General features: G+C 41.8%; 1 long non-coding RNA gene and 1 other non-coding gene across 3 annotated transcripts; both read left to right on the top strand.

Annotated features, from left to right (window-relative positions):
* Positions 1 to 28,939: 28,939 nt before the first annotated feature.
* LOC144381003 (uncharacterized) lies at positions 28,940 to 50,753 on the top strand. Of its 2 annotated transcripts, XR_013445396.1 has the most exons (3): positions 28,940 to 29,094; positions 48,643 to 49,222; positions 49,762 to 50,753. It is a non-coding gene; the product is annotated as an uncharacterized LOC144381003 (long non-coding RNA). The 2 variants fall into 2 exon arrangements; XR_013445395.1 differs by lacking the exon at positions 49,762 to 50,753 and having other exon boundaries at positions 48,643 to 49,589.
* Positions 50,754 to 67,812: 17,059 nt separating this feature from the next.
* TRNAW-CCA (transfer RNA tryptophan (anticodon CCA)) lies at positions 67,813 to 67,884 on the top strand. Its single transcript has one exon. It is a non-coding gene; the product is annotated as a tRNA-Trp (tRNA).
* Positions 67,885 to 72,089: the final 4,205 nt, after the last annotated feature.

Below are 72,089 nucleotides of genomic sequence, written 5' to 3'. Positions count from 1 at the left end.
GTAAGGATGTCACTTTCTTATTTGCATATCTTGTTAATAAAACAAATTTAATGAAAATTAGACATTTAAGGGGTGCCTGGGTGGCTCAGTCTGTTGGGTGTCTGCCTTTGGTTCAGATCGTGATCCCAGGGTGCTGGGATGGAGCCCCACGTAGGGCTCCCTGCTCAGCGGGGAGCCTGCTTCTCCCTCTCCCTCTGCCTGCCACTCCCCTGCTTGTCCTCTCTCTGTCAAATAAATAAATAAAATCTTTTTTAAAAAAAGAAAAAGAAAGAAAATTGGACATTTAAGGTAATACATTGTATTAATTCTGCATGCTGATTACCCTCCGTCTTCTCCAGGGCTTCTTTTTATTTTTTGCTTGTTTATTTGTTTTGTGACTTGGCTAGTCTATTTTAATGAAGTCTATTCCCTCCCTCCTGCCCCTGCAGTGCATAGCTTTTCGTGTCACTCCTCAGAAGGCTCAGTGTTGAGGGTCTATGTAATCACCCTGGAATGGCTGTGCTCTTGGTCATTATCTATGTCCTTGATCTTTCTGTTTAGCTATGTGACTCATTTTGTATTATACCCAGCCCTTAGGCTGCACTAATTATCAGGTGATTGCTCTATTGTTTTTGACAATGTCGTGGCGCACAAATTGCTCAGCAGTCCGATCCAATAAAATTCTGGTGGGGTAGTTTCTGAGGTTGGTCTCTAAGGCTTGTTCTGACCCCAGGAGGGCTCTTCATAGTTGTTTCTTTACATAGTTCTCTCTGGTTAACCAGCTGGTCTATGGGTTTAGATTGTTGCCCTAAATGAAGAGGAGCTATTGTTTTGGTTTTTTGTTTGCTTGTTTGTTTTTGAAGGTTTTATTTATTTATTTATTTGTCAGAGAGAGACACAGCGAGAGAGGGAACACAAGCCGGGGGAGTGGGAGAGGGAGAAGCAGACTCCCCGCTGAGCAGGGAGCCCCATGCGGGGCTCAATCCCAGGACCCTAGGATCATGACCTGAGCCAAAGGCAGACGCTTAACGACTGAGCCACCCAGGTGCCCCGGAGCTATTATTTTTGAGAGTGTTTTATGATTGCACTTTCCCATACTCTATTTCAAATAAAGTCAATTCCTTTAGGAGTTAGCTCTGGAACTCTCTTTTCTTATGATCTGCCTCTTCCCTTGGGTAAGGTCTCTGGATTAGGGACACCTGGGTGACTCAGTTGGTTAAGCGTCTGCCTTTGGCTCAGGTCATGATCCCAGGGACCTGGGATCCAGCCCCATGTTGGGAGTCTGCTTCTCCCTCTCCCTCTGTCCCTCCCCCGTTTGTGCTCTCTCTCTCAAATAAATAAATAAAAAATCTTTAGAAAAGAAAAAGGTCTCTGAATTACTACTCTGGATTTTGGGTAGGTGGTAGGTTATTGTGTTCTCTGTTTGCCTCTCTCAGTGTGGAACCTTTGCGCTATAAGCAAGCTGGACAGAGCTGATCAGGACCCTAGTTCTCTTGGCTTGCTGTGCCTGGGTTAGAGCCTTCATCCTGTTGGCGAGGACTGGGTGGAAAAGAACCCCTGACTTCTTGATCATACTCATCAGGAATATAGCCACTTCAGTTTGAAGTTAGAGAGATGAGCAATACTTGTGGCCGAACACTCCTGGTGAGATAAAATAACCCTTGATTGGGAGCTGAGGAGAGAGGAAGCCCTGTGTTCTTGGCCACATACCTGGAGTGGAATTTTGATCAAGGTAAGATATGAAGGGGAAAGGAGAAGAAACCATTTGCGGCTCATATGCCACAGACTCTTGTTGTTTGCTCTGAATTCTAGGGGATTTTCTTTCTTTTTTTTTTTTTTTTAAGATTTTATTTATTTATTTATTTGACAGAGAGAGACACAGCGAGAGAGGGAACACAAGCAAGGGGAGTGGGAGAGGGAGAAGCAGGCTTCCCGCCGAACAGGGAGCCCGATGCGGGGCTCGATCCCAGGACCCTGAGATCATGACCTGAGCTGAAGGCAGTCGCTTAACCAGCTGAGCCACCCAGGCGCCCCTAGAGGATTTTCTTTTTTTATTGTGGTAGAATATACATAACATAAAATTTTCCATTTTAACTATTGTTTAGTATACATTTCAATGGCATTAAGTACATTCACATTGTTGTACAATCATCCTCACCACCCATCTCCAGAACGTTTCATCATCCCAAACTAAAACTCTCTCCTCTATAAATAATAACTTCCTATCGCACCTTCCCCCTGTCCCTGGTAAAAATAATTGCATTTTCTGTTTATATGAATTTGTCTATTCTATTTACCTCATATAAGTGGAGTCATACAGTATTGGTCCTTTTCACTTAGCATAACATTTTCAACATTCATTCATATTGTAGCATGTATGAAAATTTTATTCCTTTTTAAAGCTGATTAATATTCCATTGTGGATATATACCTCATTTTGTTTATCCATTCATTTGTCCATAGACATTTGGGTTGTTTCCACATTTTGGCTATTGTGAATAATGCTGTTAGGAAAGCTGGTCTACGGGGCGCCTGGGTGGCTCAGTCATTAAGCATCTGCCTTCGGCTCAGGTCATGATCCCAGGGTCCTGGGATCGAGCCCCACATCGGGCTCCCTGCTCGGCAGGGAGCCTGCTTCTCCCTCTCCCTCTGTCTGCCGCTCTGCCTACTTGTGCTCTCTCTCTATCTCTGTTAAATAAATAAATAAAAATCTTTAAAAAAAAAAAAGAAGGAAAGCTGGTCTACAAATATCTGTTCAAGCTCCTGCTTTCAATTCTTTGGGATACATACTTAGAGATGGAACAGCTGATCATATGGTAATCCTATGTTTAAATTTTCAAGGAACTGCTATACTGTTTTCCACATCAGATACACTATTTTACACTCCAGCAGCAATGCATAAGGGTTTTAATTTTTCCACATCCTTACCAACACTTGTTATTTTTTTAAAGTTTTTATTTTAATTCCAGTATAATTAATATACAGTGTTATATTAGTTTCAGGTGTACAATACAGTAATTCAACACTTCCATACATTACCCAGGGCTCATCACCACAAGAGTATTCTTTATTCCCCATCACCTATTTCCCCCCATCCTCCCACCCACCTCCCCTCTAGTAACCATCAGTTTGTTCTCTATAGTTAAGAGTCTGTTTTATGGTTTGTCTCTTTTTTTTTCCTTTTTGCTCCTTTGTTTTGTTTCTTAAGTTCCACAGATGAGTGAGATCACATGGTATTTGTCTTTCTCTGACTGACTTATTTTGCTTAGCATAATACTCTCTAGCTCCATCCATGTTGCTATAAATGTCAACATTTCATTATTTTTTATGGCCAAGTAACATTCCATTGTGTGTGTGTGTGTATATATATATATACATACCACCTTTTCTTTATCCATTCAGCTATCAATGGATACTTGGGATGCTTGCATAATTTGGCTATTGTAAATAATACTGCAATAAACATAGGGGTGCATGTATCCCTTTGAATTAGTGTTTTTGTATTTTGGGGGTGAATAGTAGTGTGATTAATGGATCGTAGGGTAGTTCTATTTTTAACTTTTTGAGGAACCTCCATACTGTTTTCCAGAGTGGCCACACCAGTTTGCATTCCCTCCAACAATGCAAGAGGGTCCCTTTTTCTCCATATCTTTGCCAACATTTGTTGTTTCTTGTGTTGTTGATTTTAGCCATTTGACAGATGTGAGGTGATATCTCATTGTAGTTTTAATTTGCATTTCCCTAATGATGAGTGATGTTGAGCATCTTTTCATGTGTCTGTTGGCCATCTGGATGTCTTTGGAGAAATGTCTGTTCATGTCTTCTGTCTATTTTTAATTGGATTATTTATTTTTTGGGTGTTGAGTTGTATCAGCTCTTTATATATTTTGGATACTAGCACTATATTGGATATGTCATTTGCAAAAGTAGATTGCCTTTAAGGTTTATTGATTGTTTCCTTCACTGTGCAGAAGCTTTCTAATTTGATGTGGTCCTATAGTTTATTTTTGCTTTGCTTTGCTTTGCTTTTATTTTATTTGCTAGGGTCCATGTCATAGAAATTACTGCCTGTGCTCTCTTCTAGGATTTTTATGATTTCAGGTCCCACATTTAGGTCTTTAATCCATTTCTAATTTATTTTTGTGTATGCTGTAAGAAAGTGGCCCAGTTTCACTCTTCTGCATGTTGCTGTCCAGTTTTCCCAACACCATTTGTTGAAGAGACTCTATTTTTCCCATTGCATATTCTTTCCTCCTTTGTCAAAGATTAATTGACCATATAATTGTGGTTTTATTTCTGGGTTTTCTATTTTGTTCCATTGACATATGTGTATATTTTTGCGCCAGTACCATGCTGGCTTGATTCCTACAGCTTTGTAGTATAACTTGAAGTTTGGAATTGTGATACCTCCAGTTTTGTTTTTCTTTTACAAGACTGCTTTAGCTATTTGGGGTCTTTTGTGGTTCCATACAAATTTTAGGATTGTTTCTTCCAGTTCTGTGAAAAATGCTATTGGCATTTTGATAGGGATTGCTTTAAATGGGTAGTTTGCTTTGGGTAGTATAGACATTTTAACAATATTTGTTCTCCCAATCCATGAGCATGGAATGGCTTTTCATTTCTTTGTTTTAGTTTTAGTTTTGTTTTTATAATAGCCATCCTAGTGGATATGAAGTGGTTTTGATTTGAATTTCCCTAATAGTTAATGAGGTTGAGTATCTTTTCACAAGCTTATTGGCTATTTTGTACATCTTCTCTGGAGAAATATCTATTCAAAAATTTTTGCTCATTTTTAAATTTTGTTTTTTGTTGTTGAATTTTAGTAGTTCTTTATTTATTCTGGCTATTAGCCTCTTATCAGATATATGATTTGCAAATATTTTTTTCCCATTCTGTGGGTTGATTTTTCACTCTGTTGATGGTGTCCTTTGATGCACAAAAGCTTTACATTTTGATGAAATCAAACTTACTTTTTTTTCTTTTGTTGCTTGTGTTTTGGTATTAAATCCAATAAATTATTGCCAAATCCAATGTTGTGAAGTTTTCTCTTTATATTTTCTTCTAAGCGTTTTATGATTTTGTTATTATATTTAGGTTTTTGACCCATTTTGAGTTAATTTTTCTATATAGTATAAATATTCAACTTCATTCTTGTGCATGTGGATATGCAGTTGTCCCACCATTTGTTGAAAACATTGCCCATTCCCCATTGACTCGTCCTGGCACCCTTGTTCAAAATCAATTTGACTGAAAATCAATTTGACTGAAAATCAATTTGACTGATGAAAGTTTGTTTCCGGGCTTTCTATTCTATTCTATTTGTGTATATGTCTTTATGCAGTGTCATGCTGTTTAGTTCCTGTAGCTTTGAAGTAAGTTTTGAAATCAAGAAGTGTGAGTCTCCAACTTTGTTCTTTTCTTTCAATATTATTTTGCTTATTTGGGGTTCCTTGAGATTCCCATATAAATTTTAGGATGGCTTTTTATATTTTCACAAAAAATATCATTCAGATTTTGATAGTGATTGCATTGAATCTGTAGATTGCTTTGGGTAGTATTGACATCTTTATATTAACTCTTGCAATCCATGAACATAGGATGTCTTTCCATTTATTTTTGTCTTCTTGGTATCTTTTAGCAGGTTTTTTTTTTTTTTTTTTTGGTAGTTTTCAGTATACAACTCTTTTTCTTCTTTTGTTAAGTTTATTCCTAAGTATGTTATTCTTCTTTATGCTATTGTAAATGAAATTGTTTTCTTAATTCCCATTTCAGATTGTTCACTGTCAGTGTGCAGAAATGCAACTGATTTTATGTGTTATTTTGTGTCCTCAATTTTGTTGACTTTGTGTATTAATTCTAACAGTGTCTTTTTTTTATCTTTAGAAAAGTCAGTGTTTTTTTTTTTTTTTTAAACATATAAGACCATATCATCTGAGAACAGAAACCATTATATTTCTTCCTTTCCAATTTGGTGCTTTTCATTTTTTAAAATTACCTAATCACTCTGACTAGCACTTCTGATACTATGTCGAATAGAAGTGGTGAAATTAGGCATCCTTGTCTTTTTCCCAACCTTAAGTAAAAGACTTTCAAGTTTTCACCATTGAATATATGGCTTTAGTTACTTGAGAAATTATCCTTCTATTCCTAGTATGTTGAGTATTTTTATCATGAATGGGTGCTGAATCTTGTCAAATACATTTTCTGCCTCATTTTTTTTTTTTTAAAGATTTTATTTATTTATTTGAGAGAGAGAGAATGAGAGAGAGAGAACACATGAGAGGGGATAGGGTCAGAGGACGAAGCAGACTCCCTGCCGAGCAGGGAGCCCGATGCGGGACTCGATCCAGGGACTCCAGGATCATGACCTGAGCCGAAGGCAGTCGCTTAACCAACTGAGCCACCCAGGCGCCCCCATTTTCTGCCTCATTTTGATGGTCATATATTTTTTCCTTCATTCCATTAATGTGATGTATTACATTGAATAATTTCTATATGTTGAAGCTTCCTTGCATTCCAGAAATAAATCCCATTTGGTCATGATGTATCATCCTTTTAATATGCTGTTGGATTCCATTCACTAGTATTTGTTGAGGATTTTTACATCAATATTCATCAAGGATATTGGTCTGTAGTTTCATTTTCTTATAGTTTCTTTCTCTGTCATTGGTATCAGAATAATACTGGCCCCAAAAATGAGTTAGGGAGTATTTCCTCCTCTTCAGCTTTTGGAAGAGTTTGAGGATTGGGTATTAATTCTTGTTTAAATGTTTGGCAGAGGGGCACTTGGGTGGCTCACCCGTTAAGCGTCTGCCTTCAGCTCAGGTCATGGTCCCAGAGTCCTGGGATCAAGCCCCATATCGGGCTCCCTGCTCAGGCGGGAAGCCTGCTTCTCCCTCTCCCACTCCCCCTGCTTGTGTTCCTGCTCTTGCTATCTCTCTGTCAAATAAATAAATAAAATCCTAAATAAATAAATGTTTAGCAGAATTCATGGATTGGAAGAAAAAATATTGTTGTCTATGGTACCTAGAGCAATCACGTTCAATGCAATCCCTATCAAAATACCATCAACATTTTTCACAGAGCTGGAACAAATAATCTCCAAATTTGCATGGAACCAGAAAAGACCCCGAATAGCCAAAGGAATGTTGAAAAAGAAAACCAATCCTGGTGGCAGAATTCTGGACTTCAAGCTCTATTACAAAGCTGTAGGGGCACCTGGGTGGCTCAGTAGTTGAGTGTCTGCCTTCGGCTCAGGTCATGATCCCAGGGTCCTGGGATCGAGCCCCACATCGGGCTCCCTGCTCCGCAGGAAGCCTGCTTCTCCCTCTCCCACTCCCCCTGCTTGTGTTCCTTCTCTCACTGTCAAATAAATAAATAAAATCTTAAAAAAAAAAAAAAGCTGAAATCATCAAGACAGCATGGTACTGGCACAAAAACAGACACATAGATCAATGGAACAGAACAGAAAACCCAGAAATGGAGCCTCAATTCTATGGTTAACTAATCTTTGACAAAGCAGGAAAGAATATCCAATGGAAAAAAGACAGTCTCTTCAACAAATGGTGTTGGGAAAATTGGACAGCAACATGCAGAAGAATGAAACTGGACCATTTCCTTACACCATACACAAAAATAGACTCTAAATGGATGAAAGACCTAAATGTGAGGCAGGAATCCATCAAAATCTTAGAGGAGAACACAGGCAGCAACCTCTTCGACCTTGGCTGCAGCAACTTCTTGCTAAACACGTCTCCAAAGGCAAGGGTAACAAAGGCAAAAACGAACTATTGGGACTTCATCAAAATAAAAAGCTTTTGTACAGCAAAGGAAACAGTTGATGAAACCAAAAGACAACCTACAGAATGGAAGAAGATATTTGCAAATGTCTTATCAGATTAAGGGCTATTATCCAAAATCTCTAAAGAAACTTATCAAACTCAACATCCAAAGAACAAATAATTCAGTCAAGAAATGGGCAGAAGACATGAACGACATTTTTCCAAAGAAGACATCCAAATGGACAACAGACACATGAAAAAGTGTTCAACCTCACTTGGCATCAGGGAAATCCAAATCAAAACCACAATGAGAAACCACCTCACACCAATCAGAATGGCTAAAATTAACAAGGCAGGAAACGACAGATGTTGGTGAAGATGTGGAGAAAGGGGAACCCTCTTACACTGTTGGTGGGAATGCAAGCTGGTGCAGCCACTCTGGAAAACAGTATGGTGGGTCCTCAAAAAGTTAAAAATAGAGCTACCCTATGACCCAGCAATGGCATTACTAGATATTTACCCCAAAGGTACAAATGTAGTGATCCGAAGGGGCAACTGTAGCCCAATGTTTATACCAGCAATGTCCACAATAGTCAAACTATGGAAAGAACCCAGATGTCCATCAACAGATGAATGGATAAAGAAGATGTGGTATATATACACAATGGAATATTATGCAGCCATCCAAAAAATGAAATCCTGCCATTTGCAATGAGGTGGATGGAACTAGAGGGGATTATGCTAAGTGGAATAAGTCAATCAGAGAAAGACAGTTATTATATGATCTCACTGATATGAGGAATTTGAGAAACAAGACAGAGGATCATGGGGGAAAGGAGGGAAAAATGAAACAAGATGAAACCAGAGAGGGAGACAAACAATAAGAGACTCTTAATCTCAGGAAACAAACTGAGGGTTGCTGGAGTGGAAGGGGGTGGCTGGGTGATGGACATTAGGGAGGGTATGTGCTGTGGTGAGTGCTGTGAATTGTGTAAGATTGATGAATCACAGACCTCTACCACTCAAATAAATAATACATTATATGTTAATTAAAAAAAAAAGATGTGGTATATATACACAATGGAATATTACTCAGCCATCAAAAAAATGAAATCTTACCATTTGCAACGACATGGCTGGAACTAGATAGTATTATGCTAAGCGAAATAAGTCAATCAGAGAAAGACAATTATCATATGATTTCACTCATATGTGGAATTAAAGAAACAAAAGAGAGGATCATAGGGGAAGAGAGGAAAAAATAAAACAAGACAAAACCAGAGAGAGAGACAAACCATAAGAGACTCTTAATCAGGAGGGCACATGATGTAGTGGGCACTTGGTGTTATATACAACTGATGAATCATTGAACTCTACCTCTGAAACTAATAATACACTATATGTTAATTCATTGAATTTAAATAAAAAAGATAGGGGCGCCTTGGTGGCTCAGTCGTTAAGCGTCTGCCTTTGGCTCAGGTCATGATCCCGGGGACCTGGGATCGAGCCCCACATCGGGCTCCCTGCTCGCCAGGGAGCCTGCTTCTCCCTCTCCCACTCCCCCTGCTTGTGTTCCTGCTCTCGCTGTCTCTCTCTCTGTCAAATAAATAAAATCTTTTTTAAAAATTAATTAATTAATTTAAAAAAATAAATGTTTGGCAGAACTCACCAGTGAACCATCTTGTCCTGGGCTTTTCTTTGTTGGGAGGTTTTTGATTACTCAATCAGTCTTTTTACTAGTTATAGATCTCTTCAGATTTTCTATTTCTTCATGAAATAGAAAGGTTATGCATTTCTATGGATATGTCTATTTCTTGTAGGTTGTCCAATTTGTTGGTGTATAATTGTTCATAGTACTTTCTTATGATCCTTTTATTTATGTAAAATTGGTAGTGATGTCCCCACTTCCATTTCATAGTAATTTAAATCTTATATTTTGCATTTTTCCTGATTTTAGGTAAATGTTTGTTAAGTTTGTTGATCTTCTCAAAGAACCAATTTTGGTCTCATTGATGTTTTCTATTTTTTTATTCTCTATTTCATTTGTGTTTGCTCTAATCTTTACTATTTCCTTCCTTTTGCTAACATTTGGCTTAACTTACTCTTTTTTTCTTGTTCCTTAAGATATGAACTTGGATTACTTATTTGAAATTTTTCTTCTTTTTTGGGGGGGAGGTGGCACCTGGATGGCTCTGTCACGTTAAGCATCTACCTTTGGCTCAGGTCATGGTCCCAGGGTCCTGGGATCGAGTACTGCATCAGGCTCTCTGCTCAGTGGGGAGCCTGCTTCTCCCCCTACCTCTCCCTCTGCTTGCCACTCCTTCTGCTTGTGCTCTCTCTGTGTCAAATAAATAAATAAATAATCTTAAAAAAAAAAGAAAATTTTCTTCTTTTTTAATGTAAGCATTTATGGCTATAAATTTCCCTCTTTCCAGTGCTTTTGCTGCATCTCATAAGTTCTGGTATATTGTGTTTTCATGTTCATTTGTCTCAATATATTTCTAAATTCTTTTGTGATTTCTTCTTTGATTCTTTGGTTCTAAGAGTATGCTGTTTAATTTCTATGTTTGTGAAATATTCAGTTTTCCTTCTATTATTTATAATAGTTTATAGTTTATAGTTTCATTCCATGATCAAAAAAGATTGTGTATAATTTCAATCTTTTAAAATTTATTAAGATTTGTTTTGCAGCCTAACATATGATCTTTCTTGAAGAATGTTTCCTGGAACTTGAGAAAAATGTGTACTCTGCTGTTGTTGGGTAGAGTGTTCTGGATATGTCAGTTAGGTCTTAATGGTTCATAATGTTGTTCAAGTCCCTATTTCCTTATTGATCTCTTTAATGGTTGTTATATCCAGTATTGAAAATAGGATACTAAGGTTTCCAACTATTATTATAGAGCTGTTTGTTTCTCCTTTCAATTCTGTCAATATTTGTTTCAAATGTTTTGGTTTTCTGATGTTTGGTGCATATATGTTTATAATTATTATATCTTCTTGATGAATTGATTCTCATATCAATATATAATATCCTTATTTTTCTCTTGGAAAATTTTTTTATTTAAAGCCTGTTTTGTCTGGTATGAGTATAGCCAGCTCAGTTTCTTCTGGTCAGTATTTACATGAAATAACTTTTCTAACCTCTCACTTTCAATTTGTAACTGGGATCTAATGTTTATAAGTGATGAATCACTAAATACAACACCTGAAACTAATATTACACTGTATGCTAACTAACTGGAATTTAAATAACTTGGGAAAAAATAAAGTGAGTATTTTGTGAACAGTGTATAATTGGATCTTTAAAAAATCCATTCTGCCAATCTCTACTTCTTTATTCATGAGTTTAATCCATTTACATTTAAAGTAATTACTGAGGGCACCTGGGTGGCTCAGTTAATTAAGCATCTGCCTTCAGCTCAGGTCATGATCCCAGGGTCCTGGGATGGAGTCCCGGATCAGGCTCCCTGCTCAGCGGGGAGTCTGCTTCTCCCTCTGCCCCTCCACCCTGCTCGTGCGTGCTCTCTCTCTCTCTCTCTCTCTCGCACAAAAATAAATTTTAAGGGGCACCTGGGTGGTTCAGTCATTAGGCATACGCCTTCGGCTCAGGTCGTGGTCCCGAGGTCCTGGGATCGAGCCCCGCATCGGGCTCCCTGCTCGGCGGGAAGCCTGCTTCTCCCTCTCCCACCCACCCTGCTTGTGTTCCCTCTCTCGCTGTGTCTCTGCCAAATAAATAAATAAAATCTTTTTAAAAAATAAATTAAAAATATCTTTTAAAAAATAAAGTAATTACTGATAGGGAAGGATTTACTTTTTTCATTTTGTTATTTTTTTCTCTAAATGTCTTATAGTATGTTTTGTCCCTCATTTCTTCCATTTCTGCCTTCTTTTGTGTTTAGTTTTTTAGTGACACATTTAAATTTCTTTTTCATTTTTTTGGTACATATCTATAGCTATTTCCTTTGTCTTTACTAAAGGGATTACTTATTACATCCTAAAGTTATAACAATCTATTTTAAGTTGATGCTAACTTAAATTCAATTGCATACAAAAACTTCATTAAGGATAGCATAAGGATATTATAAGAATATCTCCACCCCTGCTCTTTATGTTATTGGTATCACAACTTACATCTTATATACTTACACATCTTACAACTTATATATTGTGTACTCATTAACAGAGATTTATATTTTTTAATGTATTTGTCTTTTCAATCATGTAGAAAAAAAAAAAGTGTTGCTATAATATTGGTTTTTATATTTGCCCAGGTATTTACCTTTACCAGAGATCTTTATATCTTTACATAGTTTCAAGTTACTGTCTAGTATCTTTTCATTTCAGATAGAAGGACTCCTTTTAACATTTCTTGCAGTGTAAGTCTAATTGTAATGAAGTCCCTCAGTTTTGGTTTATCTTTGAATGTTATAATTTCTCCTTCATTTAAAATTTTTAATAAAATACATATAACAAAATTTACCATCCTAACTATTTTTTAAAAGATTTTTTATCTATTTGAGAGAGAGAGCACACAGGGGAAGAGTGTGAGGGAGAAGCAGGCTCCCCACTGAGCTGGGAGCCCAATGCGAGGCTCAATCCCAGGACCCTGAGTTCATGACCTGAGCCAAAGGCAGACACTTAACCAACTGAGCCATCCAGGTGCCCCAACCATTCTAACCATTGTTTTAAAGATTTATTTACTTATTTTTAGAGACAGGGAGAGAGAGTGTGAGTGGGAAGAAGGGTAGAGGGAGAGGGAGAGTATCATCAGTAGACTTCCTGCTGAATGCAGAGCCCTATGCAGGGCTCGATCTCATGACCCTGGGATCATGACCTGAGCCAAAACCAAGAGTTGGTTGCTCAACCAACTGAGCCACCCAGGAGCCCCTACCATTTTAACCATTTTAAGTGTACAGTTCATTAGTCTTAATCACTCTCCTCCATTTTTTGAAGTACAGTTTTGCTGGATATAGAATTCTCAGATGACATATTTTCCCCTCCAGGACCTGAAATACACCATTTCACTGTCTTCTGGCTTCCAAGATCACTGCCGAGAAATTGACTGATAATTATAGCTAGGATCACTAGGGCTTGAAGCTTCCTAGTTTGCTATTTTTCTCACATACATAGACTTTTTAAACACAATATTTTAACATCTATTTCTTAAAAATGAAGTAAGGGGTGCCTGAGTGGCTCAGTCGGTTGAAAATCAGACTCTTGGTTTTGGCTCAGGTCATGACTTCAGGGTTGTGAGATCGAGCCCCAGGTCAGGCTCTCCACTCAGTGCACAGTCTGTTTGTCCCTCTCCTTCCCCCTCTGCCCCTTCCCCCTCTCGTGCATTCTCTTTCTCTAAAATAAATAAATAAAATCTTTTTAAAAAATGAAGTAATGAACGACACACTTTTACAGTGTTTCACAGAGATGATGCTATGCTTATGTATTAATGTACCTAGTTCAGTTAACAAGGCATCTAAGCATGTATTGTGGATGAATGAAGTACATAAATCACACACTCCTAAACACAGATTTTCAAAGATGTAGCACTATATTCATTCATTATATGTCTATCTCTGTTAAACGCAGTGATTAAATATGTATCACTGAAGAATGGAGTACAAGAACCACCCTCTCAAAACAGTGTTTCACATATAACACCATACTCATCCACTCAGTTAAATTTATAGTTGAAACAGGTGTCCCATAAGAATGAAGTACTGGAACCACACACTTCTACTCAAGTATTGTCAGATACTTGCCAATTACCTTGTTAAACACAGTGCTCAAGCATGTATCATAGAATACTGGATTACCTGAACCACATACTTCTACATACAGGTTTTCACTGAGATAATACTATGCTTATTCACATATCCCCCTAATTCTCTTAAATAGTGTTTAATCATGTCTTACAGAATGAAGGACACGAACTACAAACTTCCAAACACAATGTCTCAGGAAGATTACACTGAGCACATTCACCCTCACACTTACTTTTGTAAAACACAGAGCTGAGAGGGGCACCTGGGTGGCTCAGTCAGTTAAGCATCTGCCTTCAGCTCAGGTCATGATCCCAGGGTCCTGGGATTGAGCCCTGAGTCGGGCTCCCTGCTCAGCGGGGAGTCTGCTTCTCCCTTTCCCTCTGCCTGCCACTCCCTCTGCTTGTGCCCTCTATCTGTCAAATAAATAAAATCTTTAAAAATAAAACAACAAAAAACCCCCAGCGAGTTGAGTTATAGATCACAGAAGAATACAATTCCATGAATCCCAATGTTCCAAACATAGCATTTCACAGACATAACGCTGGGTCCATTCATTCACACACCCAGATAAGTGAAACAGCGTTTGAACCTGTATGACTAAACCATGAAGTACATGAATTGTGTCTTTCTGAACACAGTTTTTAGTATAAAAACCATCATATTCATTAACTCATGCAGCTAGCTCCGTTAAACAGAGTTGCATTTGGCAATCTAAACACTGTGTTTGAACATTTCCAAAGAAGAATGAATTACCATACCACATGCTTCTAAACACAGTTTTTCACAGAGATGAAACTATGTGCCTTCACTCACACACTCAGCCTGTCAGACACAGAGTATAAAACTGTAGCCAGAAGAACGTATTGTAGTAAATAAAAATCTTAAAAAACAAACAAACAAACAAAAACAAGAACGCATTGTAGTCACCACACACATCTAAACACAGAGGTTCACTGAGTAATGTTACCCCTAGTTACTCACAAATTCGTCCTGCAAACAGAGTTTAATCATGTCACAGAAGGATGAAGTATGTATTCCCACACTTCCTTTTTTTTAATTTATTTATTTATTTTGACAGAGCGCACAAGCAGGGAGAGGGTCAGGCAGAGGGAGAAGCAGGCTCCCCGCTGAGCAAGGAGCCCGATGTGGGACTTGATCCCAGGACCCTGGGATCATGACCTGACCTGAAGGCAGGCATCCCCACACCCTTCTCTTTAGTTATTAAAAATTTGTTATTGTAAAATACATCATGCATATATATATATATATATATATATATATATATATTTAAAGATTTTATTTATTTATTCGACAGAGAGAGAGAGATAGCGAGAGCAGGAACACAAGCAGGGGGAGCAGGAGAGGGAGAAGCAGGATTCCCACCGAGCAAGGAGCACAACTCAGGGCTCCATCCCAGGACTCCGGGATCATGACCTGAGCTGAAGGCAGACGCTTAACCGACTGGAGCCACTCAGGTGCCCCCATATTCACATGCTTCTAAATCATGTATTTCACATAGGTAACACCATGCTCATTCACACATGCACCTAGATCAGTTAAACAGAGAGTTCAAACGTCTTTCACTGAGGATGAAGTAGATGAACTGCACCCTTTTACAGATAGTGCTTCACAGAGATAATGTGATGCTTATTCACACACACACCTAGCCCTATTTTACAAAGTTTTAAAACATGGATAACCAATGAATGAATTACATGAACTATGCACTTTTTTTTTTAAAGATTTATTTATTTTAGATAAAGAGCACACAGCGGGGAGGGGCAGAGGGAGAGAGAGAGAGAAACCCAAGCAGACTCTGCACACAGCGTCGATCTCATGACCTGAGATCACGACCTGAGCTGAAACCAAGAGTCCAATGCTTAACCAGGCGCCCCTGAACTATGCACTTTTGAAGTCAATATTTCGCAGAGGTAACACTGAGCTTCCTTTGTGCACCTAACTCTGCTCAATGCAGCGTTTGGGTTTTTTTTTTTTTAAGTTTTTTTTTTTATTCATTAGAGAGAGAGAGCACACTAGAACACAAGCAGGGGGGAGGGTCAGAGGGAGAGGGAGCTGCAGACTCCCCGCTGAGCGGGGAGCCCGATGCAGGACTCAATCCCAGGCCCTGAGATCATGATCTGAGCTGAAGGCAGATACCTAACCGACTGAGCCACCCTGGCGCCCCTCAATGCAGGGTTTATAGATGTATCACAGAAGAATGAGTTTCATGATCCCCTTACTTCTAAACACAGCGTTTCACAGATATAGCAGTATGATTATTCACTTTGCAAATATGTATGTTAAATTTATAGTTGAAACAGGATGTGTCCCATAAGAATGTAGTATTGGAACCACACCCTTCTACTCAAGTATTGTCATATACTTGCCAAATACCGTGTTTCAACATATGTCACTAAAAAAAAGTATATGCACTACACAGTGATAATTGCATTGCTTCGCAGAGCCCTCATCACTACAGTGAATCAATCATGCCCCAGCTCTGTCAAACACAGAGTTCATACAAATATCATGCACCATATATTGCTAAAACACACAACGTTGCGGAGACCTCGGTATGCTGAATTCATCACACACCTACTTTTGCTCAACAGAGTTTCAACACGGCACAAGAAAGCAGCTGAGGCACCATGCTGTTCTAAATGCAGTATTTCGCAGATGCATCACCGAACTGAGTGATTCATGTACTTCTCTCCTAAGCACAGCGTTTCAACACGTGTCACTACAGAGAACACGCACGTGCCACATAGCACTAATCACGGGGTGTCACAGCGACAGCACGGTACTGAATCATGGACGCACCTGCTGTGCTTAGCAATGTGTGGTGGATGTGTACTTTTCTTTGTGGCACAAGCCTAAACTGTGTTAACAATAGCTTTGGTGCATGATTGATTCTGGAAAGTGAAGTCTCTGTGAAAAACTGCTCAGCACTAGGTGGTGCGGGTCACCAAGTGACAAATGTCAGCATTGGAATAACAGTCCAAAGTATGTGATTTATTCCTTAGAGTGACATCCTTGTAAAACAGTGTGTTTTTCCACTGTATGGTGCAAAATCTCCTCTCTTTAGTGACAGAAGTGGAAATTTTTCTAACAGAGCTGGGTGCCTGGACGATTCGGTATAGGATGTCTGCATGATGCATTCTGTTGAGCCCCGTGTGGTATATTTGCTCCCGATTTAGTGACATATGAACCATTGTGATTAAGAATTTATGCATCGGGGCGCCTGGGTGGCTCAGCCGGTTAAGCATCTGCCTTTGGCTCAGGTCATGATCCCGGGGTCCTGGGATGGAGCCCCGCATCAGTCTCCCTGCTCGGCAGGAAGTCGGCTTCTCCTTCTCCCTCTACCCCTCCCCCCTGCTCATTCTCTATAATATAAATAAATTTTTTCAAATCTTAAAAAAAAAAAGAATTTATGCACCAGGGCGCCTGGGTGGCTCAGTGGGTTGAGGGTCTAACTCTTGGTTTTGGCTGAGGTTGTGATCTCGGAGTCATGAGATGGAACCCCATGTGGGGCTCCACGCTTAGCATGGAGTCTGCTTGAGAGTCTTTCCCCCTCCCCTTCCCCCCTCCCTCTCCCTCCCTCCCCCTCCCCCTTCTGCTCCTCCCCCTGCTTGCCCTCTCTTGCTCTCTCTCTCTAAAATAAATAAAGTCTTTTTAAAAAAAAACAATTTAACATCAAAAACTAATGATGTAATGTATGGTGATTAACATAACATAATAATAATAATTAAAAAAAACAATTTATGTGGGGTGCCTGGGTGGCTCAGTCGTTAAGCGTCTGCCTTCGGCTCAGGTCATGATCCCAGGGTCCTGGGATGGAGCCCCGCATCGGGTTCCCTGCTCAGCGGGGAGCCTGCTTCTCCCTCTGCCTGCTGCTCTCCCTGCTTGTGCTTGCTCTCCACCCCCATGTCCAATAAATAAATAAAATCTCTTAAAAATAAAAAAATAAAAATAAAAATTGAGATGTAATCGACATGTAACATTATATTAGTTTCAGGTGTATAACATAATGATCCAATATTTGTATATATTGTGAAATTACCACCACAATGGATCTAGTTAACAACCAACACCTCACAGTTACAATTTTTTTCTTGTGATGAGAACTTCTAAGATCTACTCTCTTAACAACTTCCAAGTATACAATACAGTATATTAACTATAATCACCATGCTGCACATGACATCTCCAAGGCTTATTTATTTTTAACAGGGAATTGTACAAACTTTTGAACAGCTTCCCCCATTTTGTCCATTTCCTACCACCCACCTCTGGCAATCATTAATCTGTTCTCTGTATCTATGAGCTCAGTTTTTGGTTTTTGGTGTGTGTATTTTAGTATTCCACATATAAGTGAGATCATATAGTATTTGGCTTTTTCTGACCTATATCACTTAGCATAATGCCCTCAAGTTCCATCCACGTTGTTGCAAATGGCAGGATTTCCTTTTTTGATGGCTGAATTATATTCCATTGTGTGTGTGTGTGTGTGTGTGTGTGTGACATTTTCTTTATCCATTCATCCATTGATGGGCAATTAGGCTGTTTCCATATCTTGGCTGTTGTAAATAATGCTGCGATGAACATGGGTGTGCAGATATCTTTTTGAGTTAGTGTTTGTTTCCTTCAAATAAATACCCAGAAGTGGAATTGCTGGATCATATGGTATTTTCTATTTTTAATTTTTTGAGGAACCTCCATATTGTTTTCCCTAGAAGCTGCACCAATCAACATTCCCACCAAACAGTGCACAAGGGTTCTGCTTTCTCTACATCTTCACTATCATTTATCTCTTGTCTTTTTTATTCTAGCCATTCTAACAGGTATGAGGTGATATCTCATTGGGGTTTTGATTTGCATTTCCCTGGTGATTAGTGATGTTGATCACCTTTTCACGTACCTGTTGACCGTCTGTATGTCTTCTCTGGAAAAATGTCTATTCTGATCCTCTGCCCATTTTTTAAGAATAGATTTGATTTTTTTTTTCTTTTTTTGCTATTGAGTTGTATGAATTCTTTACATATTTTGGATATTAACCCCTTATTAGATATGTGGTTTGCAAATATTTTCTCCCATTTGTCAGGTTGCTTTTTCATTTCGTTGATGATTTCCTTTGCTGTGTAGAACTGTGCTCATTCTTTATTGAAAAATGTTGAAATTCTGTTATCAGAACGAGGTATGTGATTGATTCAGTATGGTGATGTTCCTGTGAAACACTGTGTTTAGCATTATATGGTGCACGTGTTCCTTTCTTTGATGACATATGGTGAAACTATTTTTACACTAGTCATATACATGTTCTCCTCAGTATAGTGGCATGTCTATGAATAACTTTATGCTTAAGATTGCGTGGGGTCTGCAGTCCTTTCTTTAGGAACAGTTGTGTGTTGTAGTAACATAGCTCTGTATTATTATTTACTTAGCATAGTGAGGTCTCTGAGTTTAGCCTTTTGTGGTGTGAGGGCTTCTTTCTTTAGGACGACATAATGAAACTGTTAAAAGAGCTCAGTGCATATATTAGCACTGATACTGATATAGAATCAATGTGGAATCACCATATTGAGTCCATATGGTGCTGACATTATGTGGTGCGTATAATGTTATCTTTAGTGACATAAGTTGAAACACTGTGGTTGACCTACCTTGATGCATGATTGATTCAGTATGGTGCTCTGTGACACATAGCATTTAGTACTGAGTGGTTGCAAAAATCCCTTCTTTAGTGCCATATAGTGAAACTCACACAACAGATCTCCATGGGTGATCTGTGTCTGTATGAAACAGTTTGGGAATATGCGATGCATGTACTACTTTTTTCTTAAGAGATTTTATTTAGTCTCCCATCCAAGTACTAACCAGGCCCAACCCTGCTTAGCTTCTGAGATCAGACGAGATCCGGCACGTTCAGGGTGGTATGGCCATAGACTGTTCTGGGTAGTATGGCCGTAGACTCACATACTACTTTTTTTTTTTAAAGATTTTATTTATTTATTTGATGGAGAGAGAGAGACAGTGAGATAGGGAACACAAGCAGGGGGAACAGCAGAGGGAGAAGCAGGCTTCCCAGGACCCTGGGATCATGACCTGAGCCGAAGGCAGACGCTTAACGACTGAGCCACCCAGGCGCCTCACATACTACTTTTAATGACATATGTTGAAGCTTCATTTGACTGAGGTTGCTGGCTGATTGAGTCAGTAGAGAAATGTGTGTTTGTAATACCGTTTAGCACCATGTGGTCAACATACCCTGATTTTAGTGACATGTTTAAACTCTGCATTTAGCTCAGCCAGGAGCATGATTGATTCAGTAGAGTGATGTCTCTTTGAAAGAGTGTGCATAGTACTATAATGTGTAAGCACTCCTTTCTTCGGTGACATATGTTGAAATGCTGTGCGAAACAAAGGCATCACTTAACATAATCTATCATGCACCTACATCTGATAAACATCATTTCAACATGTCACTAAAGGAAAAGATACACACACCATCGATTGCCAACCACAGTGCTTCACAGAGACATCATTCGATCATGCACACCAAGCTTTTAAAAGCAGAGTTCAAATATATGTCATGAAAGAAGGAATATATGCACCACATATGGTCAAACACGATTTTTTACAGAGAAATCACATTACTGGATCAGTCATGAAATTAGTCCCGTAAAACCCAAAGCTTCAAAATATATCACTAAATAAAGAATACGTGCATGACACAGCGCTAGACAAAAATCCTCCAGAAGTATCACTGTACTAAATCAATCACCCCCGCCCAGTTCTGTTAAATGAAGTTTCAACATTTGTCGGTAAAGAAACGCATGCACCACACGGGGCTAGACATAGGACTTGACAGACAAATCATGATGCTGAATCAGTCATCCACCTCGCTCTGTTCATCACAAATTCTTAATGCACGTCACTAAAGCAGGAGTGTGTTACTCATACACACCTAAACACAATGGTTGGCAGAGATGTCACTAAACTGAATCAAACGTACACTCTGGTAACACAGATTCAGTATATGTCACAAAAGAAATGAGTACATTCGTTACACAGTGCTAACAAAGTTTTCACCAAGATGTCTTTTCATTGAATCAATTGTTCACCTAGCTCTCTTAGAGAATTCCAATATATATCAATAAAGAGACTAGCACATGCATAACACAGTGCTAGGAAGGGTGGTATAAAGTGATATCATTATACGCATTCAGTCACACACCTAACTTGTCATTCAATTAATTACATAACTATCCTGTTGGATGCATCACATAGTGCTAAATACAGACATCATATTACTCATTAAACCATGCATCTCTAGCTCTGCTAAACACAGATATTAAACATATTTCACTATCGACAACATACAACACACGGGGCTAAACACTTTGACATGAGGCATAATATACTCCATAAAGCATAGCTCCAAAAAACATAATTTTTCAACATATGTCACTAAAGAAAGTATACACGCATGACACAGCGCTAAGCAATTGTGTTTCAGAAAGATGTCACTTCACTGAAAAAGATCCCTCGCTTCCCGTTGAATGCACAGTTTCAACATACATCACTAAAAATAGCATAGGGACAGCATACACTGCCAAAGAAAAGTTTTCACAGAGACATCACTACTGAGTCAGTCATGCCCCTAGTTCTGTAAAGTGTTTCAACATATGTCACAAACAACAGAGTCTCACACCACACGATGCTGAGCAGTGTTTCACAATGACTTCCCTTCACCTAGCTCTTGTCTATGGTCCCAACACATGTCGCAAGGAAAGGAGTACATACATCACACAGTGATAACAAACACAGTGTTAGGGTTAGGGCTTTTGTTGGATGCAGGCATTCAAGGGAATGTCTGCCAAATCACGAGCTGACAGCTGAGCTAGGGGAAAGAAGCTTCAGTGACCACATGTGACAAAAAAACACAGTCTTGACAAAAATAATTTGAAAAGTCATTAAACAAACAATCAACTATAACCTGTAACAAGGGCAAGAACAAGCCCTGAGGGTGGGAAAAATCTGATTTTCCCAGAGTGATTCACCAGAGTGATTCAAGTCCAGTTTGAGTATAAAAGAACCAGCAAACTTGAAGATAGGTCACTTGAAATTACCCACTCTGATGAACAGAAAAGAAAAACAGTGAGGAAAATGAGCAGAACCAGGAGAGAAAATGATGGTGTAAGAGCCTCCAGGTGCTGATCCCTCCAAAGACATACCAAACCAACCTACCAACAAACAACAAATGGGCAAAAGCAGTCAGAACCAACTTTGTCAGACTCTGGAAAATAGGCAGAGGCCTAGCACAACCAAGCGATGGCTTAAATAGGAGAAGTTGACTGAAACACAGTAAGAGAGTTTTGTGGCATTTTACCTTTCTAATCTCCCCTTACTATAGGGACACCAATCATATTGGGTTAGTTGCCCCCCCTCCACACCTCATTTAATCTTAATTATCCTTTAAAGACCCTATCTCCAAATACAGTCATATTCTGAGGTACGAGGGGCTGGGAATTTAATGTATTAATTTGGGGGGCCTGCAATTCAGCCCACAAAGATCTTCTAAATGAATTGTGCTTGTCTGTTTTGACATGTCTGGAAGCTTCCTGACATGCTGATACAAGAGGCTTGCCTTTATTTCCCTAACTCAGAACTCTCTTAAGGTGTGGAAGTTATTACACAGAAGGGCATCCCTCAAAAACATTGAAATACACGTGAACAAGCTGCTGCTGCCTATGGCACAAGATAACACAATACTAGAAGCTTGGGAGGAAAAGATGGGCTGTCAGATACTTTGGGTAATAATGACTTTGAGTGACTCAGGAAAGATCTGAGAAGACCATAATTTTCACCTCTAGCTGATCTTAGGCTTACCATTAGTAAGACGTCAAGACTAAGGCAGACTTGTAGATAGCCTGGCTAAGCTTTGAAGGAGTGCCCCAACAAGAGCCAATCTGCTAAACACAGGGAACGTGTTTTCTTTCCCCTCTCTTCTCTCCAGATGTTTAAGGGAATCTCTGTCAACCAACTAACTGATTGCAAAGCTCAAGGAACAGTGATGTCAGAAACTATGTATAACAACAACAACAAAAAATACAGCCTTTACAAAAAATAGTTCAGAAAGGTTACTTGAAAAACCAAACAACTCCAAGCAATAGTATAAAACAAGAACAAACTCAAGGAAGACAATGGGATCTCCAGAGTTAACATATTATAATATCCCAAATGTTTAATTTTTGACAAAAGATTACAAAGCATGCAAAGAAACCAGGAGATATGGACCATTCCCAGGTCCATTCACAGATTAAAAAAAAAAACAAATTAATAGAAACTGTTCCGGAGAAAACACAGACACTGGACTTACCAGACAAAGATTTTAGATTGTCTTAAATATGTTCAAAGGGCTAAATGAAATCAAGGACAAAAAAACCTAAAAGAAATAATAGAGAATATCAATAAATGGATAGAAAATTTTAAGAAGGAATAGAAATTTTGGACATGAAAGTACAATGACTGAAATTTAAAAAATTCAGTATAGGGGTGCCTGGCTGGCTCAGTCAGTTAAGCATCCGACTCTTGATCTCAGCTCAGGTCTTGATCTCAGCATCATGAGTTCAACTCCTGGGCATAAAGTCTACTGAAAAAAAATCAGTATAGTACTTCAACATCAGGTTTAAGCAAGCAGAAGAAAGAAGCAGTGAACTTGATTGTTCAATTGAAATTATCCAGTTTGAGGTGCAGAAAGAAAAAGAATGAAGAGAAATGAACAGAGCCTAAGAGACCGGTAAGCACCAACATACAAACAATGGGATTCCCAGAAGAAGAAAGGGAGAAAGGAGCAGAGAAAATATGTGAAGAAACACTGGCCAAACTCATATATTTGGTAAACCACATGAATCTACACATCCTAGAATCTCAACAAATTCTGAGAAGGATAAACTCAAAGAGATACTGAGATAAATTATAAGCAAACTGTCAAAAGCCAAAGACAAAGAGCAAATCTGGACAGCAGCAAGAGAAAGTGACTCATCACATGCAAGAGATCCTCAATAATATTGACATTTAATTTAACATCAGAGACCACAGAGAACAAAAGGCAGTGGAAAGACATTTAAAGTGCTGAGGGTAAAGCATGTCAACCAAGAATTTCATATCTGGTAAAACTATTCTTCAAAAAGGAGAAATTAAGACATTCTCGGATAAACAGAAGGTGAAGGAGTTTGTCACTAGTAGATATACCCCACAAGAAATGCTATGAGAGTCCTTCAGGCTGAAAAGAAAGGAAATTAGACTCACTCAAAGTCATTTGAAGAAAAAAAATAACACTGGGGAAGGTTTTTTTTTAAAAAAGGGTAATATAAAAAGCTATGATTGGTTTGTAACTCCTCTTTTTTTCCTGGATGATTTAAGAGACAGAAGTATAAAACAATAGTTAGAGGGGCGCCTGGGTGGCCCGGTCAGTTAAGCATCTGCCTTTGGCTCAGGTCATGATCTCAGGGTCCTGGGATTGAGCCCCGCATTGGGCTTCCTGCTCGGCGGGGAGTCTCCTTCCCTCTCCTTCTGCCTCTCCTCCTGCTCATGCTCCCTCTATCTCAAATAAATTAAATCTTAAAAAAATAGTTAGAAATCTATGTTAATGGATACAGAAGTCCAAGACCTGATGGCTTCTCTGTTGAATAAAACCAAACATTTAGAGGGAAAATGACAGCAATCTTTCTCAAACTCTTTGAATTTTTTTTTTTTTTTTTTTTTAATTTGCGAGAGAGAGAATGAGAGAGAGCACGAGAGGGAGGAGGGTCAGGGGGAGAAGCAGACTCCCCGCCGAGCAGGGAGCCCAACGCGGGACCCGATCCCGGGACTCCAGGATCACGACCTGAGCCGAAGGCAGTCGCTCAACCAACTGAGCCACCCAGACGCCCTCAAACTCTTTGAATATTATAGAAAAATAGGAAACACATCCTCGTTCAGGACATTATAAGAAAAATAAAACTCAGACAATATCCCTTATGAATATAGAGGCAAAAAGTATTTACCAAAAGACTAGCAAACCAAATCCAGCAGCACATTAATAGGACTATATACCATGCCAGTGCTATTTATCCCAGAAATGCAAGGATGGTTCACATATGAAAATTAATCAATGTAATACACCATATTAATAGAATGATGGGTTTTTTTAAAGATTTTTATTTATTTATTTGACAGAGAGAGAGATAGCTAGAGCAGGAACACAAGCAGGGGGAGTGGGAGAGGGAGAAGCAGGCTTCCCGCTGAGCAGGGAGCCCAATGCGGGGCTCCACCCCAGGACCCTGGGATCATGACCGAAGCTGAAGGCAGACGTTTAATGACTGAGCCACCCAGGTGGCCCTAGAATGAAGGTTTTAAAAATATGATCATCTGAATTCATTCAAAAACACATTTGATAAACTCCAACACTCTTTCATGATAAAAAACATGCCATAAACTATAAATAGAAAGGAATATCCTCAACCTGATACAGACATTAGTGAAAAAACCCAAAGCTAACCTAATCAAGCTGAAAGAAAGCGTTTCCTCTAAGACGAGGATGCCCATTTTTGCATGTTCTTTCAATGTTCTACTGGGAGGTTCTAGACAATTAGGCAAGATTAATAAGTTAAAACCACCCATAGTGGAAAGTAAGAGGCAAAATTATTGCTACTTGCAGATAACATGAGCTTATATATAGAAAATCTTAGTGAATCCACAGAAAGACTATTAAATCTAATAAATGTGACAAAGAGGTCCAATACAAATACAAGATCAACAGAGAAAAATCAGTTGTATTTCTATACAATAACAAGAAATAATCCTCAAAAGAAATTAAGTCAAGAAAACAATCACACTTGCAATAATATTAAAAAGAATGAAATACTTACGAATAAATTTAACCAAGGAGGTGCAAAACCCATACACTAAAAAGTACAAAATGTTGCTGAAATTAAAGAAGCCCTAAATAAATGGAAGGACACCCTGTGTTCACGGAGTGGACCACATAATGTTGTTAAAATGACATTACTCCCCAATGAGATCTTGGTCCAATGCAGTTTCTCTCAAAATTTCATTGGTCCTTTTTGCAAAAATGGAAAGGCAGACTGTAAAATTCATATGGATCCCTGTGTATTTTCCAGGATCTCAGGGTTCAGGGTGTCCCTACTGCAGGGAACAGTCATCTGATGAACCCAGGACACACTGGCCAGTGTATGGGTGATAGTCACAGATAACTAGTGGGCGATACTTACAAAGGGTTATGAGAGCAAGGGGTGTGTGGTTTGGTCCCTAATGAAAGCAGCATCAAACATTACTCAAAACAAAAAGGAGAAAATGTATGTGAAGAGTGAAGTAACAGACATGACAGTGTGAGGAACTCTGCGGACCCACTTTCTAGTGCAACTCATGAAAATTATAAAAGTACAGCCATTTGAAGTCTTTAGAAATGGTCTAGGGACCTAGAGAAAATGAAAAAAAAAAATCATCAAGAAATCTACTAGAGTTCAGTAAGAATGCTAAGCTTTGGTGGTGTTTGAATCAGGACGCACTCACTTCCTACACCCTCCCAGCTCGGGGAGATGGAAAACCCACTCTAGACTGGGGCAACGAAGAACACAGGGCTCCCTCTCACCCCAACTCCCAACCAGAGGGCTGTATTTCCAGAAGGCAGGACCCAGCCTTTCTCATCTTGACCCCAGCTACCTGCTGTGGAACTATATTCTGTGCAAGTGTAGCCAAGAGATGGGGGCTCCTTTCTTCCCCAAGCCCCACTGATGGGACAGAAGCTCTACCTTGGGCTCAGTGCCACCAAGAATACTCTGGCCCTGATTGCCGTTATCTGACTGTGTAAGGTGGTGCTTCCACATTTGGAGAGGCAAGCCAAGAAGACCCGAGTCTACTCCCACCCTTAACCCCATCCCACCCCTGGATGCTCAGTGCCCCCTGTGGGGATGTCACTCAGAGAGAAGTGGGCCATTGCCTTCACCCTCAGCTCCAGACCCCAGGCTCAGAGATTTTGCCAAGGGGGAGAATCAGGCCATAAAGCAGATAAGTCGTAAGCTCTTCCCAGAGGAATAACTTCACTATAAGAGGATGTGGAGAAGTGCAAGCTTGCGGGGCCTCTCAGCAGTGGGTGATGTGGTGAAAGGCAATTGGAAGGAGATAGATAAAATCATTGGACATATAAGCTAAACCATAGGCTGACTGGTTTGTGCAAGAGAACCAGGGAGGGAGAGAGCTGGGAGGAGTCCACCTGGGGTCAGAACAGAACTCCAGCACTGACTTCTATAAATATGCATTAAAGGAGTGGGAATTTGATGGGTTTGGTCGGTGGAGCAATTTATGCCCTCAGGTTATTGTTGGAAAAATTGAGGAATCAGCCCTCAATTCATGCACTTTAACAGCTGGATGTAGTTAGGAAAAGAGACAAAGAGAGCCCTGCCCAAACCAGTGTCATTCCAAGGTGACTGCGGCAAGCATGTCCAAGGCTGTGCCCCCTGAGAAGCAACATCAAAAGCTTAACACCACAGGGATGGTAATAGACTCTACAAAAATAATCCAGCCAGTCACTAAACAAAAACAAAAAAACAAAAAAACAAGCAAATAACAATAACAGGCCCAGCAAAAGGACCAGTATCCAGAGTTGCTACAATGTATTATCCAAAATGTTCAGGGTCCAAAAAAAAAAAAAAAAAAAAAAAAAATTATGAGACATGCAAAGAAACTGGAAAGTATGACCCATATACCAAGAAAATTGAAAAGCAGGCACAGAAACTGCCAGTGAATAAGACCAGATGTTGGTTTTAACAGATAAAGCCTTCAAGTAGTCATTATAAATACGTCCAAGAAGTAAAAGAAGGCACAAGAACACCATCAAATAGAGAACATAACCAAAGAGAAGGAAATCGTTTAAAAAAAGGGATCAAATGGATATCCTGGCATTTAAAAGACAATAACTGAAATTAAAACTTCCCTAGGGCTGCTCAACAGTAGATTTGGCAGAAGAAAAGATTTGTGACCTTGAATGTAGATCCATAGAGACTGTGTAGTCCAAAGAACAGAGAGGAGAGAAAGAAAGAAGAGGGGCGCCTGGGTGGCTCAGTCGGTGAAGCGTCCAACTCTTGGTTTCAGCTCAGGTCATGATCTCAGAGTCCTGGGATCAACCCTGCATGGGCCTCCACACTCAGCACGGAGTCTGCTTAGAGTTTCTCCATCTCCCTCTGCCCTTTTCCCTCCAAACCCCCCTAAAATAAATAAATCTTAAAAAAAAAAAAGAAAAAAGAAAAAAGAAAGAAGAAAAATAAACAGACCCTCAGAAAACTGGGGGACACTGTTAAGTACATGAGCATACACATAATGAGAATACCAGAAGAGAGTGGAAAAAATGTTTGAGAAATGATGGCGAAAACTCCCCAAATTTCTTACAGGGAGGGGGGAAGCATGTTCTGTAGACTCAACAAACTCAAAGTAGGATAAATGGAAAGAGATCTGCAAACAGACTCAGCATTGTAAAAATGTTGAAAGCAAAAGACAGGGAGAAAATCTTCCAAGCAACAAGAGGGAAAAAAGACAAGTCACTTAACAGGAGAAGCCCAATAAGATTAGCAGCTAACTTCTTTCCGGGAAACGATACTAGAAAGCAGTGGGATAACATTAAAGGGTTTAAGAAAACAGCTGTCAACCACGAACCCTACATACATAAGAGTGAGAGGGAAATAAGACATTCCCATATAAACAAAAACTTGAGAATTTGTTACTGGCAGACGAAACTTAACAAGAAATCTAAAGGAAATTCTTTAAGTTGAAAGCAAGTGATCCCAGCTGGTAATTCAGAGCCACATGAAAAAGCAAACAGCAAAAGTAAAGGTGATTATGTAATATTAGTATAAATGCACATTTTGCTCCTTTCATGTCTTAACTTATTTAGAGAACAACTGTATAAAGCAATATGCATATAATATACTCTTGGGTCTATAACATATAAAAATGTGATACAGTGATTGGCAAAAGGTGTCAAAAGTTCAGAAATAACAGAAGCAAAAGCATGAATCACCAAAGTAGTAACAAGTAAATGTTTATTGTGAACACACCAAAAAGACAGTTTGCGAGCCAGGTGCACACAAACCAAAACATGGAATGAGGCTCAGGAGTATATTGTGATAAAGCAGCTTATATAGTGAGAAAGCAGTGATTATTTATTCTTCACAGTGATTGGTTATAATAGTAGAATTTTCTTAAATGATAGGGAATCGGTCAGTGAGGTTATCTCATATCCATCTTGGGAAACAGTTGAAATTTTGCTTATGATTTCTAGAGGCATAAGCGAGAAGTGACCCAGGTCAACTTAGTCTTGCATAATAAGCTAAATTAAGCTTTGTTTGCATGACTGAAGTGGTTTTGTCTGCTCAGGGGATTTTCAAGGCTGGTCTCCATTTGTTTTTGATTTTAACAGATGTGAGTGGCAAAAGGAAGTGACTCCAGATGGTAACTTGAATTTACAAGAACAAATGAAGATAAGCAGAAAAGATAAATAGAAGGTCATTACGACAAAAGTGAGAAATATATTTTGCTCTCCTTTCTTCTCTCAGCTTCCTTAAAGGGCATAGAGTTTAATCGGATGATTTGGTTTGGGGGTTTTGAGTTGTAGAAGTTCTATTTTTTGGATATTTTTTTGGATACTAACCCTTTATCGGATATGTCATTTGCAAATATCATCTCCCATGCTAGAGGTTGCTTTTTCGTTTTGTTGATGTTTCACTGTGCAGAAACTTTATTTTGATGTAGTTCCAAAGGTTTGGGGTTTTTTGTTTTTGTTTACTTTTGTTTCCCTTACCTCAGGAGAGATATCTAGAGAAAAGTTGTTACAGCTCATGTCAAAGAGATTACTGCCTGTGTTCTCTTCTAGGATTTTTATGGTTTCAGGTCTCACATTTAGGTGTTTAGTCTATTTTGACTTTATTTTTGTGCATGCTGTAAGAAAGTGGTCCAGTTGCATTCTTTTGCATGTTGCTGTCCAGTTTTCCCAACACCATTTGTTGAAGAGATTGTTCTTTTCCCATTGGATATTCTTTTCCTGATTCGTCAAAGATTAATTGACCATATAAATTGTGAGTTTATTTCTGGGTTTTCTATTCTGTTCTGTTGATCTATGTCCCTACTTTTTGTGCCAGTACCATATTGTTTTGATTACTACACCTTTGTACTATAACTTGAAGTCCAGAATTGTGATGCCTCCAGCCTTGCTTTTCTTTTCAAGGTTGCTTTGGCTATTCAGGATCTTTTGTGGTTCCATAGAAATTTTAGAATTGTTCTAGTTCTATGAAAAATGCTGTTGGTATTTTGATAGGGATTGCATTAAATGTGTAGGTTGCTTGGGGAGTATAAACATTTCAACAATATTTGTTCTTCCAATCCATGAGCATGGAATGTCTTTCCATTTCTTTGTGTCCTCTTCAGTTTCTTTTTATAGTTTCAGTTATACTTTCAGTGTTTTATAGTTTTCAGAGTACAGGTCTTTCACCTCTTTGGTTAGGATTATTCCTAGATATCTTATTATTTTTGGTGCAATTGTAAATGGGATTGTTTTCTTAATTTCTCTTTCTGCTGCTTCATTATTGGTGTATAATATAGAAATACAATGGATTTCTGTGCATTGATTTTTTTGTGTCCTGTGACTTTACTGAATTTATTTATCAGTTCTAGCAGGTTTTTGGTGGAGTCTTACAGGTTTTCTATATATAGTACCATGTCATCTGCAAATAGTGAAGGTTTTACTTCTTCTTTACCAATTTGCATGCCTTTTCTTTCCTTTTTTAAAAAAGTTTTTATTTAAATTCCAGTTAGTTAACATATAGTGTAATATTAGTTTCAGGTGTACAATTTAGTGACTCAACACTTACACACAACACCGGTGCTCATCACAAGTGTTCTCCCTAATCCCCATCACCTATTTAACCCACCTCCCAACCGACCTCCCCTCTGATAACCATCAGTTTATTCTATATAGTTAAGAGTCTGTTTCTTGGTTTGCAGGGTTTTCCCCCTATGATCATTTGTTTTGTTTCTTAAATTCCTCATATATGAGTGAAATCACATGGCATTTGTCTTTCTCTGACTGACTTGTTTTACTTAGCATAATAACCTCTAGCTCCAGGGGCGCCTGGGTGGCTCAGATGGTTAAGTGTCTGCCTTCTGCTCAGGTCATGATCCCCGGGTCCTGGGATCAAGCCCCACCTCGGGCTCCTGGCTCAGCAGGGAGTCTGCTTCTCTCTCTCCCTCTGCCTCTCCCACTGCTCATGCTCTCTCTCTCTCTCTCTCTGTGTCTCAAATGAATAAATAAAATATTTTTTAAAAAATACCCTCTAGCTCCACCCATGTCATTACAAATGGCAAGATTTCATTCTTTTTTTATGGCTGAGTATATTCCAATATATATACATATATCCCACATCTTCTTTATCCATTCATTAGTCAATGGACATTTGGGCCCCATAATTTGGCTATTATTGATAATGCTGCTATAAACATTGGGATGCATGTATCCCTTCGAATTAGTATTTTTGTATCCTTTGGGTAAGTACCCAGGAGTGTGATTGTTGGATCATAAGGTAGTTATACTTTGAATTTTTTGAAGAACCTCCATACTGTTTTCCAGTGGCCACAGCAGTTTACATTCCCTCCAACAGTGTAAGAGTTTTCCTTTTTCTGTTTGGTTCTTTTTTATAGTTCCTATCTCTTTGTTGATACTCTCATTTTGTTCATGCGTCATTTCTCAGATTTTGTTTAGTTGTCTGTGCTCTCTTGTAGATCACTGTGATTCTCTAACACAATCACTTTGAAGTATTTGGTAATTCATAGGTCTTCATTTCTTTTGGTGTGGGCTCTGGAGATTTGTTTTGTTCCTTTGTTTGGAACATGTTTCCCTGTTTGTTCATATGCCTTGTGATCATTTGCTGAACTTTATGCATTTGAAAAAACTGCCACCTCTCCCAGACTTTATGGACTGGCTTCAATAAAGGGGAAAACCTTCATCAATTAGCCTGACTAGAGATTCTGGGGGCCTCTGAAACCTTTTGGTCTTGTACATGTAATTTCCCAATTAGAGAGGTTTACTGGGTTTTTTGTCTTGTTTTGTTTTGTTTTTCAGGAGCTCCTAATCTCTTGTTTCCTCTGGGGTCTGTAGTATTCCAGGTTCTTTGGTGCTATAGTTAAGTATAGTTTTATAGCTCTCCCCTGTTCTCTGTCCTCCTCTGCTCTTCCCAGCCCCCAGGCACCCAAAGTATGCCCGCTCACTGTTGGCTCCCCATATCAAGTGAGACAGATACCAGTCCACTGAGCAGCTCTCTATATAGTCGGAACACCAGACTCATGTTCTACCTTCATCTTCCTTCTGAAGGAGAAGCTACTCAGTTGTGTGCCTTCTCTTGATCACACCGAGTTGCCCTAGCCTCTGTCTTTAGCACCACAGGCCATCTGGTGCTGCAGAAAGATACTCCCACTCTTCCTTTCTTTCGGGACCCCCCAAGTCATCCAAACTACCTTGTTTCTGTTAGCCCTCTAAGTCAGAAGAGACGGAAACCAGTCTCTTGGGCAGCCCTCTGAAAGCTGGAATGATGGATGAACATTCCACACTTCTCTACTCTCCTCACCACTCCACCCCAGCAAGAAGCTATGCTAGCGGGGGCAGGGGGAGAGTGGTGATCATGGATAAAGTAAATGGCTTTTCTACCCTTTGTATGCACTTTGCTTTACATTTGCCTGGGGTACTGTAACTTCTTAACTGGTTTCTGGAGTTCTCCCAAAGGCATTTTGGCCCATACCAACTTGGTATCTCTGTTGGGGAATGAGGATTGGGACTTCCTAGTCCATCTTGCTGGCATCACCCAGACTCCTCCATTATTTACCTTAAGAGATCATGGGGTTCCCAAATGTAGGAAACCGAATGCATTAAACACAAACATACTGAATGAAAGCCTGAATGAGTGAGGCAGACCAAGGATTATACCTCCTTTAACTAGAGAGGAAACTAAAGATAAGCGAGGCCATGGGATATGCCCAAAGTCAAAGTCTTTGTAGCAGAACAACAATCAGTGATCCAGGACTTTGGCAAGCAAAAGATAGGTCTATATTGGGTTGAACAGTGTCACCCAAAGGGTCCTGGCTGCCAGGAACCTCAGATGTGACCTTATTTGGAAATAATAAGATCTTTGCAGATGTAATCAAGTTAGGGATTTTTTTTTTTTTTTAAGATTTTTATTTATTTATTTGACAGAGAGAGAGAGAGAGTACAAGTAGGCAGAGAGGCAGGCAGAGGGAGAGGGAGAAGCAGGCTCCCTACTGAGCAGGGAGCCGGATGCGGGACTCGATCCCAGGACCCTGGGATCATGACCTGAGCCAAAGGCAGCCGCTTAACTGACTGAGCCACCCAGGCGCCCCCAAGTTAGGGATCTTAACATGAGATTATCCTAGATTTAAAGTGGGCCATAAATCCGCTGGCTGATATCCTCGTAAAAGAAAGGAGAGGGATGTTTGAGCTAGAGACACACAGGGTGAATGCCTTGTGAAGACAGAGGCAGAGATTGGAGATATATGTCTACAAGCCAAGGAATACCAAAGATTTCCAGAACCACCAGAGGCTAGAAGAGGTATAGAACGGATGTTTCCTCAGAGCCTCCAGAAGGAGCCAACCCTACCGCCACCTTGATTTTGGACTTCTGGCCTCCAGAACTGTGAGAGAATAAATTTCTGTCATTTTAAGCCTCCCAGTCAGTGGTTCTTTGTTGTAGAAGCCCAAGGAAACTAATATAGGGTATAGCTTCCCTCTCAGAGCCATGACTTCTATCCCTAATCCCACCATAGGCCATGAGAAGAGAGTAGGGCCAGGTACTCTCATACCCCACTGATTAGAGAGCAGACTCGTAAAGATACAGATAAATAAATAGAAATGTCTAGAAAGAGTGAACATTTTTTATATACTTTTTAAAAAAAATGCATAAATGCAGTTTAGAAGATTATATAATATGCATAGTTCTTCAACTTGTTTTTCAAGGCATGTTAAACTTTAGAGATCTATTCAGGTAACTAAGTATATATCAATTCCATCATTTTTAATTTTCACAGGATATAAAGCCACATAATATAATTAATGGCAGTGATTTATTTAAATGTTTCCAGTTGGTGGGCACATAGAGTATTTCTTCTGCTTTTGCTGCTACAAACAAATAAACATGAATAATCTTTACATGCCTCTTTGTAGATATGTATTAATTTTTCTCCAGAAGAGATACCTAAATATATAATAAATGTATTGGTTCTAGTGACAAAAATATTTTTCTTTTGATAAAAACAGATTTCCCTAAAAAATGTCTTATTTGTTTATGTTTAATTTTATGTGTCAATTAACTAGGCCACAGTGTGTCCAGATATTTGGTTAAACATTCTTCTGGGCCTCTCTATGCAGGGGTTTCTGGATGAGATGAAATCTGAATTGAGAGAATGAGTAAAGCAGATTGCCCTCCCCAGTGTGGGTGGGCCTCATCCAATCAGTTGAAGGCCTGAATAGAACAAAAAGATGGAGTAAGGGAGAATTTGCTCTGTTTATCTGCCTGTTTCTGCATTGAGACATTGGTTTTCTCCTGCATTCAGACTTGGATTTGGACTGCAGTAACTGATTATCAGGACTTTGGGCTTGGACTGTTACTACACACCAGCTCTCCTGGGTCTCCAACCTTCTGACTACAGGTCTTGGGACTTCTCAGTCTCCATGACCATGGGAACCAATCTCTTCATTCAAATGCCAAAGTTCTGAAACAGGAAGCTCCTGCCTGTAAAGTTAGAGCTTGTGATATAGGGCTTTCTTTGACTACCCTACCCCTACACTGCAGATTTAGAACTACAAGGCACCTGACAAAATAGCACCAGTCTGAGATGAACCCAGTCCCTCGCTTTTCCTAACCCAGGAAACACCTCTCAGTGGAAACCATTTGAAAATCACAAACATGGGGCTCCTGGGTGGCTCGGTTGTTGGGCATCTGCCTTCAGCTCAGGTCATGATCCTAGGGTCCTGGGATCAAGCCCCACATCGGGCTCCCTGCTCTGTGGGAGGCCTGCTTCTCCCTCTCCCACTCCCTCTGCTTGTGTTCCCTCTCTCCCTGTGTCTCTCTCTGTCAAATAAATAAATAAAATCTTAAAAAAACAAAAGAAAGAAAATCACAAACATGGAGGGAAACATTTTACATTATGTCTTTCTTGTGGGCGGCCCAGTCAAAAGGGAGAGGCAAAACAGATGATGTTGGTGGTCTTAAAGTTCATTGTCCAAATGCAGGTATGGTGCCATAGGACTGAGAGAGGCCTGGGAGGGGATGATTTTGACTCATCTGCCCTGGGCTGTGGGCCCAGCATGCTCCTACTGCATGCAGCACGCTGGGCTAGGTGCAGGCTTTTGTCCATCTTCAAGTTCCATGATCTCTTCTCACACCTCCACCTGCTTCCCATGGGAAATCCTCCGTCCTATTCCACACATCCATGGCATTATCTTAGTCAAATTATTTCATTTGCCTTGTCACCCCTAAAAAAAAGGAAGATGAATAAACATGAATGAGCCCCACAAATGGCACCCCATACTAACCTTACAGTAGCCCCAAGTCAGGCTCATGGTGTCCTCGTCTTTAGAGATGGTGAGAGTGAGGGAATTTAAATAAGACACACTCCAGACCCACATGAAGGCTAGCGCCAGGTGGGGACTCAAATTCAGAGAGCACAGCTCCAAAGCATCTTGATTATTCCCACGATGTGAGCATTATGTACTCCAGTTCATTTTACTTCCTGGAAACTTTAGATTGATTGTAGCGGGGGAGGAGCTGTGGGTCAGCTACAGTGAGCCACCCTTGAGGAGAGAAAACTGTAAACGTTACCACTTTCCTGTCTTACCGACCTCACAGCAATTCCTTCATGGAAACCCCTTTTGGGGACCTACAGTGTTCAGGTTTTCCAGGTATAACATACCTTGCAGTTCTTATTTATTCTTTAATTATTTACTCTGTTGGGATGGTGTTCACTACCACAGGAGCAGCTAATGCAGTAATTTTCACGAACAAACCGCACAAAACTCCACACCCCTCAGCAAGAGTCAGCCTTTGACATCTATCTTCTCATTTCCTGCATTCTTAGATTTTCTTCCTAACGTTTTTCTTGCGAGCTCACCTGTGCCCTCATGGGCAATAGACCATGATAACTTCAACGATAAATGTAACAATAAACTGGGGGACATCTCCTGAGCTGCTGGACAGCGGCAGAGAGTTTGTGCCATGGAAGAGGGAGGGGTCCGGACAGGCTGAGAAGACTTCCGAGGATGGAGTCACGTGGGCGGGGGGGGGGGTTGCTATAGAACGTCACAGACGTCCCATTGTGACGCATGTGGAGCCTTAGCTGTGATTGGTCGGATGGGCACAGGGCTGAGATAAAAGGCCAGGGCTCCGCACACACCCGGGACTGAGAGTCCGTGTGGAGGGGTGTTCTTTGTCTCTGCTTCTGCGGGACCCTTCCTCCCCACAGCCTTAGTACCCACCCAGGGCCCCTGTCCCAGTCTCCTGGGTTTTAGGTATAGACTCAGGTCTCCCCCTTACCACCCACATCTACCTTCACTATCCTGTGGCAGCTAAAAAAGAAAAAAGAAAAGGCAGAAAGACACCAAACTGAGCTCCATTGGCCTGCAGAGGGAAAAACCAAAATCTGGAATCTTGTAGAGCAGTAACGAAGGAAGCCCATCGCCAGAATGATCAATGTCATGAGCTCATTGAGCCTCATCAATATCATGGGAAATCCCAGGGTTTTAAAATGTAAAACCTCAGAAGAAAACTCGGAGTCCTAATGAGCACATCACCAGAAGTTCTGCATCTGCAAAAGAAAGAGTCATGCTGGGTACTCACTTCATGTAGGGTTTTTCTCCACCCAAGTGATGAATGAACCTGAGTCCACAATAATGGCTTATTCATGAGACACAGCCAACACAAAGCCTTTCTCCTCCTGTGATATTAATCATTACCCAACCAGGCACACTTAGTGAGCAGTGCATCCTTCAGATGGCCATATCCATCCTCCTTGTGTCCGGTGGCTTCCCTCTGATCAGGTAAGGCCTCTGACTCTACAAAGACCACCACTGTTATGATTGTCTTCAACTGTGCATAAGTTCTGCGTATTCTAGAACTTCATATTCATGGAATCAATCAGTATGTGCTGTGTTGGGTAAGGCTTCCTTCTCTCAGCATAGCACTGTTGCCTGTATTAGGAGCATGTCCTTTTTATTGCTGAGCAGTGTTCCATTCTCCTATTGCTGGAAATCCAGGATATTTCCAGTTAAAGGATACTATGAATAAAGCTGCCTTGAATATCCTAGTACATGTCTTTTGGTGGAGTTATCATAGCATTTGGAGGCCAAATACTTTTCATCATTTATGGGGAGTATAAGGACCAGTGGAAGACCTTGCCCGGGGTCACATAACAAGGCTGGGCACATCCAGGAGAGCTGTCTCTGACATCAGTGGTCCTCCTGACACCGTTGGGACAGAGTCAGGGTTGTTGGACCTTCTTATCCCATCATCTCAGGTTCCCCATATCCATTTGCAACCTTGAGATTAGCTCCCAAGCTTCTGGGGGTGGCAAAGGGGGACTGGTTTTCCTGTTTCCCCTTTAGCCTGGCTCAGGCTATGAGAAGGTCAGAAATAGGCAAGGAGATCGAATTTCTCATTCACTGTGTGAATGTCCCTTCCCCTTCCAGCTTCATCCTGTGCCAGTAGAGGAGATTGGCTCCATTCTGGGGCTCATTATGGGCCCAGAGTCACCCCTCCATGTAACTCCAGATGGGGCCCTATATGTTGCTTCCCTTGTCAACCTAAAATTGTCAGGAGGCGGGCGCCTGGGTGGCTCAGATGGTTAAGCGTCTGCCTTCGGCTCAGGTCATGATCCTGGGGTCCTGGGATCGAGTCCCACGTCGGGCTCCCTGCTCAGCGGGGAGCCTGCTTCTCCCTCTGCCTCTGCCTCTCTCTGTCTCTCATGAATAAATAAAATCTTTAAATAAATAAATAAATAAAATTGTCAGGAGGCAATAATTAAGTAAGAGCATTTATATGGGATCGAAGAATTGCTATTTGGGGTACACAGACATGGGTAGCTACCCAAATAGAGTCCCATTAGAAAGCAAAAGTCAAGTTTTTAAAGCAAAAAGGGAATGCTTGTATATGTTGTTTACAAAGAACTTTTGATTGGTGTTGGTGGAAGAAAGCTAATCTTTACTGAATATAATTGGTTGCTATAAAATCAATACATGTAGTCTCTTACTGTAGCGATTTGCAAGTGGTCATGTTGAGTCCTTGGAATATTTTCAGTTTGGCCCCGTTCGAAAGTTCATGGTTCCACTGGTGAGAACATACATAAAGCCCATCTCCTTAATGGCCTCCAGCTTCATTTTAGAGCCCCTTGACATTAGTGACCCCATTTCACTTCACCTTTCTTACTCCCAGTGCCCGACTCCCATGATGGTCAGTGTTTTAAAATGTACCCAAGATGTTAGTTTGATTCAGGTATGGCGAGGCCAACAGATTAGAAGATGATTGCTATATGCGGGTGCCTGGGTGGCTCAGATGGTTGAGCGTCTGCCTTCAGCTCAGATTATGATCTCCAGGTCCTGGGATCGAGCCCCGCGTGGGGCTCCCAGCTTAGCGGGGAGTCTGCTTCTCCCCCTGCCTCTCCCCCTGCTTGTGTGCTTTCTCTCAAATGAATAAATAAACTCTTAAAAAAAATGATTGCTATTGAAAGACAGTTCAGTTACAGTTCCCAAGAGGAGGGGGCATGCCACACAGGACCACATGGGGAGGCACCCAGGCCAGTCAGGAGGCAAAAGGAGCAAGGGGAAAGTGTGGACAAAAGCCTTTAGCTTTTGCTGGAAGGATTGGGTGAAGTAGGGGAAACTGGCTTAGGACTGGCGAGTTTGAATAACTGCAGTGGCTCTGGGGTATAGGGGCCGTCCTGAGTTGTCTGGTTCATGGCCCTGGGGTGACTTAAGGCAAGGGGATAGTGTCCCAAAATGCCAGAGCCTGGAAAAAGAGGTGCTAGGGCTTGCTTTGCAGATCAAAGGTGTGCTTAAAGGCACATCATTTACTGTCTCTAAGAATTAGCCGACTCTGGCAGGGGCAGTTCCTTCCAGGTCCACAAGGCCACCAGGATGTCAAAGCATCATAAAATATAGAAAATGTAAAACATGATTAATACAGTCAGGGAAGGGGCCGGATGCCTTGGCTGACGCTATAGCCTTCTTGGAATATTCTTCTAGAGTCCTGCTCTGTCCGACCAACTGTTTGACAGAAGTGAGTCCTGAGACATACTCAGAGCTGGGTTCCTGTCCCAGGGCTGTCCCTCGGGCTTCGGGGAGAAAAAGCGGTTTGTGTGTCTATATGTACAAGTGTCTATATGTACTTCGTGTGTGCACATTCTCAGCTAATTCCTATTATTTATTAAGTATCTACATGGTCTAAGCTTTGTGAGGGTCATTGTTATACAGCGTGTCTTCAGTAAGACGCCAGTTGAATATTTCTAACTAGACCCAGGAGGCCGGGGGACCCCTTCCTTCCTGGGTGCCCCTGCCCTGTCCCTCCACCCCCATGGGAATCTGCAGAGATACTCGTAGGGGGAGGGAGACACAAAGCTGCTACTTTGGCAGGTCATGTTGCAGGGACCCCAAAGGGACAAAAAATCTTTCTTGTGTGAACTGTGGCCACAGGAATGGGGCAGAGTGATGGGGAGCAGAGCCAAAAAGCCCATTAACTTCTTAGCAGCATCTCAAGCAGACGCCCCCTCATCTCTCCTCTGCCTCTCCCAGACTTCAGTTCCAACGATCAGACACGTCAAAGAATTTCAGAGAGAATCTGTAGAGACCTGCCTTGAACTGTTTGCAGCTTTCCAGAGAACAGTCACTTGACTGGAGACTGAGTTAGGGTATGGGGTTGGAGGGTCTGGAGGAAAATTAGAATGGCACTTTTTTTTTTTTTTTAGCAAAAGAGAAATTTCTTAATGCCTCAATTAGTTAAAACCAAAAAACCCCAAACAGCTCCATACTGAAGTGAGGAAATCCCTAACAGGCTCCTCTAAGGCTGGGGTGCTTCAGCCACATATGATACCAGGACTGGACAGGGTGGGCGCTAGGGCAAGTGAGGGGCAGACTCCACCCACCCAGGGCTCTGTGGACGCTCTGGAATGGTTGCTGTTAGTGAGCCCGGCAATGCATGGAGACAGGGTTCATTCCTTTTGTCTGATTTCAATCATCTCGACAACCCAGGAAAATCTTCAGACTCGTATGATGATGGAAGCCCCCCCCCCACCCCGCCCCAATCCTAGCAGACCTGTGGACTCCAGAAAGTCTGAGTCAGATGTGACCTCACAAATCATCCATCCAAAATTTCTACTCTACAGATAGAGAACCTGTGGCGCGAGGCATGGTGGTCCAAGATCAGACTACAGTTCAGGATTTGGGAACAGAAACAAATCATGGTTGTATGTCGGATGTCCGCCCCCCGTTACAAATCCTGTACAAGTCCAGGGGCATAAAATCTTTCTTACCCTTAGAACTTTATTTGGTGGCTTCCTTGCTTGGGCTCACCCAAGGGGAATGCCAGAAGTTGCAGACCTCTCTGCCTGAGGCTTTGGGCTGCTCTACGCAAATGGGTCCCCAGTTCAGGGTCTGCAATACTTGGCATAGGATTTTTTTCTTCTGTGCCTGGAGTGCCCCCTGATGGCTAATTCGGTAACAACCCACCTCTAATGTCTTAATGAAAGACACGACATTGTCACGAAGAAGGTCCTGCACCACTCCTCTTTGGGAACGTCTCCTCCTTCATCAGCGTACACCCGGGGAAAGCGTGTATCAGTAAAATGTTCCACGAGGATGAACGTTTTTGTTTATCTTATTTAGGGTAGTGGTCTCCATACCCATCCCAGTGTTTATTCCAGTGCATTATAGATGATGAATAAATACCAAACAGCTGAATGAATCAAGTGCCCACTCTGCATATGAACTTCTCTCTTGTGACGAATTCTTGAGATGCTTCGATCAACATTTATGAATGACTTTTTGTGCAATATACCATATGAGAGTCATGGAGACCAAAAACAAACAAACAAACAAACAAAAAACCCCACCCCACTATTCTTTTCCCAACAGAGTTATCATTTACTGCTCAAGACAAACCAAAAGTATGTAGAAGTGCAGCTAACATGGCAAGGACAAGAGAAGGTGTAAGCAAAGGCGTAGGGGACAGAGTGTTAACCATGCCGCTAGGGGTGTCCTTCTGGGGGAGACAGCGTGCGAGCTGAGGCTGATGGAGAAGTAGAATTTCAGAAGTGGAGGAGGGATGGATTCCAGGGGAAGGGCAAGGGCAAGGCAATGCCTTCCTCAGTCTCCCTCCTTGTCCTTGCATTCTTCCTCCTCGTTCCTCTCTCTCCTGGGGGCTGAATCCTTGGATTCCTGACATTTCGCCTCTCCTGGAGGCCTCAGTGGCTAGTCCTGCCTGACCCCCCAACCCCTTCCCTCCCTGGCTGCATCCATCTCTTGGAAGCTTCTTCCCACCCAGACACACTTCACACCCCAGCCCTGAACTGAGCACTGACTGGCGGTTAGGATCCTGCAGCGACCAGCCCTGAAGATGGACTCAGGAAGCCAAGACTTTACTGGGACAGCAGCAGGAGGGGGGACCCAAGGGAATGTCGCTCAGCCTGTGACCTGAGAAAGAAAATTCACATAGGATTTAAGGACCACATTAAACTTTGTTCATAGAAACTTTTTCGAGGAGGAAATGAGTTGAATCCAGGCTTCTGGGGCAGAGGGGGCAGAGAAGGAGTAAACTGATCTTTGAGGACCATGGAGAGAGGTCTCACAAGTGGAATTCTGGAAGACAGGGACAGTGGAGGGAAGGCGGGAGTGCTTTACATAAGTCTATGGGACACTGTGATGGGTGTAGCAGAACTTACGGGTTCCATGTCAGGTCACAGCTTTAAAGAGACCGTTCATATGCCATACACAAGTCAATGGTTTTTAATATTTCTGGAGTGGTGCGACCATCACCAGAATCAATTCTAGAACATTTTCTTCACCTCAGAAAGAAACCCTGTAAGCGGGTGCCTGGGTGGCTCAGTTGGTTAAGCGACTGCCTTCGGCTCAGGTCATGATCCTGGAGTCCCTGGATGGAGTCCCTGGATCGAGTCCCACATCGGGCTCCCTGCTCAGCGGGGAGTCTGCTTCTCCCTCTGACCCTCCCCCCTCTCATGTGCTCGCTCTCTCTCATTCTCTCTCTCTCAAATAAATAAATAAAATCTTTAAAAAAAAAAAAAAAAAAAAAAGAAACCCTGTAAGCTTTAGCTACTGCCCCTGAATTTCCCACCCCCACTGCCGCCCTGGGCATCACAAATCTCCTTTCTATTTCTGTATATTTGCCTATTCTGGTAGTCCTTTGTGACCACCTTCTTTCCTTTGCCCGATGTTTTTGGGGTTCATCCATGTTGCAGCATGGATCAGGACTTTACTCCTCTTTTTATGGCTGAATAATATTCTATAACATTCCATTATATGGATATACCGTATTTTCTTTTTTAAAGAGAGTGTGTGAGTAAGGGGAGGGGCAGAGGGAGAGTCCCAAATAGACTCCACGCTGAGCATCGTGCCTGATGTGGGGCTCGATCTCGCGACCCTGAGATCATCACCTGAGCCAAAATCAAGAGTTGGATGCTTAACCAACTGAGCCACCCAGGTGCCCCATGGATATGCCATATTTTCTTGACCCATTCATCAGTTGATGAACATTTGGGCTGTTTCCACCTTTTACTTGTCATGACAAATGGTGCTATAAACATTCATGTACAAGTTTGTGTAGATATGTATCTTTATGTCTCTTGGATATATGCCTAAGTGGAATTGCTGGGTCAAATGGTAACGTTATGCTTAATTTGGGGGAAATGTAGACTGTTTTCCAAAGGGTCTACATCACTTTAGTCAAATAAAAAAATGAGAGTGTGACTTTTTCAATATTTCTCTATTTTTGCCAACACTTTTTTTAAAAAATCTACCTTTTTAATTATAGTCATCCTACTGGGTATGAAGTGATATCTCAGTGTGGTTTGGATTTTCATCTCTCTGATGACAATTGAAGTTGAGCCTCTTATCTGTGCTTTAGACCATTTGTATATCTTTTTGGGGGGGAATATCCATTCAGATCACTGAAACATTTTTAATTGGGTTGTCTTTTTACTATGGAGTTGAAAGTGTTCTTTATATATTCTAGATACAAGTTCCTTGTCAGATATAGGATTTGCAAATACGTCCTTTCTTTACATGGGTTGCATTTTCACTTTGTTTTAATTGAAGTATAGTTGACATACAATGTTATATTACTTTCAGGTGTACAGCATAGTGATTCGACAATTCTATACAGTACGCAGTGCTCCCCACCATAAGTGTAGTTACCATCTGTCACCATAACAGAGATTTTTTTTTAATGGAAAAATCGTAATTTATTTAACTAGCAATTTTTTTTAAAGATTTTATTTATTTAGCAGAGAAAGAAAGAGTACAAGCAAGCGGAGGGACAGGCAGAGGGGCAGGCAGAGGGAGAGGGAGAAGCAGACTCCCCGCTGAGCAAGGAGCCGGATGCGGGACTCGATCCCAGGACGCTGGGATCATGACCTGAGCCGAAAGCAGACGCTTAACCAACTGAGCCACACAGGCGCCCCTGACTATTAATCTTTTAATGAGCGGTTGGGTTGTTGGCCATTAACACTCTACCTCAATACACATCCTTTGCTAATATCTCTGCAGGTAAATTCCTGACAATGCACTTACTGGGTTTAAGTAATTTATTTTATTTTTTTATTTGAATTCAAGTTAGTTAACATATAGTATATTATTAGTTTCAGGGGTAGAATTTAGTGATTCATCAGTTGTGTATAACACCCAGTGCTCATTACATCATAATGTCTATCACCATGTACCCCATCCCCCCACCATAGTTATTACAATATTATTGATTATATTCTCTCTGCTGTACTTTTCATCCCTCTGACTTATTTATTTTATCATTGGAAGATTGTTATTTTATCATTGAAGATCTTAATCCCCTTCACTGATTTTGCCCATCCACCAACTACCCTCCTCACGAGCAACCACCAGTTTATTCTTTGTATTTAGGACACTGTGTGTTCATTTGTTTTTTAGATTCCACATATAAGTGAAATCATATGGTATTTGTCTTTGTCTGACTTATTTATATTTATTACTTATATAAAAATGGCAAGACGTCATTCTCTTTTATGGCTAAGTTACATATATATATAGTGTATATATACCACATTTTCCTTATCTGTCATCTATTGATGGATACTTAGGGTGTTTCCATATCTTGGTTATTATAAATAACACTGCAATAAACATACAGATGAATATATCTTTTTCAATTAGTGTTTTCATTTACTTTGTGTAAATACCCAGCAATGGCATTACTAGATTGTATGGTATTTCTATTTTTAATTTTTTTGAGGCACCTCCCTACTGTTTTCCACAGTGGCTGCACCCATTTACATTCTTACCAACAGAGCATGAGCGTTTCTTTTTTCCACATCCTTGCCAACGCTTGTTTTCTTGCCTTTTTGATACTAGCCATTCTGACTGGTGTGAGGCGATATCTCATTGTGGTTTTGATTTGAGTTTCCTTCATGATTAGTGATGTTCAGCATCTTTTCACATGTCTGTTGACCATCTATGTCTTCAGAAAAATTTCTGTTCAGGTCTTCTGCCCATTTTTACTCAGATTATTTGGGAGTTTTTGGTGTCGGGTTGTATGAGTTATTTATATATTTTGGACATTAGCTCCTTATCAGATATATCATTTGCAAATACCTTCTCCCATTCAGTAGGTTGCATTTTTATTTTGTTGATGGTTTTGTTTGCTGTGCAAAAGCCTTCTCAGTTTGATGTAGTCCCAATGGTTTATTTTTGCTTTTGTTTCCTTTGCCTGAAGACGACCAACCCAGATAAAGTTGCTAAGGCCAGTGTCCAACAGATTACTGCCTATGTTGTCTTTGAGGAGTTTTATGGTTTCAAGTCTTATATTTAGGTCTTTAATCCATTTTGAGTCTATTTTGTGTGTGGTGTAAGAAAGTGGTCCAGTTTCATTCTTTTGCATATAGCTGTCCAATTTTCTCAACACCATTGTATATTCTTGTCTCCGTTGCAATAGATTAATTGACCATATAAGCATAGGTTTATTTATGAGCTCTCTATTCTGTTCCATTGATCTATATGTCTATATTGGTGCTAGTACCATACTGTTCTGACTACTACAGCTTTGTAATATATCTTGAAACGTGGGATTGTGATGCCTCCAGCTTTGTTCTTCTTTCTCAAGATTGCTTTGGCTATTCAGGGTCTTTTGTGGTTCCATACAAATTTTACAATTATTTGTTTTAATTCTGTGAAAAAATTGGTATTTTGCTAAGGATTGCATTGAATCTGTAGATTGCTTTGGGTAGTGTGGACAATTTAACAAGATTGATTCTTCTAATCCATGAGCATACTATATCTTTCCATTTGTTTGTGTCATTTTCATTTTTTTCATCAATGTCTTATAGTTTTGAGAATACAGGTCTTTTACCTCCTTGGTTAAATTTTATTCCTAGGTATTTTCTCTTTTTTGGTTCAATTGTAAATGGGATTGTTTTCTCTTTTTCTTTTTTTAAGATTTTATTTATTTATTTGTCAGAGTGACTGAGCAAGCAGGGGGAGTGGCAAGCAGAGGGAGAAGCAGGCTCCCCACCAAGCAAAGAGCCCAACCAACTGAGCCACCCAGGCGTCCCAATGGGATTGTTTTCTTAATTTCTCTTTCTGCTATTTTGTTATTAGTGTACAGAAATGCAACAGATTTTTGTATATTAATTTTGTATCTTGCAACTTTACTGAATTCATTTATTAGTTCTAATAGGGTTTTTTTTTTGGTGGAGTCTTTAGGCGTTTTCTACATATACTATCATGTTATCTGCAAGCAATGACATTTTTACTTCATTGCTACCAGTTTGGATGGCTTTTATTCCTTTTTCTTGTCTGATTGCTGTGGCTAGGACTTCCAGTACTATGTTGAATAGAAGTGTGAGAGTGGACATCCTTGTCTTGGTCCTGACTGTCTTTAGCCTTTCTTGTGGAGCAGGTCTACTAGTGGTAAGCTATCCAGCTTTTATCTGCAAATGTCTTAATTTCTCTTTCATTTTTAAAGACTAGTTTTGGGGGATATAGAATTCTTGTTTGACTTTTTAAAATCTCAGCACTGAAATATGTCATCTGCTTTCTGGCTTCCATTGTTTCTGAAGAGATATTAGCTATTAATTTTATTAAGGATCCGTCGTATAAGTTGCTTCTCTCTTGTTAGTTTCAAGATTCTCTACCTTTTGTTTTTGACAATTTGACTTTAATATGTCATATGAGTTTATCCTATTTGGATTTTTTTGAGCTTTTTTGAGTGTGTAGATTCATGTCTTCCATCAGATTTGGGAAATTCTTGGGTAATAATTCTTCATCTTTGTGCTCCTTTCTTGCTCTCCTCTCCCTCTGGAATTTCTATTGGTATGCATGGTGTCTTAAGTTCTGTTAATTTTTCTCTGTTCTTTTCTCTTTCTACTCCTCAAATTGGATAATACCAATTTGCTTATCTTCACTGATTCTTCTGCCTCCTCAGGTCTGTTGGACTCCTTTAGTGAATTTTTAAAAAAGATTTTATTTTATTATTTGAGAGAGCACAAGAGGGGATAGGGTCAGAGGGAGAAGCAGACTCCCAGCTGAGCAGTGAGCCTGATGTGGGACTCAATCCTGGGACTCCGGGATCATGACCTGAGTCAAAGGCAGTCACTTAACCAACTGAGCCACCCAGGTGCCCCCCTTTAGTGAATTTTTAATTTAGTTGTACTTCTCATAACCAGAATTTGTTTGGTTTCTTTTATAATTCTCTTTACTGATATTCTCTATTTGGTGAGACATTTCTCTGGTGTTCTTACTCCTGTGTCCATGGTTTCCTCTCTTTGGAAGCCGGTTTAAAGTCTTTGCTTAATAAGTATACCTGGGCTTCCTAAGAGAGTTTCTGTTCATTCCCCCTTTCCAGTGAATTGTCCTTATTTTCTTGTTTCTTTACATGCCTCATAATTTTTTGTTGAAAACTAGACCTTTTGAATATTAAAATGTGGCAACACTGGAAAATAATTCTCCCACCTCCCTGGGGCTTGTTGTTGCTGTTTGTTGTGGGTTGTGGCTATTTGCTTTTTTAGTGACTTTTTAAAAAAGAAACTAATCTTGTAAAAACTGAATTCACTGTCATGTGACCATTAGTTTAGTGGTCAGCTAGTGTTTTTAACTGTTCTTAAGTATCTGGAACCAAAGAAGGAAAAAAGAGAGAGAGAGAAAAGAGACAAAGAATATAAAGAAAAAGAATACAGTTACTGTAAACCCCCCCCCATTCATATGGTGAAATCCTAGCCCCAGTATCTCAGAATGTGACCACATTTGGAGACAAGGTCTCTAAAGAGGTAATTGCATTAAAGTGAGATCATTAGGTGCGACTTAATTCAATATGATGGGTGTCCTTTTAAGAAGAGGAAATTAGGACATAGACACACAGAGGAAAGACCATGTGAAGGCACAGGGAGGAAGCAGCCATCTACAAGCCAAGGAGAGAAGCCTCAGATGAAATGAAACCTGATGACATCTTCATCTTGGACTTCTAGGCCAATTGTGAGAAAATAAATTTCTGTTAATAAGCCACCCAGTCTGTGGTACTTTGTTATGGTGGCCCTAGGAAACATATGCAATCATTACTATTTGTTTCTTTTGTGGAAATACTGAAGGAGTTTTGATATTTGTGTGGGGCTATGCCAACTAGTTACCAGGAATTAGCAATGGGCAAAAGTTTAGCCTGTCTGAAAATAACCCAGGCCTTCTGATCAGCTGGCTTCCTCCTACAAGGATATTGATATGGAGACGGTACAAACTGGAAGGATTTTGGAGACCCTTGATTCTTGTAGTTCACAACACTGCATATTGGAATCATTTCAGAAATTATTTTCTTTCTTTTTTTAAAAAAAGATTTTATTCATTTTAGAGATAGATGGAGAAAGTGAGAGAGGGAGCACAAGCAGGGGGAGCAGAGGGAGAGGGACAAGCAGACTCCCGTGCTCAGCACGAAGCCTGACATGGGGCTTGACCCCATGACCCTGAGATCAGGACCTGAACCGAAACCAAGAGTCGGACGCTTAACTGCCTCCAGAAATTATTTTCTTTTTTCTTTTTCTTTTAAAGATTTTATTTATTTATTTACACAGAGAGACAGCCAGAGAGGGAACACAAGCAGGGGGGAGTAGGAGAGAGAGAAGCAGGCTTCCCACAGAGCAGGGAGCCAGACGCGGGGCTCGATCCCAGGACCCTGGGATCATGACCTGAGCTGAAGGCAGACGCTTAACGACTGAGCCACCCAGACACCCCTCAGAAATTATTTTCTAAGAGCCTATCTTCATCCCCATAAAATCATAAAATCATAAGATTATTATTTTAATGGTCTGGAGTTAGTCAAGGAAAACTCCCCTAATGTGAGTTTGCTTGAAGGACAGGTTGAAAAATCAAAAGATGGAGGAAGGCAGAACTTTGATTCAGGCTAGAGGGCCAGGAAAACAGGAGGTTTAGTGGAGGTGCATGGAGACTGGCTGGCATGGTGAGGCACAGAAGAAGTGTTGGGGAGCAGTGGAGGTAAAGCTGGGTCAGGAGGGAGAGACCAGGCAATGACTATGAAAAACAAGCAGAGAAATCAAGGCTTATAAATGTGTTTGAGTCTTGGACTGGAATCAGTGGGACCTTGGAGGCCACTTGAACCTGGGAGGAGTGCTCTCAGAAGTGGGTTGAGAATGTGGCTTGGGGGGGCAGGCTTGGTCATGGGTCATCAGATGGACTGAAGGCTGAGATTTGGAGTAAAGAAAAGGCCACAGAGTTCCCAGCACTCATCAGAGTTGTGGGAAATATGTGCTTTGTTAAATAGAAGTGAAAACACAAAGAGGAGGTCTGGTTCCTGCTACACTGATGAATAGCAGAGGCTGCTGGCTCTGTCCATGAAATTTGTCCCTGACAAAAACTGTCGTGGAAAACATGGAACCAGGAACCAGCAGACCCACGTTATGAGAAACCTCTGGAAGGAGAGAAGGTTTGGCCAGTGGTGTGTGCATGTTTGTGTGTATGTGGAGTTGGGGGATAAGTGGGTTGTCTGCAGCCTGGGGAAGAGGGAGACTCCAACTATAAGAAGAAGTAGTGTTTTCAGCTCTGCTCTGGGCTTTCCTCAACCATTGCCCTCGGACAGTCACTGTTTGTCCCTCACCCTAACAGCAGGAATCCGTAACAAAGGTCCAGGCTGCTGATGTGGGTGTTATCAAAGGTGACATCCAAGCATCCTCACTGCTGAGTGAGGAACTGGGGACTGACATTCCCAGATAATCATGACTCCCCTCTTTTCTCCAGGCCTCCAGGACCTAGTGGACTCCATTGTAATCCCAATGCTGCCCTTCTTGGATGCTTGAAGGCGAAGCCCTGACCTGAAGAGTTTATTGGAGTCTAAAGCTCCAAATGTGAGTGACCACAGACAGGGTTAGTGTGCTGTGTGCTCTCAGCCCAAAAGCTCCGATTCCTTGACCTCTCCATTGCTGGACATAGAGCAGGGTTTGGCTACCATCCCCTCTCGATGCTCTGCCAGAGGAAATGATCTCCCAGGGTGAGGGAGGAAAGATGAGTTCAAGGTAAAGAGCAGAATGACTTCCTTGAAAGAGGAATAATCACTGTTCAGCATAAGGCATGGGGAGAAGAAACCTGAGAATGGCTGGATCAAAAATATAAAATGAGTATGCAAATATACTAAAGCACACAAGGCAGATATTAACAATGTGAAAAGGGGAAAATCACTGAAAATAAAGATGAATTATTAGGTAAGAAAAATAAGATACTGTTAGTATTTGCTGTGGTTTGTTATTTATACAGCATTGAGTTCAACAATGAATCCATGCTTCTTTATATTTTATTCTTAGCACTTTTCTGTATCTGTTTTTATATGTGCTTTTTTGTCTGTGTTCATGTATACATTTATCTCTAACTTTATCTCTACTCCCATCAGATTAAAAATGAACAACAGTAACTGGGGAAGAACAACGAGAAAAATTTATGAATTGGGGCTCTTTTCTGACTTCCAATGTTTGCAAGGGATAAGGGTACGTTTCCTTCAGTGATAGTACAGATATAAATCATTATCACTAATCAACAAGCTGCTCTGTATGATCCTTTTTATTCTTTATTTCTTTTCAATTTAACCAAATTATTGATGCAAAGTATAAAAAGCAAATTAATTTATAATGTTTTTGTGACAAACAATGTCTACCCTCTTCCCCTCATTTCTCCTCCCCCAGTGTTACCCACACCCAACTTTATTGGCAGATTTCTTTTGGTACATATCTCCACATTTCTAAATGACATGCAGGCATTTTGCTCTATTTCATCTATCCCACACAGCAACCATTTTCATCAGCCTTCTCCTTCCCAATATAATTTGGTGTGGGTAACATTTCTGAGACCAAGAAAATGCTGCCATATTGTTTTGTTCTTGATCTGGTCTCTATCTTTCATAGAGAGGATGTGTGGTGATCCATCTCATATTGAGGAGTGGGAATGTGGAGCTGACCGGAAGCTTTGAATATGTAAGGCTTTCAGCAAATTCCACTCTGGTGTGTTCTGTCTGGGCCGCTTGCTTGAGGATCCTGATGTTATCCTGATAATTATATGAATATCACCCCTAGGATATACTGGGAAGTTAACACTAGCATCAAGCTTAATAATCCATTTTAGACTCGGTATCTGTTGTTTAAGTTAACTCTTACAGAAGAGTGCCCATATCATGGGGATTCCTTTTCACAAGAAATAGGAACTTAACTAAAAAGAATGAATAATTCAAAGTAGAATTAAGTAAAGGAGTTAAGAACAGCTCTTGAGTTATAGACAGATGGGTTTGAGTTCGAATCCCACCCCTGGTATCTAGTTGCTAAAAGACATTTTACTGGGCACCTGAGTGGCTCAGATGGTTAAGCGTCTGCTTTCGGCTCAGGTCATGATCCCAGGGTCCTGGGATCGAGTCCCGCATCGGACTCCCTGCTCAGCAGGGAGCCTGCTTCTCCCTCTGCCTCTGCCTTTCTCTCTCTCTCTCTCTCCCTGTCTCTCATGAATAAATAAATAAAAATCTTTAAAAAAAAAAGTAAAAGACATTTTACTATAGATGAATGGATAAAGAAGATGTGGTCTGTATATACAATGGAATAATACTCAGCCATAAAAAAAACAGAAATCTTACCATTTACAAGATGTGGATGGAACTAGACGGTATTATGCTAAGTGAAATAAGTCAATCAGAAAAAGACAATTATCATATGATTTCACTCATGTGGAATTTAAGAAACAAAACAGAGGATCATAGGGGAAGGGAGGGAAAAATAAAACAAGATGAATCAGAGAGGGAGACAAACCATAAGAGACTCTTAACTATAGGAAACAAACTGAGGGTTGCTGGAGAGGAAAGGGGTGGAGGATTGGGGTAACTGGGTGATGGGCATTAAGGAGGGCACTTGATGTAATGAGCACTGGGTGTTACATACAACTGATAAATCACTGAACTCTACCTTTGAAACTAATAATACACTATATATTAATTAACTGAATCTAAATACTTTTTTAAAAGACATTTTATAGATGGTTTTTATGAATTGAGGAATGTCCCCTCTATCCCTATACTCTGAAGAGTTTTAATCAGGAACGGATATTGTATGCCCACAGTGAATATCATTATCAATGGAGAGCTTTTCCTTAAGATCAGGAACACGACAGGGATGCCCACTCTCACCACTATTGTTCAACATAGTACTAGAAGTCCTAGCCTCAGCAATCAGACAGCAAAAAGAAATAAAAGGCATCCAAATTGGCAAAGAAGAAGTCAAACTCTCCCTCTTCACAGATGACATGATACTTTATATGGAAAACCCAAAAGACTCCACCCCCAAATTACTAGAACTCATACAGCAATTCAGCAATGTGGCAGGATACAAAATCAATGCACAGAAATCAGTTGCTTTTCTACATACTAACTATGTAACTATAGAAAGAGAAATTAAGGAATCAATTCTATTCACAATAGCAACAAAAACCATAAGATACCTGGGAATAAACCTAACTAAAGAGGTAAAGGATCTATACTCTAGAAACTATAGAACACTTATGAAAGAAATTGAGGAAAGCACAAAAAGATGAAAAAATATTCCATGCTCATGGATTGGAAGAATAAACACTGTTAAAATGTCTATCCTCCCCAGAGCAATTTACGCTTTCAATACCATCCCTATTAAAATACCATTGATTCTTCAAAGAGCTGGAACAAAAAAATCCTAAAATTTGTATGGAACTAGAAAAGACCCCGAATCACCAAGGGAAGGATGAAAAAGAAAAACAAAGCTGGGGGGCATCACGTTCCCTGACTTCAAGCTATATTACAATCTGTGATCACCAAGACAGCATGGTATTGGCACAAAAACAGACACATAGACCAATGCAACAGAATAGAGACTCCAGAAATGAACCCTCAACTCTATGGTCAACTAATCTTTGACAAATCAGGAAAAAATATCCAATGGAGAAAAGACAGTCTCTTCAATAAGTGGTGCTGGGAAAATTGGACAGCTACATATAGAAGAATGAAACTGGACCATTCCCTTACACCATACACAAAGATAAACTCAAAATGGATGAAAGACCTTAATATAAGACAGGAATCCATCAAAATCCTAGAGGAGAAAATAGGCAGTAACCTTTTCGACATCGGCCACAGTAACTTCTTTCAAGACACGTCTCCAAAGGCAAGTGAAACAAAAGCAAAAATGAACTTTTGGGACTTCATCAAGATAAAAAGCTTCTGCACAGCAAAGGAAACAGTCAACAAAACTAAGAGGCAGCCCACGGAATGGGAGGAAATATTTGCAAATGACCTTACAGATAAAGGGCTGATACCCAAGATCTATAAAGAACTTCTCAAACTCAATACTCAAAAAACTAATAACCCAGTCAAAAAATGGGCAGAAGACATGAACAGACACTTCTCCAAAAAAGACATACAAATGGCTAACAGACACATGAAAAAATGCTCAACATCACTAGCCATCAGGGAAATACAAATCAAAACCACAATGAGATACCACCTTACACCAGTTAGAATGGCAAAAATTAACAAAACAGGAAACAACAAATGTTGGCGAGGATGTGGAGAAAGGGGAACCCTCTTACACTGTTGGTGGAAATGCAAGTTGGTACAGCCACTTTGGAAAACAGTATGGAAGTTCCTCAAGATGTTAAGAATAGAGCTACCAGGGTGCCTGGGTGGCTCAGTCGTTAAGCGTCTGCCTTTGGCTCAGGTCATGATCCCAGGGTCCTGGGATCGAGCCCCACATTGGGCTCTCTTCTCAGTGGGAAGCCTGCTTCTCCCTCTCCCACTCCTCCTGCTTGTGTTCCCTCTCTCGCTATGTCTCTCTCTCTGTCAAATAAATAAAATCTTTAAAAAAAAGAAAAAAAGAATGGAGCTACCCTACAACCCAGCAATTGCACTACTAGTTATTTACCCCAAAGATACAGACGTAGTGAAAAGAAGGGGCATCTGCACCCCAATGTTCATAGCAATGTCCATGATAGCCAAACTGGAAGGAGCTGAGATGCCCTTCAACAGCTGAATGGATAAAGAAGATGTTGTCTATATACACAATGGAATATTATTCAGCCATCAGAAACGATGAATACCCACCATTTGCATCGACATGGATGGGGATCCATCCATCCCCTTGGAGGGGATTATGTTAAATGAAGTAAGTCAAGCAGAAAGACAATTATCATATGGTTTCACTCATATGTGGAACATAAGCAATAGCACGGAGGACCACAGGGGAAAGGGAGGGATATCCAAAGGGGGAGAAATCAGAGAGGGAGATGAACCATGAGAGATTATGGACCCTGAGAAGCAATCTGGGGGTGTTTCAGAGGGGAAGAGGGTGGGGGGAGGGGGTAACAGGGTGATGGGTATTAAAGACGGCACGTGTTGGAATGAGCACTGGGTGTTATACACAAATAAGGAATCATTGAACACTATATCAAAAACTAATTATGTACTATACAGTGGCTAATTGAACATAATAAAAATAAAATAAAAAGACATTTTACTATATGTTATTGGTTGAATTGTGTCCCTCTTAAAATTCATATGTTGGGAGTCCTAACCAACTGTATGTGGAGATAGGGCCTTTAAAGAGGTAATTAAGTTAAAGTGAATCATATGGGTGGACTTGAATCCAATATGACTGGTGTTCTTATAAGAAGAGATTAAGTAGCATATGCAGAGGATGTAAAGACACAGGAGAAGGTGGCCCTCTACCAGCCAAGGAGAGAGGTCCCCCAAGAAACCAATCCTGCTGACACCTTGACCTTGGAGTTTTACCCTCCAGAATGGCAAGGAAGTGCATTTCTGTTGTTCAAGCCACCCAGTCTGTGGTACTTTGTTATGGCAGCCCTAGAAAATTGATACACTATATATATTCAACTATCACCTACTGATAGGGCTTTTGTGAGGGAAAATTAAGTAAATTAAATGAGATGCTTCAAATCAAGCACCTATACTGTACCTAACATTTGATAAGAATTCAATAAAAATATTAATGCACATCATGCAAATGCTCATATTTCACAAGGTCAGCAGCCATCCTTCCACCATAGAATTCATTGTTAGAAAAACCAGAATTGTATCAAAATTGGTGGGAAATGGGACTAGAATAGGGAAGGGACATGTTTTCCTAGTTTCTCTCCCCACTCCCCATCACCCTCACTGGAAAAAGAAACAAGTGAAGAATTCCTGTCATCACTGAACATATTACTCAAGAAAATATATTGTCTAGGGGTCCCTGGGTGGCTCAGTTGTTAAGCGTCTGCCTTTGGCTCAGGCCATGATCCCAGGGTCCTGGGATGGAACCCCACATCAGGCTCCCTGCTCGGCAGGAAGCCTGCTTCTCTCTCTCCCACTCCCCCTGCTTGTGTTCCCTCTCTCGCTGTGTCTCTCTCTGTCAAATAAATAAAATCTTAAAAAAAAAAAAAAAAAGAAACTATATTGTCTATAATAGGATAGCTTAAAATAGAGCACAATTATTTGAGAGTTTGAATACAGAAATACAACCTCTAAGGAAATAAGCAAGAATCACAGACATACAAAAATGACTGGAGTAGATCTTGAGAATATGAATAGATTTTCTAACTCGTGTGGTAAGGCGAATAATGGCCATCCAAATATATCCACATCTAATCCTTAGGACCTGTGAATATGTCACCCTACATGGCAAAAGGAATTTTGTAGGTGTGGTTAAGTTAAGGATCTTGAGGAGATTATTGGGGATTATCTGGGTGGAGACACACCATCTGGGAGATACCACCCCAAAGCAAGAAGAATGGAGTGATGTGAGGAAGGAGCCACAAACCAAGGAAAGCAGAGGCCTCTAGAATCTGGAAATGATCAGGACACCGATTGTCCCCTGGAAGGTCCAAAAGGAATGCAGCAGCTAAGTAAAGAAATAGAGAACATAACACAATAAACCAAGCAGATCTCAAAGACACTACAGCAGCATACAATCTTTTCAAGTGCTCATGTGACTTTCTCCAGGATAGACCATATGTTAAGCCACAGATTAAGTCCCAATAGGCTTTAAAATATATCAAACAATGGGTCTTCTCTGAACACAACAGGATGAAGTTAAGAATCAAACATAAGGAAAACTGTGAATCACAATTCACAAATTTGTGGAAATTAAACAACATGCTCTTAAACAACCAATGGATCAAACAAGAAATCATAAGGGAAATTAGAAAAAACTCAGATAAAATGAAAACACATCATATAAAACTTATAGGATGCAGTGAAAAACTGCTAAGGGGTAAACTTAGAGCTATAAATGTTTATCTCACAAGAGAAGAAAAATCTCCGATTAACAACCTAACTTTAAAACTTAAGAAACTAGAAAAAAAGGGGCGCCTGGGTGGCTCAGTTGGTTAAGTGGCTACCTTCAGCTCAGGTCATGATCCTGGGGTCCTGGGATCAAGCCCTGCATCAGGCTCTCTGCTTGGTGGGAAGCCTGCTTCTCCCTCTGCCTTTGCTGCTTCCCTGCTGTGCTCTCTCTCAAATAAATAATAAAATCTTAAAAAAAAAAACTGAAAAAACTAAACATAAACCTGTCAGATGGAAGGAAATAATGAAGATTTGGACAGAGATAGAGAACAGAAAATAGAGAAATAAATGAAATCAAAAGTTGATTCTTTGAAAAGATTGACAAAATTGACAAACTGCTAGCTATATTTACTTAAAAAACAAAATTCAGAGATGAATGTGGGGACATGACTACCAATTCTACAGAAATAAAACGTATAATACGAGTAGTATGAATAACTGTATGCCAACAAATTGGATAGCCTACATGAGATGGAAAAATTGCTAGTTAGCAAAATCTACCAACACTGAATCAGGAAAAAAATAGATAATCTGAATAGATTATAGCTAGTAAGGAGATTAAATCAAATTAAAAATCTTCCAACAAAGAAAAGCCCAGGACCTGATGGCTTCACTGGTGAATTCTACCAAACATTTAAAGAACTTACACCAAACCTTCTCAAACTCTTAAAAAACTGAAGAGGGAACACAGCCTAATTCATTCTATGAGGCCAGCATTGTCCTGATACCAAAGCCAAAGATACTATAAGAAAACAACAGACCAGTATCTCTTATGAACATTGATGTAAAAATCCTCAATGAAATACTTGCAAACTGAATTCAGCAGTGTATCTAAAATATTATGCAACATGTCCAAATGGAGTTTATTCCTGGAATGCAGGAATGGTTCAACATACAAAAATCATTCAATGTAATATGCCACATTAACAGAATAAAGGAGTAAAAACCCATGATCATCTCAATTGAGGCAGAATAAGATCTGACGAATTCAATACTCTTTCAACATAATAAAAGCCATATATAAAAACCCACAGTGGACATACTCAATGATGAAAGACTGAAAGCATTTCATCTAAGATCAGGAACAAGGCAAGGACACCCACACACTCCACTTCTATTCAACATAATACTAGCCAAAGCAGTTGGGCAAGAAAAAGAAATAAGGGCCTTCAAATTGGAAAGGAAGAAGTAAAACTATCTCTATTTACAGGTGACATGATCTTATATGTTGAAAATCCAAAAGAGGGGTGCCTGGGTGGCTCAATCGTTAAGCATCTGCTTTCGGCTCAGGTCATGATCCCAGGGTCCTGGGATCGAGTCCTGCATCAGGCTCCCTCCTCAGGGAGCTGCTTCTCCCTTTCCCACTCCCCCTGCTTGTGTTCCCTTTCTCGCTGTGTCTCTCTCTGTTAAATAAAATCTTAAAATTCAAAAGAAACCACACAAACTTAGGATAAATGAATTCAGCAAAGTAATAGCATACAAAATCAACACACAAAAATCAATTGCATTTCTATACCCTAACGATGAACACTCCCAAAAGTAAATTAAAACAATTCCATTTACAATAGCAGCAAAAAGAGGGCACTTCGTTGGCTCAGTCAGTTAAGCGTCTGCCTTCAGCTCAGGTCATGATCCCAGGGTCCTGGGATTGAGCCCCGCATCGGGCTCCCTGCTCTGCGGGAAGCCCGCTTCTCCCTCTCCCACTCCCCCTGCTTGTGTTCCCTCTCTCGCTGTGTCTCTCTCTGTCAAATAAATAAAATCTTTAAAAGAAAATAGCAGCAAAAAGAATACAACATTTACATATAAACTTAACCAAGAAGGCAAAAGATTTGTACACTGAAAACTGTAAATCATTGTTGAAAGAAATGAAAGAAGACACACAAGGGGCACCTGGGTGGCTCAGTTGGTTAAGCGTCTGACTCTTGGTTTCAGCTCAGGTCATGAACTCAGGGTCCTGAGATGGAGCCCCAGGTCGGGCTGGCACTAAGATGGGAGTCTGCCTGTCCCTCTCCCTTCTGTTTTGCCCCTCCCCCCACTCTCTCTCAAATAAATAAAATCTTTTTTTAAATAAAATCCTTTAAAAAAAAAGACACAAAAATGGAAAGACAACTCATGTTCATGGATTGAAAAACAATATTGTCAAGATGTCAATACTATTTATAACCACAATATAGATAGGACAGCATAGCTGTAATGTCAGTTCTTTCTTTTTTTAATGAGAAGGAAAAAATCTCAGGCAAAGAAGCCCTTTCAAGAGAATTCACCTAATACAAAAGAATTATTTAAAAGAAATCAGCACAAGATCTACACAAAGAAACTATGAGTAAAAACAAAGTTTGTCTGGAACACTCGAAAACAATGGGTCAGAGTGAATGAAAACTCTGATCAAAACTTGGCATCAAAATATTTAACTTAATGAAGCCATCGCCTCTATGAACAGGACATAAATACACAGATCCCAGGGCTCAGGCAGAAGGCAAGACAACAGGTGAAATAAACGTGAGCTGCCAACCAATGGAAATGGTTTCCCATGAGAGTAGGAAATGGACTGAGGGGTATGGGGATGCTGTTTTCTTAAATTCTAGAACTATTTAGCCTTTTAAACTCTGTGGATGTAGAAAACAAGAGTCTATCTGCTCCTCCCTACTCCCCAGCACGCACTGCTTACTTGTCCACACTGCTCATACTCCAAGCCTGGAGATCCCCTCCTATGCACCTGCCTGCTCCTTTCTAGGAAAACACTACAAGGTCTTGCTTGAACGAGCCCCTCTTGCTCCTGGTGTCTTCCCCCAGCTCTGCTGCCCGGAGTCACGTCACATCTGCCTTCACATGCACGTCTGCTCCCTCAATCCTTCCAGCTCAATCCCTGGTTCCCTAGTTGCTGCTGCCCTTTGAGGGTTGCAGGCCCTCGCACCACAGCTCACGCGTCTTGGACCCCCAGGCTGCCCCTCCCAGGGCCTGGCCCCACTTGGGCCCCCATTTCTCCGTGTTTCAGTTCATTGCTGATCACCTTATTTGCAGGAGCGAGGGCTGGGGGAGCAGGGCTGTGGGGACCATCTCCGCGCTGAGGTTTGTGTACTGTCTCCATGGAAACCTCCCAGCAAGCTCTGGGCGGGGCCTGGGAAGGGGCGTGGTCAGAGCCCCGCGAGGCTGTCGCGGAGGTCCCCCACTCCGCACCGGGACTCGCGGATTCGGGTCAGCGCCCGGGCTCCTGTTCAACCTGCGCCCTGGGCCTCGTGGAAGCAGCAGGCCCGTGGCAGGCAGCTGGGCGCCGGTAAACCGGGCTCGAGGAGCTTTCCTCCCTGCGGTGGCCTAACGACCGGCCGGTGACCGACATCGGATTCTGAACGGATGAAGGACGGGCGGGACAGGGTGAGAGGGAGGCGGCAGCTGAAAGGGGAAAGACGGGGAGGCTGTGTCCCGACCGGGAGTCAGGCGGAGGAATTTCGTGTGGGGCTTCCGGGGGTGGAGTCACGTGACGAGGCGGCCGCTCGACGTCACAGACGCCACTGTGACGTCAGGGCAACCTCAGCCGCGATTGGCTCGGCGGCGGGATAAAAGTCCAGGCGTCGAGCTGAGCGACCCCCAGGAGGTGTGGGGAGGGGGTCTCGGGGTCTCGGCTCCTTCCGCCAGGCCCTCCCTCCCTCCCTCCCTCCCTCCCTCCCCGGGCCCTCCGCGCGCGCCCTGCTGAGCAGGCAGCGCTCGTCTGTCCCGCCTCCGGGGGCTCAGACCCAACCTCAGTCCCCGGGTTTCGGCCATCGCCCATCCGGACCCAGGGCTGGGGCTGCTGCGTACAGCACTCGAGTCTCCCAGACCCACCGATGCCTCCGCTCCAAGCTCCCAGCCTCGCTAGTGCACCTGCGGCTTCCCTCCCTCGTGGCCATGGCCAGCGGGCTAGAGAGCAAGGCCGCAGGGAGCAGAACTGCCAGGGGAAGGATAGATGCTCAGCGAAGACACCAACGGGCAAAGGCACCAAAGCCCTCAGTGGAGGCCACTGGCCAGCTGGACAACTCTAGAGAGCCTCTAGAACAAATTTAGTCTGCAACCCATTTCAACCTTTGGAAACATCGATCAAAGAAACTGAGTTGACAGTGTAGGAACTAAAATAAGGGTCATGCCCTGTAGAGGAAAATCAAAATAGGGAATGAAAACTAGATCTTAAGAGTGTCTAAAAGTTTTGACAGATGCAGACAGGCTGCCTTTTTGATTTCATGCTGGCTGAGAAACATCAGAACCTCAAAACAGGGCTAAGAAGAATCCCGCCAGATGCCAGACGTGTGGACGGGTAGAGTTCTTTCTCTTAAGGAACCCCTGGATTGGTTATCCTGAGGGAGATGAGGGGCCTAAGTCCTGGCCCAGAATTTCTTGAAATGTTTTGCGAGTCTCTATTACTATTTTATTCTTAGGAACATTTCCCTTCAACAAGAGATGTCAATTGACCGAACCACGGATTAAACGGTCAAAAAAAACATCTCCATAAAAATTCAAGACGCTTTATAATACTGTCAAAATACAAATGGAAGCTCAAAGCAGAAAATCTCTTGGGGAGGGGCAGTAAAAGGCTCTTCAGAGGAAGTTATCATAGATATGAAAGAACAGGAAAAAACAAATACCATCAAAGAAGGTCAAGTTGTACAATGGAAGAATTCAAGAGCCGACTGGTTGCAAAGATCAAATGAAGTAAAATATCAAATACCTACTATGGCACCAGGGACAGAGTAGGTCCTCAGAAAAAGTAACTGATAAAATGACAAAGATGGGAGTTCCCAGGCCACTCAGAGTAGGTTTATGAAACATTTTGTGATGATTCCTCAATTTACATATCCATCCGATAACTGGCGGGAAGTTTACACTCTGGGTATCCCGGGCCTGTAATTAAAGTGATTTGGTTGGAGTCCATTACAGAAGAATCGGAGGAAAACAATATGTGGTAGAGAAAATCTGAGAATGTAAAGTGGGAAAAGGGGCCGGCCAGCACCATAGCAACCTTCTGGCTGATAGGACTACCCTATAAGTATTCACAGCAAACTCAGTTACTATTCACATTTACAGACAGCCCGGAATTAGGGTAAATCACATCTCCTGCGGCCCCGGTCAGCTCTGTACCTGCCCAGAGCTTCAATTCTGACAAGGCCATGGAAACCTAGTAGTCACGCTACACGCTAAATACCAGGAAACAAGGCTGTTCTCTCTGGAATCCATTTTATTTATTTAAGAAGATTTTATTATTTATTTAGAAGACAGAGCACACAAGGAGGGGGAGGCCTGGGAGGGCAGAGGGAGAGGGACATGCAGGCTCCCCACTGAGCAGGGAGCCCGATGCGGGGCTTGATCCCAGGACCCTGAGATCATGACCTGAGCCAAAGGCAGATGCTTAACCCACTGAGCCACCCAGGCGCCCCTGGAATCCATTTGTAGAACATTACTTTGTTTAATCCTTACAATGACCCTTTGAGATAAGTTATACTGCACTCAGTTTCAAATTGAGGAATCTTTTTTTTTTTTTAAAGATTTTATTTATTTGCGAGAGAGAGAATGAGAGACAGAGAGCAGGAGAGGGAGGAGGGTCAGAGGGAGAAGCAGACTCCCCGCCGAGCAGGGAGCCCGATGTGGGACTCGATCCCGGGACTCCAGGATCATGACCTGAAGCCGAAGGCAGTCGCTTAACCGACTGAGCCACCCAGGCGCCCTCAAATTGAGGAATCTATGGCAGAGAAACGTTGGGTGAGCTGTGCAACGTCACAGAGCTGGTAGGTGGCGAGGACAGGACTGGAACCTCTGTCCTGACACCCAGCCCCCCTGGTATACTTGTTGCCTCCTCCTTGGCAGAGTGGATCTTCTCACTCGCAGTAACCCTTGTCTACGTCTATGCTGCTGAAGACATTTTAATCCCATAATTAAATTCTGGTACAAGATTCCCCCCTTTACAGTTAGAAACTCTACCCCATATTGGAAGACAGCTGTTTTAGTCCAAAAAAGACAGCATCTTTTCTTATTTTGTTATGTTATGTTACATCATCATTACATTACATGACATCATCAGTTTTTGATGTAGTGTTCCATGATTCTTTTTTGTGTGTGTGTGTGTGTTCCATGATTCATTGTTTGCCTATAACACCCAGTGCTCCATTCAATACGTGCCCATCACCAGGCTAACCCATCCCCCAGCCCCTCCCCTCTAGAACCCTCACTTTGTTTCTCAGAGTCCATAGTCTCTCCTGGTTCGTCTCCCCCTCCGATTTCCCCCCTTCATTTTTCCCTTCCTACTATCTTCTTCTTCTTTTTTTTTTTTTTTTTTTTTTTAAACATATAATGTATTATTTGTTTCAGAGGTACAGGTCTGTGATTCATCAGTCTTACACAATTCACAGCGCTCACCATAGCACATACCCTCCCCAGTGCCCATCACCCAGCCACCCCATCCTTCCCACCCCCCACCACTCCAGCAACCCTCAGTTCGTTTCCTGAGATTAAGAATTCCTCATATCAGTGAGGTCATATGATACATGTCTTTCTCTGATTGACTTATTTCACTTAGCATAATACCCTCTAGTTCCATCCACGTCGTTGCAAATGGCAAGATTTCTTTTTTTGATGGCTGCATAATATTCCATTATGTGTATATACCACATCTTCTTTATCCATTCATCTGTTGATGGACAAAAAGACAGCAGCATCTTCTTCGTCTTGCCTTTGCTGGAATTCCAAGGCCCTGTCTGCCATTGAGGCCAATCTCCACATATGATGTAGGAAACAGGCAGAAGAAAAAATTAAATTTCCTTTACTTAACAGCGCACTGACAAGTCCTTAAACAGGCAGAGTGGCATTCCTCTGGGAGCTCAGCTGCCTCGATATTGACACTTTGCTAAGGGCTATCTTAGCCCGACCCCCCAGGGTCCTGTAAGTCTTCTTTAACATATAGAAATTCTTCTGAAAAAAAAGAAGAAAAAAAAAAAAAAAAAAAAAAAAGAAATTCTTCTGGAAATTTGCTTTATCTCTACCTGCCACCCCCAAGATACATGTTAGCAATCATCCCCCAAGCATATGACCCACTGATACACATCTGAAGAGTCTCATGACTGAGGATTTACTAAGCAGTAATAAATGACCTTTTCCTAACAGCTAGCCCCCTCAAGGTCCTGAAAATCTTGCTTCCAAAATTCCTTAGAGACTTACGCTATCCCTAATCCCCTCCCAACTTGAAAGTAGATCATGGGCCACTCCTCGTGACCCCAGTGCGGCTCTTTCTGCCCTTGGTCCTGTCCCCGTGCTTTAATAAAACCACCTTTCTGCATCAAAGACGTCTCAAGAATTCTTTATTGGCCATCAGTTGCGAACCCCAATATTCTTCTACATGACACGTAGCCCCTACTCACTAAGCCGCAGTTGCCTTCGAGTGCATTTGGTGAGCATTAGTAAGCATGGCCTTTGGGTTTAGGAAAACTAGGCTGAAAAAATCTCCAGAGACCAGTTCAGCGAACATTGTCACGCGAGGCAAAGACAAACTGAGAAAGTCACATTTATTGTCACGTAGAGACTAGCTAGACAGGACCCCTTGGCTCTTGCTAGCTGCACCCACAGCTGATACCCCAACAGACCTAAAACTTTCTGCTTCTGGAATTCCATTTCTCCAATGTAAAGGATATCCATGCTGCCCCAATCTCCTCTGGTCAAGAACAAACGTGGCAACCTAATTCAACCATTGAAAGATATTCAAGCCCAGGGACGCCCGGCTGGCTCAGTCCACAGAGCACGCAACCCTTGATCTCAGGGTAGTGAGTTCAAGCCCCACGTTGGGCATAGAGCTTAAAAAAAAAAAAATTCAAGTCCTGACTTGTCAGCCAAATCTCCCCGGTGTCAACAGAACCACCTCCTCAGCAAAACTAAAGCCTAATAGGTCGAAGATGATTTAAAAGGGGGAGGGGCAGAGAGGGAAGAAGCAGCAACTGTTTCCACTTATAATCCCTTTGGATTTTCCCATTTTAAGGGAGGGTTTCTTTCCTAATCAAGGTTTTGAGGCACAAAGAATGAAAACCTAGCATCAAAGCAAATGATCATGAAAATCGAAATGCCTAAGGTTCACAAACTCCCCAAATCTGCAGTCTTTTTTTTTTTGCCTCTGCAGCGTCCAGACTCAACTTCCATCTCCCCCTCACTGGTTTATGAGGGGCCTCCTTTAACGTCAGGTCATCAGGAGGCTACAGTTTGGAGACCTGTCCTTGGCCTAGGGCTCTGGATTGTGCCACACTGGTTCCCAGGGAGTATTTCTGATGAAATTCTAAATGCTTCATCAGTGCCAAGGGTGTTTGTCCTTCCAAAGAGGGGAGAAGGAAGCAGACAGCCTCCCACTGTGAGCCTTTGGCCACCGCAGCTTGCTGTCCCACAGGCTGTCTTTGTCCCAAGCTCTCTCCACGGGGTGGCAGAGCTTGCGTCACGCCCCGACAGCTCCCCCCACCCCCCCTCCAGTTCAGCTTCCCCCCCAAAGACACGATTCCTCCTTTCACCACTGTTCCTCCCAAAATACATTCTTGGCTCTCCTCAGAGTCTCCACCTATGCTTCCCAAGAAGCCGGCCTGCCATGAGGCTGTTTCCCCAGAGCTGCATGATAGAGAGAAAACGCACTCCACAGAGCACCACCCTTCTCGGGCCTCCGTCGTCAAGCCCCTGTTGGAATGTGCTGGAAAAGGAATGTGTCTATCAGAAAGATCTAGGACATCTTTGATGGGCTTTGGAGAGTTGGAACATTTTCAGCCCCTTAGGAAACAGAAGCCAAGTAAAAACTTTTTCTAAGAGAGCAATCGCCTGGGTCTGAGATGGTGCTAAACTAAGCAGAGACTGAAAAGCCAAAGTTAACATATTTTTCTCCGGGTGGGGGGGTGTGTGGCGGGGGTGGGCAGCCCTCAGCGTAATGTCTGCAGCCTTCCTTCTCCATCGCAGTTACTTCTGGACTTCTCCCTACCACATTCCTTGAATAAATGTATAGTCACTCATACACGCATGCACTCAACAAGGCCACCTTCCCTGCCTCGCTCCCTTGGAAATCCAGACTGAACTTGGACCACAGAACCATCAAGATGGCTCCCAGTGCTTCATTATTATAAACACAATATTGATGAGAACAATCATGAAGGTACATCTTTGCATTTGTCCTTAACTGTTTCTTTGGTACATCTCTACAAGAGGAAATGCCTGGACAATTTTAAAACAGTTGTCACATCACAATCCACACAGCTCGTACTGATCGACATTCTTTTCCAGTCTTGCATGAATTCTCAGAGATCTTCGTTTTCCCCACACCCTCGCCAGTGTTGGTGATTACCTTTTTTTTTTTGGTATTTAATTGGACATTAACTGTTACACGTAATTTTGAAATTTTCTGTATTTTACAGGGTTTTTTTGTTTTGTTTTGTTTTTCTTTTCTGTTTTTGTTTTTAATAGAGTTTAGTTCTAAAATAAAGAAGCCGTCCTTTGTGATTTCTGGGCAGTCCCAGAATTTCAGTGAGCCACAGGCTGGGATGAGGGCGAGGCCAGTGAGACACTCTCCTGGGTGCCAAATGCAAGGAGTGTGGGTGGCGCCAAAAAACTCAGCAGTTAAGATAAATAATACAATATTTTAAAAAAATTAATGCCAAATCCAAGATGAACAAAGTGTCAAAATTATAAATAAGAGGCTTCAACTCTGCCCATGGGCATGACTGCCTCATCCCCTTCACTTTGATTGGCCCTGGCAAGCATGAGTCTTACTTTTATTTATTTTTCTTAAAGATTTTATTTATTTGAGAGAGAGAGAGAGCACGAGCTAGGGGGAGAATCAGACTCCCCAAGGAGCAAGGAGCCCGCTGTGGGACTCGATCCCAGGACCCTGGGATCATGACCTGAGCTGAAGGCAGATGCTTAACTGACTGAGCCACCCAGGTGCCCAAGTCTCTAAAAGGATCCTGTAACCCTATCTGCACAAATCTCTTTAATCCCTTCACCTGATGACATTACCACACTGTAGTTTAGAATAAAAACTGGCTTTTGGTTCCACATCTGGGCAGAAGGGCCGGGACATGACAAGTATATCCAAAAATCTGAGCAGGGATTTCAAGAGTGTCTCTAGTGTTTCCTTGGGTGTGAAGCATCCCTTCCAGTAGACTCTGGACTCATGACCTCTGTGGGAAAGGCACTGGCTTTTCCTCACAGTGACTTAGCTATGTGGTCAATGCTGGAGGACCTCATGGGGGAGCAGGGAAGGAAGTTTGTGATCAGCCTGACCGAGAATCCAAACCTCAGAGCTCTAGCATTTCAGTCACTTCTTAGATCTCTGAGAAGCATTTGTCACTCCCTTGCTCCCCACACCTTCCCCTAATCAGGGTCCAGTTCACCTCTGGGCCATCAAAAGCGATAAGGATACCCGTAGATGGAATCAGTAATCTTGGGCTAGCTGACTCTTCCCCCCTGAGGACAGTGATAGAACCTTCTGGTCTCTGCTTCTCTGACAGCCTTGGGGCAGCTGCCGCAGGACTCACAGTTAATCCCAAATGCCTGCTATTTTCACACCTGGCCACAAACACAAAAATTGCCAAGATTCCTATCCAAGATTCATAGAAGCTCTGGTGGCCTTAGCTGTCCCCGAGTAACCAGGATAGTGACAGAGCCCTTCACCACCCCCCCACCCCACCCCCCACTGGCTTCACTGAGAGCCCCAGACACAGTTCCTCTTTCCCTCCTACAAAGAGTGAGGCCCAGGGCGCCTGGGTGGCTCAGTCGTTAAGCGTCTGCCTTTGTCTGCCTTTGGCTCAGGTCATGATCCCAGGGTCCCCAGGTCATGATCCCAGAGTCCTGGGATCGAGCCCCGCATAGGGCTCCCTCCTCAGCGGGAAGCCTGCTTCTCCCTCTCGCGCTCTTCCTGCTTGTGTTCCCTCTCTGTCTCTCTGTCTGTCAAATAAGTAAATATTAAAAAAAAAAAAAAAAGAGTGAGGCCCATTCCGGATCGTTCCTTCTCAGAACATCAGGCCCTCGTGGGGGTTGTACTTATTCAATTAATTGATGCTTGATGTTCTTAGACCAGGATAGTGCTCTCTATTATTAATGGCCTTTTTTTTTTTTTTAAATTCAAGAGCTTATTTACTCACTTATTTAATAATTTTATCTTTCTTATTTAATAAAAAAAAGGAAAAAGTGCTCTCCAAAAGCAGGGACTTAAGACTCCCATGAGGTGGACAATGAGCCGCTTAAAATCATGCTAGGAAAAAATATTAACTAAAATATGTGCGCAATATAATGACAAGCGAGGACATTGACAAAAGGTTATGTACAGTATAATCCCATCTCGAAAATGAATTTGTAAGTGACCAGAGGGGGGGGTGCTAATGTTCTCTTTCTTGATCTGGGTGCCGGACACACATATATTTTACACTTCGTGAAAATGTAGGGCTATTTCCCCTATGGGTGCTATCCCTCAATTCAAAGATCAAGCCTCTATTTGGGATTATACCCAGCCAGTAAAACTCTGCAAAAAGAAATACCGCGTACGATCATAAGAGCAGGCGACCTCCGGCGACCTCTTGGGGATTCCAAGGACTCGAAATGTCCTCCCGATATTGGTGTGACCCTCGTCAAAGAAAATGTTTCCTTTCACACTTTGCAAAGAATAAAACCGTGGCGTGTTCCCAGCCTGGGGGTCAAGGCCACCGTGTGCCGGCTTGGTGGGGCGGGGGGGGGGGGTCGCCGCCACCCCGCGCAGTGTCCTCGGACCCGCGGCGACGGGCGGAGGGCCGGGCGAGTCGGCCCCCACGGAAGGCGGGCCCCGCTGCCGGCCGCCGCCGCCCGCTTCCCCGGGTCACCGAGGCTCCGCCGGGACGGGCGGGGCGGCGGCGCGGCGCTCGGGCTCCGCGGCCCCGGCGCGCGGGTTTCCCGGAAGCCGAGGAGCTGGGCGGCTCGCGCTCCTCCCCTTCAGTGTGCGCGGGGGGGGGGGGGAGGGGGTGGGGGGAGGGGGGGGGAGGGGGGGGGAGGGGTGGGGGCGGGGGGATCGGGCGCCTCTCGGCCTAGGTGTTCAGAGCCGCGGGACGGTGCCGCCGCGCCGAGGTCTTTAGCGACGCAGAGTCGTCCGCTCGCTGTGACCTCGTGGCGCAATGGTAGCGCGTCTGACTCCAGATCAGAAGGTTGCGTGTTCAAGTCACGTCGGGGTCAGGGTTACCTTTTTTCTTTTTTTTCCCTCCCCACCCCGCACCCCCCAAGTACAGGGGTTGGGAGGAGCGCTGCAGAAGCCCGAATGGGAGAAATCTGGCCTCAGGCGACCCTTGTTCTACTCCCAGCAGGCAGAAAACCCCGCTCTTTTGTCCCCGCATCGCGAATGCAGGGTTTCCGCATGCGACTGCGAGAGGCAGAGGTTGCTTCTGGCGACCGATAGGAGGCGCCGCGGCCAGCGCAGAGTGACCCCCGTCCGCGCGCTGGCGGCCGCCCTGCGCTGCGCTGCGCACCCCCTGCCCATTCAACGCTGGCCCCTGGGGTTACCAGCGCCCATCCTCCTCCCCGCGCCTCCCTCCTCCCCGCGCCTCCCTCCTCCCCTCCCCCAACCACTTGGGCCCTTCGGAACACCGCCTGCGGGAAGATTGAATTCGCCCCTGGGGGGGGGGGTTCTCTCGTCCAGGAAGTGGCCCCTCCGTCCCAAGAAGGACTGAGTGCCTTCTGCAGGTGTCTTCTTGCTCGCCCCGACCGTCTCTTTTTCCCCCTCCGCCCCAAATGTTCCCTCTCATCTGGATTGTTACACCACTTGCAGAAAGCTCTGTGGATTTAGCCATAGCCATAGGCCTGGATATTCACCTCACTATTGTTTGCTAATAGTTATAAACAAAAAAACAAAACCAAAAAAGCGCTACCTATCCACCAGTAGAGAGATGTATAGGGAGAAAAGCAAGTTGCATAAAAATTTCAACACCTACTGTATGTGTTAATGATACATACTTGCTATAAATCCATATTAAAATATGGATGAGGATTTTTCACACCAATTCTAGGATAGTGGTTACCTCTGGGTAATGAGGAAGAAGGGATGGTGGCAGAGTCTCACTTTTTCTCTTTTTTTTAAATAAGCACCACCAGGGGCGCCTGGGTGGCTCAGTAGTTAAAAGCCTTCCGCTCAGGTCATGATCCCAGGGTCGCGGGATCGAGCCCCGCATCCGGCTCCCTGCTCGGCGGGAAGCCTGCTTCTCCCTCTCCCACTCCCCCTGCTTGTGTTCCCTCTCTCGCTGTGTCTCTGTCAAATAAATAAATAAAATCTTTAAATAAATAAATAAGCACCCCCAAAATGTTAACGTTAATTAAATCTGGTTAGAGGGTACATAGAATCTAATATGAAACATGGGTCTCAGGTCAGAATTCACTCTACCAAAACCTCCACCTCAAGAAAGTATTTTTATAATTTCCCAGGTTAGTAGGTTAGTAGGACCCACAGCATGCTGGTGGGAGTAGGGGTACATTCTCCCTAAAAGAAATACACCCTCAAAACAGGCCTTCTAGTTTTAAAGTTCCAGTCAAAATACACTCATATTTTAAAATAAAATCAATTAAGAGAGAAGACCTTTTGTGTAAGAACCAGCAAAATCAGATCCACAGACTTCGGATATGGGGATTCTCAAATACAGAGGGCACAATGGATATGTTTAATCCTTTAAAAATAAAAGAGAGGACTAAAAAATTAACAGAACAAGAGACAATAGGAACGACTCGGTATGTTTTAAAATAACTAGAAAGAAAATTCTAGAAATGAAAGATTTAATATTTGATATTAGAAACACACGGGTGTATTATCCAACAGATTAGACAGAGCCGAAAAAAAATAATTAATGAAATAAAATATCTTGGTGGTTCAAAATATGTTTGTAAATCTTGGCATTCCCTCCAAAAGGTGATGCCTAATTCTCTTTCCCTTGAGTGTGGGTTGAACTTAATGCCTTTCATCTAACAAATAGAAAAAGTAGAAGTTATGGTGTGTGACTTTGGACACTTAGTCATAAAAGAACTGTGGCTTTCTGCCTCTCTCTAGATCACTTGCTCCAGGAAAGCCAGCTACCATGTTGCAAGAGCATTTCTGAAATCCTGCAGAGAGGGTCACTTGATGACGAATTGAAGCCTCCAGGCAACAACCTCATGAGGATTCCCCAGTCAGGCTTCTGGATGACTGCAGCCCCAGCCAATATTTTGACTCCAACTTCATATGAGACCCCAGATCAGAACCAACCAGCTAAGACACACCTGAATTTCTGACCCTCAAAAACTGTGTGAGATAATAAATGTTAAGATGCTAAGGTTTGGGGTTAATTTCCCATGTAGCAATAGATAACTAATACAGAGGTAGAATTAAAGAAATTACACTGAAGGCAAATAAAGAGGCAAAGAGATACAAAATATGGGGGGAAATGAAGCGATACTGTAGATAGAATGAAAATGTCTAATCTTAGCCTAAATGGAGTTCCCTGAGGGAGACAGACCGTAGGGGAGAGGTAGTATTTGGAGAAATGGTAGCTACTAACTTTTCAGAATTGATGGAAGACATGAGTCCTCACTCACAAGAAGCACTCTGTCTCCCAAGTATGATAAGGAAAAAGACAGCCATACCTGTATATAACGTAAGGAAACTGCCCAATATGGGAGTAAAGATTTTTAAAACAACAGGGGATAAAAATTTTTTTAAAAAGCCAATTCTCTACAAAAAAATAAATAAATAAGAGTTGGACTGAAGCCGAATTCTGAGCAGCAACAGTGAAATCCAGAAGTGCACTATTAATTCTAAAGCACTGGGATGCCTGGGCGGCAGAGTCGGTTAAGCATGGGACTTTTGGTTTCAGCACAGGTTGTGATCTCAGGGTGGTGAGATTGAATCCCGTGTCCGGCTTGCACTCAGCATGGGGTCTGCTTGGGTCTCTCTCCCGCCCCAGAATAAATAAATAAATAAATCTATAATTCCAAAGCATTGAAAGAAAACAATTGCCAACCTAGAATTATGTACTTGGGAAGTTATCTTTCAAGAATAGATATATTTTGGGCGCCTGGGTGGCTCAGTCGGTTGAGCGTCTGCCTTCAGCTCAGGTCATGATCCTGGGGCCCTAGGATGGAGACTCACGTCTGTTCCCCGCTCAGTGGGGAGTCTGCTTCTCCCTCTGCCCCTCCCCCTGCTCATGCTCCCTCTCCCTCTCACTCAAATTAATAAGTGAAATCTTAAAAAAATAAAAAAAAAAGAATAGAGATATTTTCAGGTACCTGGCTGGCTCAGTTGGTAGAGAATGCAACTCTTGACCTTGGGGTTGTTAAGTTCGAGCCCCACATCGGGTGTTGAGATGACTTAAAAAATAAAATAAAATAAAATCTTAAAAAAAAAATAGAGATATTTTCAAACAAATGGAACGCCCGGCAGCTCTCCCTGAAGAACTCTCTGAGGGGTATATTTCAGGGAGAAGGAAAACAATCCCAGACGGAAGGTCTGAGAGGCAAGAAGGACCCAGTGAGTAAAGGAAATGGTAAACATGGGGGTTAGCTAATAAACCTTGACCATACAGAAACAAACAAAAAAATAACACAAATGTGTAGATTTGCAAAATAGAACTACAATACTGGACAAGAATAACATGGAAGCCAGAGTCAACATGATCTGGGAGTACAGCCTCTTAAAGTGGTTAAAGTATTTTTTGAAAGGAAAGATATTTATTAACCAGAAACCACGTTAAGTATATTAAAATGTAGGATAATCACTAACCCCAGAGTAGAGGTAAGTGATTGAGTATGCCGACAAAAAAATCAGCTAAAGACATCAAGGTTTAAATAATAAATAGGGCGCCTGGGTGGCTCAGTTGGTTAAGCGACTGCCTTCGGCTCAATTCATGATCCTGGAGTCCCGGGATTGAGTCCCGCATCGGGCTCCCTGCTCAGTGGGGAGTCTGCTTCTCCCTCTGACCCTCCCCCCTCTCATGCTCTCTCTCATTCTCTCTCTCAAATAAAAATAATAATAATAATAAATTAATAAAGTTGGTCCAATGGACGTAGATAGAACTCTGCATACAACAAATAGATAACACTGTTCTTGAGTTCACACAGAGCATTTTATATAAACGCGACCACCTTCTAGACCGTGAAGGAAATCTCAAGAAACTCCAAAGCATTGGTATCATTCAGGTCACTTTCTCTGACCCATTTACCATTAATTTAGAAACCAACAAGGAAAAGCATACTAAAATTAGGATGTTTAAAAATACTTGTAAATTACTTCATAGACCAAAGACAGAACCCAGACACTTAGACAATAGAAGAAAATTGGAGTTATGGACAGTGCAAAGAAGGAGCTAAAATGATCACCATTTGCAGATGATACTATCCCTTAACTGAAAAACCTAAAGGAGTCA

This window comes from Halichoerus grypus, chromosome 2 (assembly GCF_964656455.1).
Source record: "Halichoerus grypus chromosome 2, mHalGry1.hap1.1, whole genome shotgun sequence".
Lineage (NCBI taxonomy): Eukaryota > Metazoa > Chordata > Mammalia > Carnivora > Phocidae > Halichoerus > Halichoerus grypus.
This window is presented reverse-complemented; position numbering and strand designations above follow the sequence as displayed.